This window comes from Phodopus roborovskii, unplaced genomic scaffold, assembly GCF_943737965.1.
Source record: "Phodopus roborovskii unplaced genomic scaffold, PHOROB, whole genome shotgun sequence".
NCBI lineage: Eukaryota > Metazoa > Chordata > Mammalia > Rodentia > Cricetidae > Phodopus > Phodopus roborovskii.
Genome location: NW_026126469.1, coordinates 23,763,368 through 23,835,456, shown reverse-complemented (window position 1 = coordinate 23,835,456; position 72,089 = coordinate 23,763,368).

Sequence of the window (72,089 nt, the reverse complement as noted above, 5' to 3'; positions counted from 1 at the left end):
TTAAAGATAAACCTTTGGGGAAAGATTGGAAATATGCAAGAAAATGGAAAAATTTGCTGGTTTATTAGGTTTCAAAATGAACGTGAAAAATAGTAGCGATTCAGGTTTAAGCATCGAAAATTAGACTGGAAATTACAGATCAAAAATAAGTACTGTGTAGACGCTATTTAAGAAAACTGTTGGGGAAGTTTAGTATTAAAGTATTATCAATTGCATATCAAAGTAATTTGTTATCAAATTTTTATGGTAATTTTGGACAAGTTTGGGAAATTTTAAATAAATACCTCAGAAACTAGTCTTTAGTTTAATTGATTTCCTAAAGTCTTCCTTGTAAATCTCACATATATTTTGAAAGTTTCTAGATCCTTGAAAGCTATTCTATGTAAAATATTTAAGCTCATAATTTAAAATGTAAGCTTACATAATAAAATTTCAGTCACTAGTTTGTAAGAAGATGGTGGCCCATGAACAGAAATAGAAATGTCATTTTTTTTTTTTATTCTACCCACTTTTCTGTCAGGATCTTTTCCTGTGGTTTACGCTAATAATTTCTTATCAATATTTCATTTTTAACCTCTGTATAGATTCTTTCTCATTCTCTGTCAAGTATGTGTATATGGGAATAGAGTAAGATTTCAAGAGAAACTGTCAGTTAATTATGGTTATAGTTTTCCTTAGTTAGGATTAAAGATAAGTTACATATAAGAGTTTAGAATCACAAAGGTAGGATAGATGATAGAATACTTCCTTTAATTCTTGATAATATTAATGGACTAAATATTGTAATTTAGTTCTTGCTTAATAACTGTTTTGTTATATGTAATTTTACTATGTTAAAGGTAAAACCCTTCTTTTTATTTAGAAAGAAAAGAGGAGATGATGGGAATATCCTCTGTACATATTGGTTAATGAATAAAATACTGTGGCCAATGAGACACAATGATAGGCGGGACTAGGAGACAAGGAGGATTCTGGGAAGTGTAGGTGGAGAGGAGTAGTCATGTGATCCCAGAAAGTGAAGTAACTGGGCAAAATCAGAATATAAGCAGGGACAAACAGAAAATTGTTCTCTTCTCTTTAGAGACATTGAACAGTCACCATGTAGGACACCAGAGAAGGAAGAAATCCCTGGACCTTTATCCAGTAAGAGAAGACCATGTGAAAATACTTAGATTAATAGAAATGGGTTAAATTAAGACATAGCTAACCAATTAGAAATCATAGCCAAAGGTCAACAGTTTCATAATTAATAACATCCATGTGTTTCTTTGGGGCTGTGAAGCACCTGTGAGGGACCTGCTGGGCCAGAAAACCTCACGCCATAGTCATTCCCTTTCCAACCTAAAGTTTCCCACTATCTCCCCCACAAGCCCTAATGGGAACAGATGGGTAAGAAAGAGTTTGGTGGCATTGTGTTATCATCCTCGTGGACTGAAACACAGAACTGACTATATCTGCAATATCAAATCTTTTCTTCAGCAAATAATCATTGAATGCTTATCATGTACTAGAAAATAAAGAGGTAGCAGCCAATAAAACAGATCACATTCCAGGGAATAAATAAAAAATTAATACACAATGTGGTATTCAGTAACTTGATGCTTGTAAAAACATGAAGCGAGAAATGGGGACAGGAATAATGAAGTAGGAAGGTCAGTTTCAAACACTGTGGAAATGAATGTCTCATTGAAGAGGCACTGTTTGTGCAAAGGGCTTGAGTGGGTGAGAGGATGAATTAGCAGCTATGAAGGAAAGGGGTGTGCCAGGTAGAGGAGCTAGTTTGTACAAAGGTTCTGAGCCAAGAAAATATACAAAGTGTTAAAGGAACGGCAGAGGGCTATGTGTGAGTGGAAGGAACACTGAGTCAGGCACTGACTATGAGGTGTGCCAAGTGAGACCAGGACCATTGGACCAGTACAAGGACTCTGGCTTTTACTATGAGAGTCATCTGAAAACCATTCCATGTATTGAAAATAGAAGGCACACAGTTTATATTAACTCTGAAGAGTTAAAATCAAGGAGGATTTTTTTCAAGGTAAAATAATTAGATTTATTTATGTTGAAAAATATTTAGAATTTTCTTTGTGTTATAGAATGTGTGGGAGACAAAACTCAGTAAGAAAGCTCTCCGTTTTTGAAGTACTTTGTAATCCCTGGAAGAAACGGGCCAAGCATTTGAAATACAGTCTTGATTAAAAATTACAATCCCTAATCCTTGAACCATTATGAAGGGGGCTATGGGGATCTTGGAATGGTGCCAGAAGAAGAGAAGGGACAGAAGGCAAAGTTTTTAAAAGTGACAGACGGTAGGCAACAATTAGGTGAATATAACATTTTCAAATGATGTTAACAATTTCTCTTACACCCATTCCCTCTTCACCCCTTGCCCCTTGAACATGAACTGAAATTAGTGACTCTCTTGGAGGAAACCAACTATGAAGAGGTCAAATGTAAAATTATGTTATTAATAAAACAGCCATCATCTTACTCCCTGCCCTACCTCTCTGAAGACCATTTCTTTATCTACATGGTAGTGACTCCAACCCTTCAGAAAACATAGCCCTGCCAGACAGCCTCAATACAAGGACAATTGAGGTTCTCTTTTGAAGTTCTCAGCCTCAAATATGAAACTGATTTTAAAAATGGACTCAAAAGAAAGCTTGAAGCAATTTTATTAGAGTTTGAAAGAAAAGCAACTGAGAAGGCAAGCTATAAATCTCTGCAGCTGTTGGGAAGCTGAATTGGGAGGAAGGGAGAAAAAGCCATGCCCTCTTGAGCTAAGATACGTAAAAGCCAGCATGTTCAGCAACAGAGGTTGGCAAGTAGCTGCATAGCAAAGGAGAGAAGGCAAATCAAGAGAAATCCCACGGGGCCAGGAAAAGCATGCTTAGATTTCTGTCCGTTGTCTACAAAAGACATGAAATAGGAAAAGTAAAGTTATGCTGTTTGAGTAAGAATTTAGAAAGCAGGAAGGTTTAGCATTATTGTTTCAAGATCTGCATGGGGAGGAGAGTGGCCTTCTGGGAAGTATAAGTGCACTATCTCATCAAAGGGATAATCATTCCTCCCATCCCTTTAGCACATTCTCAGGTAAATACTTTTTAGAGGGCTGATCTTTTGATCGGGTGATTGACAGATACAGCTTGATAAATTCTTAAGGGAGGAAGCAATAGTATGAATATTTTAATCTTTGGAGCAGATCAGGATATTGTACCTTCACTCTGGGCCATACATAGAAACCAGATTCCATCCTTTTGACCAGTGTAGCTTTCCCATAATAGGCCTCAAGAGAGACCTTTTAACACTTTTTTCCCCACATATTTTAGGTCCTAAGGACAGGCAAGCATTAATCTTTTGAATGTTACTTAAGAAAGAGGAGATGAGATTCAAAGATCATGAGAGAACAGCATTCTCCAAACCTGCTAATCACTGTAATGTTCCTTCCTCAAGAGTTAAGATCCTAAAATCACTTACCAGAAATTGGGCCATAAAAACATATAGTGTCTCCATCCTTGTTAACTTTGGGGCTTTGGAAGGCAATCAAGAAATCTGAATACGTGTAGTTAGACTGTAGCAGGACCATCTGACTGTCATTCATCTGTAAAGAAGACATCAGTTAAATACAAAGTTCATCAATAGTGTCAATGCCAAGTTTATCGTCGATTTTCATTCTATTGAAAATCTAAAGATTTAATCCCCAAACTATTTATCAAAAGAGATGATGGTATCTAGATGGGAATGAAAAGAAATGCCATCATGTAAGAGCTCAGATAACTAAATAAAAGGAATAACAAATCAGACTAAAACCTAGAGCCTCCAAACACTTCTGGCACTTCCAGCCCCCATCCAGGACATAACCAAGGACATTTTCAGCTTCTGACTAAGGAAGAGAATGGAGTGGCTTATTTTTTAGGTCCCTGCCATAAAACTTCCTGATAAATTTGTTTCCTATTTTTGTTAGCCTGAATGCATACTCTGAGAGAAGTTGGAACATGGAGAACAGGCTAAGCAATTCTTAGATTTATGACCCTGAGAAAACACATACAATCATAAAGCTTTACTGTATTAAGATACTACACATAAGTATAATTTGTTACTTAGCAGTAGATAACCACACAAGATATATTAATGAATAGACTAAAACTGAAAGAAAACAAGGTAAATATAATTTGAGAGCTGATAAGATATGTCTGCATATTTAAATGTGAGAAACCTTACCCTAGTCATTAGCTCAACTCAATTACAAGGAACAAATATATTTGGAGGGCATAAAACATCTCACATTTGCTGACCATGAGTTACAAGGTCTGACAGAGCTCTCAATAGGTGACTCTCATCTCTGTGCAGCAAAGTATCTTATGAGCATCTACCACAAAAACAGAGAGTGGTAAATTCTAGGCAGAGTGATAAGGTTTACACTATAGATTTCCCTTTCTAGGACAAACTAAGTCTATCTTTTAGGAAATTTAAGGAATTGTATTTACTTTTCCACCATTTAGAGTAACAGCTGAAGTGTCAAGGCATATAGATCAGTGGTAACAATCTCACCCAGCATGAGTGAAGCTGTGGATTCAGTCCCCAGCATCATCATAAAACACACCTCCTACACACACACACACACACACACACACACACACACACACACACACACACACACACCACAACAAAAGTGTCTTGACCACCCATGATCCTGTATTAACGACCAATCACTGCAAAGAAAAATAAAATCATTAGAAAAAGCTGATGACAGCACTAATCTATGAGTAGAAACATAAATATTTAAGAGATAGTCTGACAATGTGTCCAATTAGCAAAACAAAAGTAGTAGGTTCACCTCTAGTGTCTGTGGTCTCCTCAGTATCAGGACTTTGTCAAAGTTCATGGTAGAGGACATTAACTCCCTTCTACAGATTGGGCCTCAGTTACAATTACCAATCATTCAGTTAGTCCCGTACATCCCTTAACAGTTTCACCACTATTGCACAAGTAAACAGGTCTTCCTTGGGAAGTAGGTATATAAGATTTAAACTACATAGACCATTGCTGGCTGTTGTCCCCAAGCTGCCTGCTTAGCACCCTCTGACACTATAGAGGCTAGCCAGAATGGAGGAAACTTCTACCTCAGTTCCAGCATGGTTCCTCTACATTCTGCAATCAAGCTAAGTGATACCTTTTACAAGGTCTTATAATCCACTTCTGATGGGCAATTAGGTCCAAAGGCATTGTCTGTGTCGTTTGGGGAGACTGTATATTCATGACCAACAACTCCTAGGAAAGTATGCTACTTCTGAAAGTGAGATGGTTATCTATAACCCATGAGTTCTAGTTCTAGGATCTGCTTTATCCATCTATGCATGGCACACCCATTCAAAGTCTTTCTAGACACTAATCTTCTGCCATGTGTTTATCTGGCAAAAACTTTTTTTCCCATTCTGTGGTCTGACTTTTCACTATATTAACATTTTTCTTTGCACATGAGGATTTATTTATATGTATCTCCACTTGTCAATAGCCATTCTTATTCCTCTTCAGAAAGTCCTTACCCGTTCCTATCCTTTGCAGTGGACTCTCTGCTTTTTGCTATAGCAGTTTCAGAAACCAGGTCTCATGCTGAGGTCACCAATCATGTGCAGTTGAGCTTTATACAGGGTCAGTGGTAAGAACCTAGTTACTTTCTTCTACATGTTGATATCCAATTCATCAGCACACTTTGTTGAAGATGCAGTCTTTTTTCCAATATGTATTTTTTAAAATTTTTTTCAAAATGAGGTAATTGTAGTTGGGTTCATACTAGGTTCCTTATAATATTCCATCGGTCTAAGTGTCTATTTTTGAGCAAATACCATGTTGTTTTCACTAGTGTGTCCTATATGATAACTTGAAATTTGGTACAGTGATAGCCTTTTTTTTTTGCCTCTGAAGTATATATTTTAAAGATGTGTGTGCATGTTTGTATGTGTGTGTGTGTGCATGTGTGTGTGTGTGTGTGTGTGTGCGTGCGTGTGTGTGTGTGTGTGTGTGTTTATACTTATAGGTAAGTGTGGTCTAACTCTTCATCAAGGAAAATTCCCTCTCCAACAGGTAGAGACCACTACAGACAACTATAGACAATAAAAATGCAGAATTGTAGAACCCAGTCCCAATGGATATGTCAACAAAACACTGTCAAACTTAAGGATCAGAAAACATTGTGAAATAAGAGGTAAAAATATTATAAGAGCCAGAGGGTTTTTATGGGATTGTGTCTCCTTGTAATAGCAGAAGTTATACTCATGAAGTCTCACCAACATGATTTCTCAAAAATGAGCTGAGCAGGATGACACCAGTGAACATATCAGACTGGACTAGGACAAGCCCATGAGGCCTCAGCCCTACATAAAGAACTACAGGGAACAGAGGAAACCTGGAAATGGGAGAGATGGTCTTCCCCAGGAAAAAAAAAATCACACCAATTGATTGTCCAGTGACAAACAGCCCTGAAAACACACATGCAATTAGCATTATATTGAAGGATATATTCAACAACAGTCCTGTGTGTGTGTGTGCATGCTTTCACGTACACACACACACACACACACACACACACACACACGTATGCACACATGCACACAAGTGCATGCAACAGAATGCATAGATAGTTCAGAAGACAATTCTTTGGAGTCCTCTCCATCCCTGCACAGTCCTCACCAGTCCCCATAGCATCATTTTCTTCAGGATATCTTTGGCCTTCCTTGTTCTTTTGTGCTTCCATCTTTCTATGTCTGTGAAGAAAAATGGCCATGAAATTTTCATTGCTATTGCATTGAATTTATAAATTCCTTTTAGTAGGATGGTTAGTTTCACAAAATTAATTATTCTGATCCATGAATATAGGGGGTGTTTCTAACTTCCAGGGTCTCCCTCTAGTTCCTTGTCATCAGAAAGATCTTTCCTTGTCTAGGTTAGGTGTATTACCAGTATTTTTATCTTCTGTGGTTGTTGTCAATGGATTATTCCTCTGTTTCTGCAGTATGTTTGTCATTAGTATATAAGAATGCTACTGATTTTTGTGTATCAATTTTATTAGTAAGAAATCTATTTCCCATGTCCAATCAACAAGTTTTTATTATGGAGCTTTAATAACATCAAGTTCTGTGTCATTTACCTTCAATTCTAAAACTTATTAGCATATTTATCTTTGTTTTATATTATTATTTTCACCTTGATACTTTTACTTAATTCTCTCATTTCTAAGTTTTTTTTTTTTAAGTTGTACCTAATAGTAAGATCAGGACCACTCTCTGGTACTTAGCTGGCTTCCCCATGCTTGATTACATTGCCCAGCCTGACACTTGCCACTTGATCCTGACTCAGCTTGATTTATGCTTTATTCAAGCCCATGGGAATCCTGCTCCTTTCTAAATAGAGACAGAGGAGGAGTGAGGAGTGGAAGTGGGGGGGGTGAGGATGAATGTGTGGAGTGGAGGGCAGGGAATTTCAGTAGGTATATAAAATAAGTGAAAAGACTGTTATTTAAATAAAATTTTAACATAAAAAGGTGTACCCTAAAGCACAGGGGCGTTTTTTCTATTCCCTTCACACTCCAAAAAATCTTGGATAGTTTTAAATGTATACACTGGTTTTATCATCATAGTCTTTTAGAGTCTTAGAGTCTCACTCCCTTACTCCCTCTTTCCCTCCTCTCTCCATGCCCCCCCACCTCTTTCTGAGTCTAAGATTAATAATTTGATTTTTTTTTTGTAATTTAATACCTAAAGAAACTTCTCTTTCTCTTTAAAGGCCTCTGTAAATTGGTCTCTACTGTATTAGATGAAATGAAAAGTATAAACATAGATGTTTATGTTAAGCATGAACAAGATGAAAATAATTTACAGAGGCTACTTAAATAATGGCACAGTAGTAAAGAGAGAAAGCTGGAAGGAAAGGGTCCTACCCCATGGAGAATACAACTTAACTCAAGAAACAAGTGGCTAAATTAACTGTGTGTACAGATCTGCTTTATTCCCAAGTTCTCATATTTTACATAGTTTTGCTGCATTTCATTCACATAACTCTAAAATTAGAACATAGGTTTAAACACCAATTCAAGTCAAACAATGTAGACACGTTTGTATGCACTATAAGATCTTAAAAAGCTAAATATACATTAATATTAAATGGTTGGGAAATTTATGGATATTTCATAACTGTTACCTTCCCATGATCTTATAGTCACAGGTAAAAGCAATTCTAATACTAATCATCAACCTACTGGGACTTTGTGGCTCATTAGGAAACCACAGTCCATTCCAGATTGTGCAAGACAGAGCATTTCTGAGCAAAGACAACCACAACTGTGCCAGGAGTATCTACAAGCAAAGTTAATACAACCTGTTAGTGGATAAACTGCCTAAAGCTCTCTACTTTGGCAAGCTCTCTGCTGAGGAAGACACGATTGGTCCAGGGCTAACAGCCAGCTACTTTCAAGAGTGCAGAATCATTATTCATGTCCAGCATCTCCTATAACATGCCAGAGACAAAATTACTTCAATTACTAGTTACTACGTATTTTGAATAGCTCGTGTATTCATTTTCTGTGGCTGTGTAACAGATTTCCATTAATCTAACAGTTTAAAATCACACCATTCATTAACACTAGTTCTCTAGGTAAGAAGTGCACATGGGTTGAGGTGAGTTCTCGATACTCAAGACCTCATGTGTAAGGAACAGTATCAGCCTGACTAAGCGCTCACCTGCAGTTCAGGGTTCTCTGCCAACATCATTAAGGTTCTTGGCTCTTCCTAGTTTGGGACTACACTTCCTGGTTGTTCACTGCCTGCCTGACAGGGTTGTTCTCAGTTTCTACACTCTTGCAACCTGGTAGCTTACCTCTTCAAAGTCAGCCAGGAACCTTAGGAGAGGGGGAGATGTCCTTGCTTTCTCCCTTCCTCCCTTCCTCCCTTCCTCCCTCTCCCTGCCCACCTGTTCTCCAAGAGGAGTGCAATGTAAAGAATCTCCTTACATTCTTATGCAAGGAAACATAATTAGAGAGGCAATTTGCTAACATATTTGGAGGTCTGCCAGTAAATGTAGGAATTATTAGAGGCACACACAATGAGAGAGACCCTAGAACTGCCTTACCTAACTCCAAAGGGTCTGCTTCAATTATTTGCCTGACCAACAATTCATGCCTAGCTGAAGTCCTGTTCCCAACCACTTCCTAACCTGCTCTGCAGGTTGACTAAAAACAGGCATGCATAACATTAACTTGGCATATATTTTGAGCAAACTTTAATTGTGATTTCAAATGGTTCAGAACATTCTGGGAGGGGAGAAGAAAACTGAATGTCATTTCATACCCAATATCCATTATCTTAGCTCTGATTGGGAAAAGGGAAAACAGTAAATGTTAGTGAGGATGTGAAGTTGGAACCCTCAGAAACTACAGGTGGTGGTGGGGTGATGGAGAAGACCACTGACACCAGAAAATGAAGCAGCAGTTGCTCAAAAAGTTCAACATGGGATTATTGTATTACTCAGTAACATCTTGGATTAAGAAAACAGGTACTCAAGGAATTCCTATCCATCTTCCCCACAGGACTGTGCACAGTAGCCACAAAAGGAGAAGAACCCCAATGTCCAGCAGCTGAAAGGATGAACAAATCCTCTCTCTCTCTCTCTCTCTCTCTCTCTCTCTCTCTCTCTCTCTCTCTCTCTCTCTCTCTCTTTATGAGCATTTTTCCTGCCAGCTTGGATCCCAGAGCTATGTCAGCCACAAATAACAGACAGAGACGGTGCATTAGATATAAAGCTGTTGTCCTGTTACTAGTGTTTCTTATTGGCTAGCTCTGTCTTAAATATTAACCCATTTCTATCAATGTAAGTATTTCCACGTGGTCTTGTGGTCTTTGCTTACTGGAGAAAGGGTCCAGACCTTTCACTCCTCTTGGTCCTACATTTTGAATCTCCTCCTATCTACAGAATCCTCCTCTCCTAATCCCACCTATCTTGCTTTCCTATTTGCTAACAGTGCTTTTTTCATTAACCAATAACAGAAACATTTACAGAATGGCATCTCATCTCTCCCTCCCTGCTCTCTCATTCTCTCTCTCTCTCTCTCTCTCTCTCTCTCTCTCTCTCTCTCTCTCTCTCTCTCTCTCACACACACACACACACACACACACACACACACACACACACACGGGAGACTATTATTCAAACTCAGATAAATGAATAAATGAACTACTAATACAAATCTCAAAAAAAAAAGTTTAAGTGAAAGAGGCATTACAAATGACCACATATTTCATGAATCCTTCATAAAAAATACCTAATATAATCGAATCTACAGGATTTGAAAGTGGACTAGTAGTTTCTAGGGGCTGAGGCAAACAGGTCAGGTGTGTGTGTAGATTAGCTGTTTTTGTCAACTTAACACAAGCTAAAATCATCTGGGAAGAGGGAACCTCAATTCAGAAATTGCATCCATTAAATGGGCCTGTAGGCAAGTCTGTGAGGTTTTTTCATGATGAATGATTAATCACTGTAGCTGGTGCTCCCCCTGGGCAGATGGTGCTGGATAGTATAAGAAAGCAGGCTCTCTCTGAAAGCCATGGGGAGCAAGCAGGAAGCACTGTTCTTCCATGGTCTCTACTTCTGTTCCTGCTTCCAAGTTCTTACCTTGGGTTTCTGCCTTGGCTTCCCTTCATGATGGACTGTTAGCTGTACAATAAAATAAACCCTTTCCTCTTGGAGTTGCTTTTTGTCATATTTTTTTTTATCACAGAATTAGAAAGAGAGCTATGATAGTAGATATCTACTTAGTGGATTGAAGATATCTCTCCAAGCTGTTGGAAATACTTTGAAACTAAGTAATCATGATGGTTTCACAACATTGTACATATACCAAATGGCATTGAATTCTTCACCTTAAAATGATTTGTTTTTGGTTAGGTATCTTTCACCTCAACAAAAACAAAACAGAACAACACACAGAAAGAAAGAAAGAAAGAAAGAAAGAAAGAAAGAAAGAAAGAAAGAAAGAAAGAAATGTCCTTTGAAGGGAAAACATGCCAATGCCAATGTAGAACTTGTTACAACTTAGACAATGAATGTGAAGGGGCATCTAACAACAACGCTATATAGCTGGAATATAGAGCAGTGTTACTTTAGAAGAATGTATACTCGGGAACATTTTCCTGACGCTCGGAAAAGTGCCCTGGTCATGAGCAAGCAGCAGTGAGCAAGGGTACTATTTTTCTTCTGGCGTTTCTGGCTCTAATTGAGCTGAAAACAGAGCAGAGCCATGTAAGGATCTGGCAGGTAGGTGAGGACAATGAGAAGGTGATACGTTAGTGAGTGCATTTTCTTTTCAGTGATGAACAGTAAGAGAAAATCTGCAGGCATTTGAACCTATATGGTTAGAGCTGATATAAGCAGCAAAATTTTATGGCCCTTCTACCTAACATAAACATGATTCAGTACATGCAAAGTCCAAGAAGAACCAAGATTAAGAGAAGCATAAAAGATCCACTATGGATCTAAAAACTACATTCAAAAATAGAGTGAAATGGAAATAAAGAGCAATTGGAATTGGAAGAAAAGAGAAACACCTGAGCCTAAATGTGACATTTCTATTGCTCATAGGACATACCCTACCTCCTCCAAAAGTGGTATGCAACTGCAGATGATCAGTCCTAATTAAAATTTACATTTTTATATCGATAGAGAAAATAAAAGCACACTGATAAGACATACAACGTGTTGACACCTTTACTCTGTTTTACATACTAAATGTGGACATTCCTGAATTAGTTGAAGAATGAGCATCTCAAAGTGTCAGCCTGGAAATGCCACTTCTCTACTGGCACTCCCAAATTGGCAATGTCATATTTGCTGCTAACAATAAAATCTGAAGACCACAGCACTGATATAGTCTTAAAAATTGCATTCTACTCAACACAGGCCTAGAGATCCTCTATAGCCACCACAGGATATTATGAAGTGACAAACAGAGAAAGCATCCTAGCGCCAGAGGTCAGGACCTTACCCCAAACCCTTGCAGACACTGCAGCAGTTCTATGTTGCTTCTGTCTTACACATTGTATTGTTTGAAATGAAATGTTTTGTTTTGTCTTTTAATTGACATGCACTTTTGAAAAATGGACAGAGAATTTTGAAACATAGACTAGGAAAACCTTTACTCTCATAAAATCCGTTATGATGTTAAGACAAATGTAGAGATCACAAGATTAAAAATCAATGAATCTTGAGTTTGAACTGGATGCTCATGAAATTAGTTGGCATACATACACAGAAGTCTGAGTTTTTTCTATGAAAATTGTAACTAAAATGACAGATGAAATTACTGTCATGTCCAGCATGGCTCCAAGGACTTAGATCTGACTAGAAGTGATGAGGAAATGAAGAAAAGACAGACAGGCAGACAGCCAGGCAGGCAGGCAGGCAGGCAGACATTATGAGATTGGGTACACTGAGCTCCCTGATGGAAAAAAACAAAAACAAAAACAAAATAGCAGTACTTGGGAAACATGATGTATCTATTATACAAACTTGAACACAGACATGGGGTTGTTGCATTCAGCTGGCAAAGGAGGCAGGGTTTACTGCATACAGCTAGATGGTGGAGACAGGAGCTATCTTCAGACTGTAAATAACAAGGGGAAGGTAGCTACAGTAGATTTTCTGCATGCACTGTCAACATCCATAAATGAACCAGGGAGGAAGCTTTGGTATATCCTTCTGAGGTTCACCCTCAGGGAGAAGGCTTTGCCAATTTCCCGTGCTCTGACATAGCCTTACCCATGCCAAAAAGACATTCACTCAAGACCTCACACACTCACAGCTTCCTTTGCTCCCAACAAATTACTAAATCTGAAATATTTTATGTATCTTAGAACCAAATCAACCATCCATCATGCAGGTCTGTGTGGTCTAACCTCAACTTAGCTATCTCTCACTGGTGTGTTAGGTGTAAAACTATAGGATTAGCTTTCTATTTCTAATCCAAAAGGAGTGCACATGACCAATAGATGCTGGATCTCTTCCCCAATTTATAACATTGGCTCTGCAAAACTCCTGAGGCAGGCAAGCTAATGGCAAGCCTGGGCCCAGCATTCTAATAATATCATGAGCTGGTCCTGAATCTTAGTATTTATTTGTCTACTTTATTTGTCAACTGAGCCACTGTGTTTCAAGGCAGGAAATGGAGCCTGTGTGTCTGGGTCTCCTGTGCAGAGTGAATGAGTACATGGTTCTCAGTGAAGGGCTATGAAACAGCAGCAGACAGTTTGCTGATGTCAGTGATCCTGGCCACAATAGCCATCATAATGGAAAGTGCAAACACCTAGGACCCTTTCTACTAAGTCCGGTTGGGACAAAGTGCTGAATATGTATGAACGCTCAACCCTGACATCAGCAAGAAATCTCACAAACTTTAGCAGAAAATAAATCTCCCTGAAAGAACAAGCATATGATGTTACTAGGATTAAAAACTTTATCCCTAAAAGTCCCAAAGCAGTCACAAAGAATATAATGGACCAGATACTGAAAGGGCAATCTGCTGCTGGGAGCAAGAGATTTAGAAGTAGAAAGGGGCTCTGGCCAGATTAGAATAATAGCAGGAGAATCTAAAATGAGACAAAGTAAAGGATCAATTGATTGGTCCATGTGATGATCTATTAAGTAGAGTGAGGAACAAGGTCAGCAGCTAAATCTGAGTCCAGTTAACTTTTTAAAAATATATTCTGATCAAGGTTTTATATTTTTGAGATAATATAGATAAGTATGAATTTTTCAAATATGTGGCTTTGAATATATGGGTCAAGGTATCACTAGATGAAATAGAGGACTTGGTCTTCACTGATATGCAATTAGGTTCAAATAGGGAGCTATTATACTTCATGTGTCTGGTCACCCATTATAAAGAATAAATATGGTCATATGTATTTTTAAGTTAGAAAATGCTTTGAAGTAAATTTCTAGTGGAGAAATGTATGTCTAGACAAAAGACGGTATTTTAGGCAAAATTTGCAGGATGTTCTTAAATATGGAAACCCAAAGTAATTTAAAAGTCTTCGTTATCAAGCCAGTACCAGATTAAAATGATGTCCCAAGTGAATATTTTTACTTTTCCCTTTCTGAAAGGAAATCAATCTAGCTGATGCTCCAGAATCATGTCATATAGTTCTCACATGAATACAGCAATGTAATATTATATCAATATGTCATAGATGAGGTATGTGACTTCAATAGAGCTAACTAAGTTGATAGTCATTAGCTAATTAGAAGGAAAGGCTGAATTTGGATGCAGACTTTCCTATTTAAGTACCCATACCCTTCAACACTGGATCACCCTGGAAAGTATAGAGAAATATTTTCACTGTTATAGGATCTACATATATGTCTAAGGTTTAGCACTCTATTAAAATCATATTTAAAATGTTATTTGTTGATGTTGTAACTTCAAGGACCTGGTACGGTGAGTTTTGTTAAATGGTAACTTGAACTCTTTCTAAGCCTAGTTATTCACTGGGTTTTATATTGGTATTTATACCCTCCAATTGTGAAACACTATCATCCCACCCATCCTGTATTTCTGATTTTCCATTATGTTTTTATTTGTTTTTGTTTGTTTGTTTTATTCTGAGATTAAATTAGGAAATTCACTGCTGGGTTTTTCAACTTGCCAGCGCCACTAGGATGGTGGTCTTGAACCTACACCTTGAACCTTGATAATCTTGTTCATCTCAGTTTCTGCTTGCAGATATACTGCCATGGATACACAACTTGGTCCCTCACAGCTCTGCAGCAATTGGCTTCCCCAATTTATCTCTTCCCAAGGGTTCTTTTCATTCTTCTCTTTACATTCTTCTCTTTAAAAGTCACCTTTATGCCATCCTCCTCCCCATGCCCCACAGTGTGCACTGTTTACCGTTCACAAATCTCAGACTATACTTTTTTCTCTTTTTTTAGACAATGCTTTACTCTATAGCCTTGGCTGACCTTGAACCAGCTATATGTAAGGCTGGCGTGGAAATTATGTAGATCATCCTGGCCTGGAATTCTATAGATCAGGCTGGCATGGAATCTATAGACATCTACCTACCTGCCTCTGACTCCTCAGTTGTGGTGTTAAAGGATTACATGTTCTCATAGGTTGAGTCCTTTGATTGCTAGTCCTCACCTGGCAATGTGATACCAGGTACACAGACCACGTTCCATGGTTACAGAAGGTCTTAGCTTCTCCCCATTCAGTTTCCCTCTAAAGACAAAGCTTCCCATATCAAGTACTTGGCACACTAGACATCCTAAGCTGCCCTTGGGGCCTTGCAGCATGAGCTACCATAATGCCATCTCACTTTCTATGCCTGGCTACTGTCCTCTGACTTATTTCTGGCTTTCAGACTTTAAAGCTTATGGCAGGTATATGTAGTATTTGTCTCCAGATGAAGCACATATTGCTACCATATTGGGATTTTCATCCTTAACACTTTATCCCCTTTATCTTCTTAACTCAGTTGTATCTATTGTGTATCCATACATTTCTTTCCCAAATATAAGCATGCCACGCATGCACAAATACCTCTCCCCAACATGACAGAGGTGGGCTCTTTCTACCTTTGCCATAGCATAGATTCTTTGAAACTTAAACAGTGAGACGCTCTCTTTGATGTTAAGCTCTGTGTGCTTACATGTTGGTGCCCTGTGCTTTTATATGTTTTAATCGCATGCATCCTAAATGTCCCCATTAAATTACATAGGCCTTGAAGGTAGGAGGAATGTCTATAGTTTCTGTTGGAAATCGATTCTTCTATTTCTTAGCAATGGTTCCCTGTATAGGGAGCTGTTCTGACTTTCTTAGGCCAGTTGCCTTTTAAATCCATAGGAATACTGAACCTCCCCTTCAGACAAGAATGAGAGAACCTTTGAAAGTACAAGCACCTGGGTGAGTACCTTTTCTCACACTATGACTAAATACCTGTTTAGAAGATAATTGAGGGCAGGTATATCCTGGTTCATTATTTGAGGGTACAGTCCATCCAGCCAAAGACACACAATGTAAGAACACAGATAGCTCTGTGGCAGCCTTTCAACTCACAAACCAGTGTAACAGGAAGCAGAGAGGGGGCTAGAATCAAGGCCAGACTATCAACCTCAAAGCCCACCCTCCCAGTGACACATTCTTCACCTAAGCCCCAGCCCCTTAAGATTCCACAGCTTCTCTAAACAACTCCACCAGGTGGATATCCAATGTGCAAAAGCAGGAGCTTAGGGGAGATATATCACAAAGCATCCTCTTTTAAAGGGGTCACAGTTTGAGCGAGTGGGTCCACATCCTATGTTATCACCTACCTTACAAACATCTTTTATCCAGTGTCTTAAAAATCCACCTAGAGGATCATACAAAGAGGTAGTGCCATTCAGGTGACCTAGAACCCTGTCTTGATTCTACCACTTTCTAGCCCCATACTATGAACAAATTGTTCAGCATCCCTCTGCCTTAGTTTCCCCATGAGCTAAAGGACATCCTCTAAACAGTGTATGATCCACCCCATTGTATGCTCATAAAACATTGCAACTTTGTTTATAATGTCTATATTCCAGAGTTTTACGCGTCTTTTACCATCGTGTAATGCCTACATAGGATTAAGAACTTTTCCAAATGGTCACTTTATGGATTTAGAGATCTTGTTCCAAACAATCTAGAAAATTACAAAGAAACCCTTGTGTAGATTGTGGCCCTGCTTACATACTAATTAGGCTTTCTGGCAACTCAGCAATGTAGAATTTCTGTAAGAGACAGCAAGGGACTATAGCAGGAAAAAGAATATCCTTTTGAAGTAGTGATTTCATCTTCTAGCTTGTCTCAGGGTAAAGGAAGTCTCTAGGCAAACTCTACCAAAAGCTCCGTAGCTGCATGAGCACAGGGACCCTGCTTCCTCCTTTCAGGTAGTATGGCTGCAGGAGTTTTCTGTGGCTCACTCCCAGCCTGGCTGTACTGAGACAGCCAGCATATCAGGACCACTGCAAGGCCATGACCTCCTTGGTATTCAACCCCAGGCAGGTTTTCTTCTAGAGGTGGCAGCTGTTTCTCTTCCCTTCCCTTCTGCTGGCACTCTCTCACTCCTGGATATCAAACCCACTGTGGCTCCTGCAACTTCATCAACTCATTTGCTTTCTGATCTGATCCTCTCCTGCAATGTGGCTGATCAAAGGCAAACAGATGTGTGCTCTCCTCTTCACAGAGCAGCTCCTGTGCTCCGATAGGAGCTGCTCATTGTCTTCCCTGAACTTCATTCTCTTGTTCTCGCTGGAAGTCTCTTTTCCCCTATCTCAATGATCTTTTCATTTTCTTTCTCTCAAGTCTTTAACTCATGATTTATTATTATTAGTATTAGTATTAATATTAGTATTAGTATTAGTATTAGTATTAGTATTAGTATTAGTATTAGTATTACACGATTGAGCCTACTCAAAAGTACTAGGATAGAATTGGGGGATCATTCTGGGTTTTGTTTTAGAAGGGGTCTCCTATATTCTAGAATCATTTTGAATCATTCAGAGGATGACACTGAACTCCTAACATTCTTGCCTCTCTTCTTGAGTGCTGGGATTATAGGCCTGTCTCCATCATTCTCTGTTTTATGTGGTGCTAGATATGGAGCCCAGGATTTCATGCCTCCTTAAATTAACACTGTGCCAACCGAGTTAAGTTGCTAGTCTATACAGGGAAGTTTTAAAAACTTTCAGCAGCCTAAATTGGTTGTAATGGTAGCATGCATTGGTGTGTGTGTGTGTGTGTGTGTGTGTGTTTGTGTGTGTGTGTTGGTGGGGGAGGTGTACAGATCAGTGTATTGTGTGAGGAGGCTAGAGGTCAGAGCTGGGTTTCTTTCATTAACTCCACCATTTTTGACATAGCATCCCTTATTGAACCTGAAGATCACTAATTTAGCTACACAGACTGGCCAGCACGTCCTAGGACTCCTGTCCCTGCCTCCCTGATGCTGTGATTATAGGAACATGAAACTGTATCTACCAATCTATGTGTATCCTGGGAATTAGAACTCAGCTCCACTTGCTTGCACAGCAAGCACATTGCCAACAGCACCATCCCCCATGTCCAATAGCCTATGTTCTAATGTTCCAGCTAGTTGTGTTCTTGTCTGCCACTGTTGGTTTTCTCCCACTGTCTTTGCCTCTTCTGTGCCCATCTCATCTGCTCATCCCTTCAGTAACTGCTCATCCACACACACACACACCCTTTGCTTTGGATTCTCTGTTCTTTCCCTCTTAAAAGAGTCACCCTTTCCCATTTGCTTCCAATTCCATCCTGCTGAAGTCTGTGTTTCTCTCTTTGCTCTCTCTGCTCTCTTCTCTCTCTCTCTATTTCTTCTTCTCTTTGCTGACCTTCTGCTGAATGTCTTCCTTCAAAATACTGATATTGAATAAGTCCTTGATACCTAACTCTAATTTGAAAAAAAATAAGACCAATGCAAAATAATAAGCTGGAGAAATAGAATATTTTACAGCAAATCTGCCAGTTGAAGGATATTAAGTGGACACAATATGATTGTTGACAGAGAATAAAGAAAGCTATTCACAGAACTACCAATAACAATTTACTGAGTTCTGCAGGCCATGGTGATTCAGAGATGAATAAGGCTTCAGTCTTGCCCTCGAGGAGAGTAAAATGTAGTCCAGGAAAGAAAAAAAAAAAAAAGCTCACTTCTCTGTGACCTTAACAAAGGCAGAATGTGTAAGACAGCAATTCACTGGACAGATATTAATCCTCACACTGTGATTAGAGCTGTGGAAAAGTCAGAAATGACTCTGGCACAGCTTTCACCCTCGGGACACATAGACTGTGTGAATGATCAATTTGGATATAAATAATCAACATGAAAAGCAAAAGACAATAGCAAACAAAGAAACAAAATTCACAGGGTGAAGGTCAATAACAGGTTCAGAGGGCACAGTGGTTAGTTCAAATGTAAGAGAGGGAAAGAGTATGGCACTGACGCTATTTGCCTTGGGACTTTGTGCTAACTTGGATTTGATAACTATCAAGGGGACATCATCCTATAGGAGCCAGATAGTAAACAGGGCTCATCTAAAAGCTTATTTTAGTTTCTCATGAGAAGTTCTGAGAGCCCCTGTGTGAAGATTCTGAGTTCAGGAATGCTTTGCATTGTGGATAATTTACAGTCTCTCCCTTTTATCCAAGCAAGAGAAGTGAAGTCACATGGTCTTTCCATGCGACTGCCTCTGAAAGGGAGAAAATGCTGTATAAGCAAAGGTTCGATGGTAAGAAGCAATTGCTTCAGTGATATAAAGACGATAAGTAAGTAGGTGGTATGGCAACACATGCATGTTATCTGCAGTATAGCAGTGCATGTATGCTATTGACTTGTCATCACTGTGATGACATACATGGCATAAAAAACATAAAGGAGGAGTCTAGATAGGGTATAAACTTCAGAGATCAGACCCATTGGCTTACTTTTTCTAGCTAAGACCCAATAAGTAAGGCTTTTACCACCTCACAAAATAAACCTACCATCGGGGAACCAAGCAATCAACATAGAAGCCTGTAGAAGAACATTCCATATTGGTAGGAGTTAAAGCCTGGGCAGCCCTTGCATGTGGTGATAGTAGAGATAAGAAGGGGTTTGAGTCTAGTTTATCTGTGGTAGATTCTCCTGCAGAGAGGAAGAAGAAATGAGAAATTAATTGGATTTTTCATCATGAAAGGAAGATAGGAGGAAGACATTTTAAGAAATAAATTAGTAGACTTGATTTTATTTATTTGGAATATTAGTAAATATAGACATAACATTTGAGAGAGTCCTGAGACTGAGTGGATATATCAGGAGTTAAGAACACTTCAGAAGACCTGAGTTCAATTCCTAGAACCCTCATGACCATCTATAACTCCAGTTATAGGAATCCAGTGCCCTCTTCTGGCCTCTGCATAGACATACATGCACCCAAAACACCTATACATACAAAAATAAAACTAAAAAAAGTTTCTATATATGGATGCTTAATTACCAGGGAGTGATTAGAAGGGTTAGGAGGTGTGGCTTTATTAGAGGAAGTGTGTTACTGAGGGTGTGTTTGAGGTTCAAAAGTCCATGGGAAGTCCATGCTCCCCACCATGATAAAAATGGATTAAACTATTGAAACTGTATGTAACCCTCAATTACATGATTGTCTTCATAGGAGTTGCCTTGGTCATGGTGTCTTTTCACAGCAATAGAACAGTGATTATGAAAGAAGTCTGTACCAGGGAGCAGAGTATTGCTGTGACAGACATGATCATATTTCCTGTTAGTAGAATGTGGATTTTAGATATTTGCACTGGGAGAGCAGTTGAATGCTTTAAAGGGGGATTAATGGGCCACACTAGTAGGAACATGGGAGATGATGGTTCTTAGAGGAATGTAGGTTATGATGACCTGGCTCAAGAGGTTTCAGAGGGGGGAAAATATATTCTTAAGATATGTTGGCAAGGAATATGGCTGCTTTTTTGCCCTTGTCATAAAAATCCGTCAGAAACAAAGTTGAAGAGTTCTAGATTAATGGCTTTCAAGAAGGAGATTACACAATAGCCTACTATTGACTGTGCCACATGGTTATTAGTGATCACCCTTATGAAGGTCTATATAAAGAAAAGAAGCAAGCATGTCAAAGATAAATACAAAGTGTATAGTATGAGTAGAAAAAGAGCACACTCTCTCTCTCTGTAAACCAGGCTGGCTTCAGACTCACAGAAATCCACATGCCTCTGCTTTCTAAATGCTGAGATTAAGGCCTGCTCGTGCGCACGCGCACACACACACATACACACACACACACACACACACAAATACATCCCTGCTCCCAGCTGTGATTTGCTTTTTTTAATTTTTATTTTACAGGAGGTTAAAGTTAAGAGATTGCCTTGAGTCACTGAAGAGATTTCAACTTCGGGCTTTTAAACAATGTTGAGATTGTGATAGACTACAGGGACTTTTGAGGTTAGCCTACTGGAAACGGGATGAAATGTGGTGCTTTAAATAATAATGGCCCCCATAGGGGGGCCAGCATGTAGCTCTCAGCTACTTCTCTAGTAGTAAGTATGCTCCTAGGCTCCTTGTTCTGATGAAAATGTACTAAACTTCTTAAACTGTAAGCAAGTCCCCAACTAGTTGTTTTCTTTTGTAAGAGTTGCTTTGGTCATGGTGTCTTTTCAAAGGAATAGAATATTGAGTAGGACACCTTCCCTTTAACTCAGCAGATATTTTATGAACACATACTATAAAACAATGAAATGAAACATATCCTAAAAAGTAGATGTTGGTGGCCAAAATGTCAAGAGCTATCAACTAGAACTGAACAGAAAAAGTTAACAAATGTCTACCATGGGTAGACAAATTGAAACTACATCAATGTATCCAAAAAAAAAAAAAAAAAAAAAAAAAAAACCAAACAGATAAACAAACAAAAACAAAACAAAACAAAGAGAGACTGAGAAAAAGGCAGAGAGACTGTGAAGTGAGAAAGACTCTAGCAGACACAAAGATTGTATGGAATCCAGCAATTCATTAAAAAATAGCTAAGAATCAGTTGTGCTTAGCAAATGTATTATTTAAATGCAAATGATGCTGCCAATTGTCTTCACTCTTAAGTAGGCTAAAGAGGAGCCATTTTCTGCTGGAAAGAGCATGAGACCAGGGGAATCTAGTTTTGTAATTACTCTGCCACTTAGTGGTGATATTCCTTAGGCAAGTACTTACCATTTCTGAGTCCCAGTCTCTCTATATATAAAATGAGGAAAATAATATTTACTGTGTTATTTTGAGGACTAAATGAAACTAATGTGCATAAGCTGCCTGGAACAATGCAGGTATTATTATTACTATTAATAATTATTGTTTTTATTATTATATTAAAAATATCTTTTCATTTAACTCTTTTCCCTGACCTGAGTCAACTTTTATTGCTAGATTTCTCAGTGAGTAAACTATGCACACATCCTAGCAAACTGGTTGTCATAACAAAGCTGTGTTGGTTTGATTATAATGCATTTCTTATGGTGCTGGTCCATGACCCTGTCTACTTGACAATAATATCTATGCTATAAATGTATTGAACTGAGTGTCAGGATGGAATGATTGTTGCCATATCTAATCAAATAGCAGTTGTCTATCAAAATCTCAACCTTTTCTATCTTGGCTCAATCCCCCCACAGAAACATTTCTAAGTCCTTGTATATATAAGCCACTACCCATATCCTCAATCCTCTATTTTTCAAACAAATACATCTTACCTTCCTCTATTCTTGACATCAGTATGCAGCATCCTAGCATACCTGACTCACTCTGTTCATCACACCTACATCTAGAGATATGTCTCCTTGAGCCAGCGTCTTCTTCTCCACTCTGAACCTGTTGCCCCGTACAAGAGCCTCTGCTTCTGATTTTAGGTTATCCTCTAGTCCAGTTATGGCATTCATCATTTGCTAACTCTATCTGTCCTTTGTCCACAGGACAGATTGCACATATTCAGATGTAAATCAGGGATCTTAATATTTTCCATAAAATGCACAGTCTGTCCTTTGCTCCAGTTCCCTGGACATGTAATATGATTGGCAAAATCAAGTGACTGCATTTATCCTTCATCTTTTTAGGTCTATATTAGTTACTTTTCTCACTGTATGAAAAACATGTGACAAGAAGCAACTTATAAAAGGAAGGGCACAGTCTATCATGATGGGAATGGCTGCTAACATCCATTTTGCCTTGTTTTCTGAATGCGTATACTCAGTTCACTCTCTCTTTTTATTTAATTTATCACCCCAGCCCAAGGGATGGGCCCACCCACACTCAGGGTGGGTTTTCCTTCTCTTCAGCCTTACCTCTCAAAAATCACCATCAGAAGTAAGTTTCCATAGTGATTCTAAAGCTAATCAAATTGGTCATAAGATGGATGTCAAATGACCCTTTCCCACTCATTTGTCAGATTCCTACATCTTTCAAGCCTCATGTAAAAGTTAACCATCAGGACAACAAGTAAGGGGCTGGGGACACATTCCTAAATCCTGGGATTATGTTCTTCACTAGCCACAGGGTTTTCTTCTGAGTTTGCTAAGGAAACCATTACTGTGTGAGTTAAAGCCAAGCAAAGGTTTATAGCTTTGCTGTGATCTCAAACCTGGAGTGAAGCCCTTGAGCAGAAGTCCCTTGAACTCAATTATTTCCCCTGCCCAGAGTTACTGACCTTTTAGCCAGACTTCATTCCAGCCTCTAGATTCCTCTCTAATAGTCTGTAAGAAAAGGAAGGATAGAAATTGGGGTGGCAAGACTCTTCTCCAGCAGGAATGCTATGGGTCCTGACAACATCAAGACTTTCTAGAAGAGAAGCAGAGTTATTTACCCAACTCTAGGCTTAGTCGTGGTTCCCACTAATACTCCAGCCTCAGCAAAGCTGATGTAGTAAGAAGCTTCAAACATTGCACATCTATGGAAGTTGTTCTTGTAAGGAAGAGTGTAGTGAGATAGTTACTTGGTCTCCTTCTGTGGCACTGACCACGCCCATTGGGGGTGGAGACATGGGCGGATGTGACCTGTGGAAGGAGGTCTGAGAAAAAACCAGAAACGCTCTCTTGCTGATGGGACTTGGACAGGAGAGCATCCAATGGAACTAGCTGGTGTTCATCTGTCTAGGTTGTAAGTTATTTCTCCCTAAATAAACATCTATTCGGCCTATTTGTTTATCCTGATCATTATTTAACCACAATAGAAGAGTCATACCAAAAATATTTCAATAATGAATTCCCCTAAGATTTCTTCCATGATACTCATCATCTGATGCATAAGGAATGAGTGTACTTTCATCTTTGTTCCCTTAGTAATTTGTTCTCCCTCTCTGACACCATTGGCCATTCTGTATAATACTATTTCCCACTTAACTGCCATTTTAAAGAAGGTATGAACTGTGTTTATCTTGGAGCCCTGTAAGCCTAGAGTCTAGAACTGGAAAATGGTTAATATCTATGCTGTTTTAATGCAGCTTCCTTGATGTGTGCCTGATTTGTGCCTGGTAAAAGAGTCACCTTCTACTGACTTGACACCTTGAGCAAGCCATAATCTAGACAATGTATGAGAGGAATCACAAATATTTTAGAATAGGTAAATGAAACACAAATGTATATGTTTTGGAATCTGCAGAAATAATGACATTGTAGAAAATAAGCTGGGGAAATAATTAATAGTGTTTGGGGACCAGGATTATTAAAGATTCATAAATTTTAGAAAGTTCTTAATTATCCAAAGCAATAATAAGGCCTTAAATTTCAAAGAATTTTATAACTGGAAATATGGCGCCGGCATGTTCCAGATTGTCTGGAATAATTCATATTTCATTTCTCCCATCTCCTTGTCCCTTAAGTGTAATTGCACTTGTCACAGCATATGCTCTGATTTGGGGCTGAGAAAATATGATCACTAACTGGAAGGTGCATTTCCTTTATTTTTGCTTATCTTTCTCATTGTACAGATGAGGAAACTGAGCTTCAGAGTGGCTGACCAAAGCATCCATAAACAAAAGTATTTAATCACAAACCTTGGAATTATTAAAAAGACTTAGGCCTCTTGCCTGTAAAACTACTGTTACTATGTTTTAGTATATTACATTGTAATTGAACACAGGTTTCCCCCAAAGCTTTTGATTTGCAAGTGATTAGATACATGTGCTGCATTAAATCTTCCCTGGGCTAGGACATCCTGCTCTTATGCCATGGCTCAACAATATTCCTCCCATTCTTAATCTGTGTAGAGAGTCTACTGTCCTATATTACAGGATGCCTGAAGAAACTTACCCCATAAATTTGGATTGTGTGTTTTCAGGGCAAAAAGAAGGAAGACATAGGGAATGCCTTCTTTGAAGCTGATGTTGCAGAAGGGACTTAATCATTGGACGATGTTTCTTAATGACTATATACTGAACTCTAGCATCAGCCAAGGTGACTTTCTGGGGTAAGAAGGACTGTGAGAACATCTGGTAGGGGATGGCTCAATAATGAAGAAGTACAGGGAATACTCATCAACCAATCAAAACCTGCCATTCATAAAGAACTCATCACAAAGGGAACAGGCATATGGAGTTATTAAGGAAAGGCAAAGAAAGAGTGGGTAAGTTGAGAATAATTAATATGAGCACATTATGGATTCCGTGGTGCAGTAACAATAATGAAGAGCTTTAAAAATGTGAGCACACCTTCGCTGCTGACTGAAGGACTCATGCAGGTTAAAAACTTCAAAATGAAGAGAAGGGAGCTGTAAAATGAGAACACACAGGAAAAAAATGTAGAGCTGTTTCAAATGCCAAACAGAAGAGTAATGGCAGCAAGCCATTAACTACCTGATGTGTGACTTTGAACAAGTCATTTAGCTCACACGTAAACACAGGAGCCCCGTTCTGCCACTGCCAAGCCCTCTTTCTAGCTTGAAGTTTTAGGATCTCCTCTGAGCTATTACCATACTTAGTATGTAGAGAATTTTATTTTTAATATAATAAATAATGGGGTAACGGTTTATGTTTATCAGATTAGTAGGAAATTTCTAATTTGTATAATATCTGACCCAGACAGAAGTCAGGGTTTTGATTTGATTTTGTTTTCTTGTTTTTGCTTGGTTTGGGGTTTGTTTGGTTTTCGTAGGTGATCAGATAGTAACTTTGTATATACTATGGGCTGTACCATGTATATTTTTTCTCATAAAAAACCACCTCTGCCGTGGTAGTGTTAGGAGTAGAGAATAACCACATAGAGGTCTCTGAGTCCCCACTCCCATCAGAGATACCACTAGAAATGATGGATTCTGTCCTTTGGGGGATCTGGTAAAGTTATGCCTTAGTAGATGATCATGCACCCATGAGCATAGGGGCAGCACTAACTGGATGCTATTAACAGCAATTTTTAAAAAGAGTTTATGAAGTTTAGAAGAAAGTCAGTGTGGGCACTAAGGACAGTTGGAAGGGGGTGGGGGTAAATTGATATGATCAATATATGTTGTATAAATGTATACAATGTTCAAAGAATAAAAATAATATTTAAAAAGCTCAAAGCACTTAAAAAAACCCCTCAATGTGGTTTACATTTACAAATCCATGAAATAAAAGCATGAAAGAAGAAATATCGAAAGAAGGAAGGGAGGGAGGAAGGAAGGAAGGAAGGGAGGAGGGATGAAAATACCTGGGAGTGTAGGCTTCAGAACAAAAGCATACTTCTGCCCCCACTTCCCTACCTCTTCTTCATTCTCCCATGAAGTGAGTCACAAATTGGAACTCCTCATCTCCAAGGAGGATCATAGAAATCAAATCCTTTCTACCCCTAAACTCTCCAGAAATCTACTAATGTCACTCTAATTTGTGTACTTCTCTCTGTGAGGGATGGTCATAAAGAAGGTCCTCCTTGGGCTGGAGAGATGATGGCTCAGCCCTTCAGAGCACTTGTTCCCCTCGCAGAGAACTGGAGTTTAGTTCCTAGCATCCACATGGGGACTCCAGACACAGAGGATCTGACATCCAGATCCAGAACACCAGGCACAATGGGCTGAACATAAATATACACAGACAAAACATTCATATACATAAACTAAAAAATGAATAAATCTGAAAGAAATATTTCAGAGTAAGCTCTTATCTAATTGTAAATCATTAAGAGGCTCACTTTGGAAGGGTCCTACTAACTCTACTTAGGAGTAAGAAATACCGCAGAGATGACTATGAAGAAAGGCGACTGCGCAGGTATTCCCCTTCCATTTATTACAAGTCCTACCATTTTTTCCAAACAACTCTCTTCATGCTTGTTCATACTTCATCAAAACTACACGTAAAAAGGATACATCATCCTGAGCCTTCGATCTTCAAACTGAAGGGCCAAGAAGCATGTGAGATTATAATCAGATGAATCCATTGTGCTGTTTTTCTTGTTAACCTGTCCTCACTGGGATGTTGTCAATGGTCCTTTTGATGGACAACAAAAGCATAACCCCACTTTCCAACCTCACAAAGCACAAAAGCACTTACAGACAAGAGATGGATGAATGTGTAGGGCTGTATTTTATTTAAATGTCCTTAATTAAGTCATGTACCAGGCTAGATTTAGTACAACAACCTTAATTTGCTTACTTGGGTAAGGCAAATTGATCTCATATCATTGTAGGTAATGTTTTTATTTTTCTCTGTAGGGCAAATCATGTCCGTAGGTACACATATATGTTTGTGTGTTTGTATATACTAAACAAGCCAATAATGTAATAAAATTGTATTTTTCTGTAAAGAAATAAGTATGCATATGTGATCATTAACACACACTAGACTGCATCACTGTGCAACTCCAGGGATCATCAACTATGATACCTGTTTTAAACTTTAGATCTTTATCCTGTCCAAGGGCAGAGATATACAACCCATATGGCCCGCCCTGGTGGTGGCACCAATACCAGGACAACAGCTTACAAAGCAGAATTTGAACATCAGGGTTTAAAATAATACAAAAACAAACAATAGCTGAAAGTAACTCCTATTACCTGCCTACTTTGTACATTCTAAATTTGTGTTTTCCATCATACTTGCTCCTCCCTTCTTGATTTGAGGCTTTCCCTGGAGAGCTATGAAGAAACACCTACAGCATTCAAATAGGGCACTGTCACCAGACCAAACACAGTATCCCACCCAAGTCTAGATTGGAGAACCAAAGCAATTTGGAGGTTACTTATAGGAGCAGGAGTTACTCAAAGGTGACTGCACCACGCAAATCCCTCCTCAGTATAAATGACAACTCTTCGTGCATCTCTGGAGCTCCCTGCTTAGCTTTCAGGCAGCTCTACAGAGGAGACTCCTCCTCTGCAGCCACTGTTCATTGTCTCCTGAAGCTCTGGAGGGGGCCTCAAGAGTGTCGCAATTTTTGAGGTTTCCTTGGCATTGTAAGTATCATTAGCTTCCTGGGTCTTAAGAGCCTCTCTCTTCCCTTCCTAAGGAAATATTTCTGTTGTGAGGAAATAGTTACATGATCCTCCTCGGGCAAAAGGTTCTTCTCTCAAGAAAGAGATGCTATATCAGTCACTGAGTTTAAATGGAATTTAATGAGTTGCTCCTCGCAGATAGCATTTTAATAAAGATACCGCATTGCTGGGTGTAGGCTAAGAAACGCAGAGCAGATTGGAGAGTACTCCTGAAATCAGATCTCATCAACACTCTGTTCTTACCATGTTCTCATCACTGCATTAAATCAGAACCTCCTATGCAAAACTCAGAGAAAGTTGTACCTATTCCCTCAGCCCAGCTGACCTACTCAAAGGCAGAAGTTTGACCCTGGCTGTGCCAATCACTGTTTTTCTGTGGAGTATTTCAAACCGGGCCTGAGGTGCTTTGATCTCCCTGATGGGTAACTTATGAAGCAGCAGTGTTGCTCGCCGTGTTTCCTAGCATGTACATAAAGCACGACCAACCCAGAGAATAAAGCCAGCACTCAAAGAAAGCTACAAGAAGAAGTCCTCTGAGAGGACATTCTAACAACATTGTGCCTCAGGCTCCTACATCCCCTTCCTTCTCGGGGTGTGAGGAGGCTCTTTGGCATTTTTCTGAAAACATTCTCTAGTTTAAGAAGAGATTTTACTGCTTAGAACCAAATACATCTGAAAAACACAGCCCTGTTACTCTCTTTATTTCCCCCTGTGTCTATACACTTTTCTCACATATTTAGCTCATTTTATTCACTAAAATTCCTGCTGGTTAGGATTACTTCTTTGCCATCAGATACTGTAAGGTATCCTGCATCTATTTCTACATGCTAAGTGGGTTTTTGTGCTCTAGGCATCTTTGTAGTTAGAAAGGTCCTCATCTATATGCATCAGGTATTGAGACAAAGAATTCAATATGCATTTCTCCTTTAATCAAACAAGAAATACAATAATGTGGCACCCAAAACTAAGGAGTAAGCAAGAGTATTTCCAAATTTCTATTGCCAGATTCTGTGTGATACAGCTAGCTATACATATTCCAGGGAACTCAACACTGCTCAGTTTAGCAGGCAAGCCACACACATGACACCTGATGAAAGTTCTAAAGCATGTCCATCATGAAATCACAAACTTCCCCCTTTCTCATGTTTGATTACTACAGAAAATTCCCAAGATAATCAAGATTTAAGGAAGAAAAAGGTTTATTTGGGTTCACAGTTTCAAATATTCCAGTCCATAACTGGCTTGTCCCAGTGACTCTAAGTCTGTGGCAGGATAAAACAAGACAACAGGATTATGTGACAGAACAAAAACAAGAACAAGGAAAGTGATGACAGAGGTAAGAGACCCCAAACACATACCCACACACCCACACACAGACACACACACACAGACACACACACACACACACACTCAGAGACCATAAACCCAGGATGAAAGAAGTGGTTCTCAATCGGTGGTGATGGTCCCTTTGTAGTCGCATATCAAATATCTTGCATATCAGATATTTACATTACAATTCATAACAGTAGCAAAACTATCCTTACAAAGTAACAACAAAATAACTTTATGGTTGCGGCCTCACCATAACATGAGGGACTATATTAAAGGATTGCAGCATTAGGAAGGTAGAGGACCTCAAACACTTTTTAGAAAAGGAAGATTGTCCCTAGCCTCCACCAAGATTCAGACTCCACCATGACACTGAGATCTGGTGCTTCATCTGGAAAGATCATCTTTAGCCTTCCTTCAAGAGATGGACATATCCTACTGAGATACCAGGATCCATCGTCCGAGTCCTCACAGAAGTAGCAGGCACCGCCTTATCCTTCCCTAATGAGCAGACACTCTCTACAAGAGACTGCCCTCCTCTACAATTGTACTGCTTGTAGACGCTCAGCAAGATACCCAAGTCTGGTGTGACCGTCATCTTACAGTGTCCTATTTCTACTTTCTTCATATTTCCACTTTCTCACTTAGCTGTCTCATGTGCTTAAAAATAATTCCTTTTATTTGTTTTTCCTTCACTGTCTGACCACCTCATTATTAGGGAGAGCGATGGAGAAGTCATTTCCTCAGCAATGGGGAAGACTAGTGTGGCACTCCTGTCCTCCATCGCCACCCCCCTCGCCAATGACCTAAGAATTTCCATCAGTCTTCACCTCTTAACACATGGCCTAAGAAGCAAGCCTTTCAGACATAGGCCTTTGGGACAATTGTTCTATCAATGATTTTTGTCAGTTTCTCAGCAATGTTTAGAAATATTATACTTCTATAAATATTTTATCATAGAATATATTTATGGGTATATTGTAAATAATATTTTATAGCAATAGGTATTTCAGTTATAGTCTGTGCCTTTATACAGATAGGTGTACATGCATAACTTCATGAATGCCTTCATATTGCCGTTCATTCCACACGCATTAATATTGACATTTGCAGTTTGCTGTTCTCTACTCACTAGTATGGCCATCTTCACCCATTGGATGAGGCACTCTGAAGAAATGAAACTCCTGTTCACATCTATTTGGGAGCAAGGTGCACATGAACAGGAAAGTCATTCTTGAGATTTCCATTAGACATGCCCCCTTTTACTTATGATACCACCAATAGTCTACCTGCAATGGGGGGGCGGGGCTAAAGTGTTCAGTAATGTAACATTGGATGTTAGCGATAAAGTAAATATTTAGCTGATCACCAAATACTAAGCATGAGCTTTGGTTCTTTCTAGAATCAAGTCCATAGAAATCATATGTTCTTTTTTTCCCTTTTGTTTTTTAATTTAAATTAGAATCCATCTTGTTTTACATGTCAATCCCTGTTCCTTCTCCTTCCTCTCCTCTGCTGCCCAACACCAAGCCCCTATCCCATCCCCATTCTATTCCCGAGGGAGGATGAGGCCTTCCCTGAGGGATCTTCAAAGTCTGTCATATCATTTGGAGCAGGGCTTAGGCCCTCTCCCATGTCTCTAGGCTGATAGAGTATCTCTCTAAGTTGAATGGGCTCCCAAAGTCCATTCATATACTAGAGATAAACACTGATCCACTACCAGATTGCCCAAGCCTCCTAACTGACACCCAAGGTTCAGTTCAGAGGGTCTGGGTCAGTCCTATGCTGGTTTCCCAGCTATCAACCTGGGGTCCATGAGATCCCCCACCCCTCTTGCTCAAGTCAGCAGTTTCTATGGGTTTCCCCAGCCTGGTCTTGACCCTTTTGCTCATCACTCTTTCCTCTCTAAAACTGGATTCCAGGAGTTCAGCGCAGTGTTTAGCTGTGGGTGCACATAGTTATTTTCAGGACCTGGTGCAATAAGACACGCTTTGGCTGCTAAGTTCCAAGAATTTTTACTAAATTAGCAAAGGGACAATTCAATGATGGGTTGTTAAAAAAATTGTTTCCCACTAAACTCATGATTGGCATAGGGGTAGAATATTCCATCTTAGTCATAACTAAACTCCAGAGTAGGGGATCATTAATTTGTTCTTATGTGGCCATTTATTTGTGGGTTCTCTGTAAAGGGACATAACTTTCCCGAGCTCATGAGACTTCCGAGGCAGTCTGAATGACCAATTTTAAGTGATTTTTATCCTCTCTTTGGAAAAGATAGTTTGAAATCTTTCTTTTCTGGTGGGCAAATCACTCCTTAAATGAGGACAGTGGTGACATTTATCATCATTTAAATAGATTGAGTTTCAAACCATGTGCTGTCCTGGACCTAAGCTTATCATAAATTTTGCATAAGTTTCTTTGTCTGCTCTGAGGAGATAATCTGACCCCGGCCAATGCTCTACCTTGTCTTTTTTCTTAAATTCCTCCCTTCATTATCCCCCCACCCCTGCTGCCTCTTTTTAATAGGCTGGCCTTTGTTCTGATTGGTCTGACAGGAACTATAGTATTGTAAAAGTTATTTTATGGCAACGGCCAGGAAAATGTTTCTATCTCTCTTTTCTGAGCTGATCTTATGGAACTTTGGATGAAGTTCAACCACCGAGAAAATTAAACCCTTTGGCCTTCCTTTTAAGTTTCTTTTCCTCTGCTCTGTCCTTACCACACTATGGCTTCCTATTGTATTGCATGGATCAAGGTCTTTCTAGGTAGGGTGTAAAGAAGTCTGTGTTTACTTTTAGAGTCATTTCTGGGATCCCCACTATTCTCTCCATTTTCTTTGAAACCGAAATTTATTTGTTGTAGAATAAAGTTGACAAAATTTCCCTCAACCTGGCTCAATTTGTATGTTGGATCACAGAAATATCAAAGCCCTAGTGAGCAAACCATTCCCCTGAAGGCAATTTCCATGGGAATCACAGCTACTTTCCTCTCCAGTAGTGCTCAGCAATATAATCAGATCAGGTGCATGAATTGTGTTTATTGCATTGAGTTAGAATCTCTGTATTAACGGTATTGAGACTATCTGTCTTAGGCAGTCTTAGGTTTGGTTTTGACATTCCCTTAAAGATGCTAGGTTCTCCTTCCCAAAACATTTTATTCAAAATAATAGTCTCTAGCTGTAGGACTGTTAGATACCTTGTGTTTCTCTACTCAGAGACAGGTTACTACTCTGTTATGGTTCAAATGCCATGTGTTAATGGTATTTTTAAGAAGAATTTGGGGTGAGATGAAGTCACAAGAGTGACACCCAAGTGGGTATCTTAATGGTTTAGTGAGTTAAAAAAAAAAAAAAAAAAGAAGAGATATGAACTACCAAACATGTTCTCTCTCATCATGTATGGCCTAAAGGGACTCTGTAGAAAATGTTATAAACAGGAGCCTTTTTACCAGACATGGCCATCTGATAACCCTTCTAGACTTTATTACTGTGACTGAATAATCATTTATTATTTATGAATGACATCCTGGTGACTTGGCTCTAGCTACATAAAACAGATAGAGAGGGCTCCCTTGGCAATGACAAAAAGCAAGCCTCTTTCACCTCTGCCCCATAACTATTTTCTCAGCTCTAGATCAAAAGCATTCAAAGGATCCTAGATTCCTTCACTAAGCCTTCATGTCTCATAATGCATCCAAAAGATATTTTATAGATCTTTCACTGTCCCTGAGACTCAGCATCATACATAGTACTTGCAAGCTAGTCTCTGGTCTTTGACCTTCTCTTAACCTCTCCAGGGTGAGCTCTCCTTTACTGGCATTTGCATTGGAAGTTCCCTCCAGGAGAATAACTAACAAGCTGGTTAATTGCCCTGTCAGAGGTTCATTTTTTCCTTTGCTATCCCCAGGAGCTCTCACTCTCCACTGTTCTTTTACAATAACCCACCCAGCTGCAGTAGCCCATCTGGGTACCACTTAGCTCATAACTGCCACAAACATGAGCATGTTAAAGCCCAATTTATACCTGTACACTTTCCCCTAGTGTTGCCTTTCCCTGGATACATTTACCATTTAAAATCCCACAGTTTACTTTATCTCAGCTGCTCCAAATTTGACAGGGGTGGAGAGGAGCAAGTGACTCCAAAATCCTTAGCTATCTGCATACCTCATTAGTCATTACAGGGGAAGTTTGTATAGCCTGTCTCAAATATCCAATGAATTGTGTCATGAGAAAACGTAATGCCTGGGAATAGGCAGGAAGAACATCATATTGAGACATACCTGTGTTTTATACCCTCATTACTTACAGCCTCATCTGTAAAATAGGCAAATTATAGTAACATTGATAATATAGTCAGTATTCAACAGATGGTATGCCCCATCTCACCTCTTCAGGATTATTTTAAAGGCATATAGAATATTCTCAGGGGTGGGGGATCTCTCCAAAAGCTTAACAAATACACAGTTTAAAAAAAGATTTTGGAAAAAAAAAAAAAAAAAAAACAAACAAGTACTTGCCAGGGGTTTCAGATTTGATCCTATTCAAATCACACCTGTCTACACAATAAATTCAGTATCAATGCTTTTAAGCACATGGCTGGACATCTTTCTAATATTAACACTATTTCTTACATTTATAAATAGATATGTCCACTCTTTCCTCTGCTGAAATGTTTCTGACTGCTTGACACCTACAATAACTATCTCACAACTTGATGTGAAACCTTTATGTGGATCTGGTATTCACTCATTTGACAATTAATTTGGCTACCCAGAAGTAGAAGAGGCTAGTCCACAGGTCACTTTTCTAAGACATAAGTGGCAATCCTTGTATTTCTGTGGCTAGATCTCCATTGCTTCTTGAAGTTGACTTTGGCTCTTAACTACAGGAGTGTGTATGTGAGCTCATCTGGGACAATAATGATGCCAGGATGCAGGACACAGTAGCCCCCACATGGTTACACCTTAAGAGAAAATAGCAGAAACAGAAGAGCACACTTCATTGTATCCGTTTCCCTGAAAGAAGTCTCAGAACTTAGCAAGGCACCTCTCTAACTTTGTCCCATTTCTTCCATGACAGCTGTGCCTCTTGGAACTGAGAGAAGAAATGTTCTCATCTCTGCAGACAGAGAGACACTGAGAAGAGTCTGAACAAACAGTTTTGTTTCTTACAAGATAGCATCTATATAACATACATAGTGTGGTTTCAATGTGAAATATACTCCATACCCTCATTTGTTTGAATACTTGGTTTGAAAACCTGGAAGTGCCATTTAGTAAAGTTCTAGAACATTTAGAAGAAGACTCACAAAAAAGAAGGGAACATTGAGCCACATTTATTTATTCTCTGCTTCTTGGCTGTGGACTGAATTGACCATATGCCTCCTACCTGCCTCCTCCAACAAGTGCAACTGCATCCCATTAAACTGTAAGCCAAACAAATCCTCCCCCTCCCATTACTGCTTGTTGTTTAGTGAAGCAACAAAAACAATGCTCTTCTTTCTTCCACTAAAACCCAATTTCCTATGTATCTTTGAGTCTTCATTTGTGAAGGCCCCAATGACACATAAAGCCCACAGTAAGTAAATGTTTATGTTCTCCTCCTTTAATGCACCTTTTGTTGTAAGGGTCTCAGATATTAGCTTCATGATAGATAAGAATTTTTTTTTGTCCCTTACATCACCCAGTGCACCAGCCACTGGTTCATACTACGAAACTCATGCATGGTTCTACTCCAGGACATTTGGGGGGTTAAAAGAACAGAAATAATATTTTCCTTCCATGATGTAGACCTTCTAGGAAATAAATTCAGGGCTTCAAGTGTTCCTTGGCATGTTCACATTAGAAAATCAAGATCAAAGAGTAAAAGAAGCTAAAAACAACGCAGAGATGCAGGCACATCCCCAATGACACTGCAGTAAATATCCCCAAATTTGCATGAGCATTTTGTCACTGTCAAATAAAAGTTCTTCTTTTTTAATTTTTATTTCCATATGTTTTTAAAAATATTTACTTGCTGTTATTTTGTGTATGCAGGTGTGTGTGTGTGTACAAATGTGTGTAAATTCATGTGTGTGACGCTATACACACACGTGTGTGCACAGGCGCATGCAAATGTTATGGAGGCCAGAGGTCAAACTTGAGTGTCATTTTTCATTTGTCACTCATATTGATTTTGAAGCAGCATCTCTCACTGAAACATGGAGCTCACCGATTCAGCTAGGCTGGCCGCAAATACCCCAGGGATCCACCTGTGTACCTCCCACTAACATTATGATTGAAATTACCACACCTATCATCTTTACATAGTTTCAGGGAGTTGCCTCAGATCCCCATACTTACAAGCAAACAAGCACTTGAGCAACTGAGCCATGTCCCCAACATCTTTTTGTGTCTTCTTTTAGGTAGCCCAGGCAATAGGACAACTCCCATACTTCTCCTTAGATATAACCTTCTTCATATTTGCTCAAAGCATGAAGTGCAGCTACAGTCAATGAATGTGGGAAGTATGAACCCCATAGAGACCTCACAGGACAGGGGTGCACTCTGCACAAGTAGATCTGGACAAATGTGAGTGATAGCCTTGATGACCTGTCATCACCACGGGAACTGCTCTCAGCTCCTTTCTAGTTCTACACACACTCTAAGGCATAGAACTCCCTGCCTTTATATGGTTTAACTGTAACATCTATAAAATTACAGTTCTGATACTATTTATTTCTCTCCAGATTTCATTTAAAATATAAAATAATCTGCTAGACATGCATATTATCTAAATTTCAATGTATAAGATGAAATTTAAGAATATTTCTTCAAATAAGCACTCTTCCCATACATTGAGGTCCAGAACACAATATCCCAAAATATGGGGTCTTGGTATATTAATTGAATTGAAGGAGATTGGGCAAAGCTCGAAAGGAAAGTCTCTCTGACACTCTCCTGTCTCCAAAGACTTCTCATTCCTTTATCTAGGTCATAAAAATGATAAAGCACCAAACACTGTTACAGACAGTCCTGATATCTCAGTGAATGAAAGGTGTAATTTTCTATCCTCATCAACTATATATCCTAGTGAAAGAATACAGTAGCAAACAACCAATAAATAACCACAGTGTATATCAGGCCATGATAAGTACTCTAAAGAAATACTGAGCAGCAAGAAAAAAAAAAAAAAAAAAAAAAAGAACTTAGGGAATGCAGAATTTTTAATAAGGATTTAGGAAAGGCCTTTTCTAGTTTTCTGTGACTGTGATAAGAGATATTTACAAAAAGTAACTTGGGGATGAAAGGGTTTATTTCATTTTACAACCCTAAGGTCTATCACCAAGAGAAGTCAGAGCAGGAACTCAAAGCAGGGACCTGGAGGCAGGAGCTGATATAGAGGCCATGGAAGAATGAGGCTTACTGGCTTACTCCTGATGGGTTTCCCAGCAGGCTTTGTTTTTTAACAGCACCCAAGACCACCTGTCCAGAAGTGGTGCCATACCTTGTACCTGGGCCTTCCCACTTCAACATTAATCAAGAGAATGCCCCCATAGACTTGCTTGCCTACAGGCCAATCTTATGGAGACATTTTCTCAACTGGGGTTCTGTCTCTTCACATAACTCTAGCTGTGCCACATGGATGTAATCCCAGCCAGTACTGCATCCATGGGATGGTGACACAGAGAGAAGACTGGAGAATCTGTGCACATACTGGTGTCTGAGAGAAGAGCATTCTAGGCAAGGAGAATACATACCTAAAAATTCACTTCTAGAAAGTTCTAGAAATAGCTAGGAAGCAGTCTTTCAGAGGCAGAAGGAATAAGATGGATATAAAGACCAAGAGGCAACAGGAGGCAAACAAAGGGACAGTGTATGCTGAGTTCTTTATGTAGAGATACACTTCTGAGAAGTGTCTGAAAGTGACCAAGTGTCAAAGCCAGAGATGATTCAAGATTCTATAAAAATATTCAAGGTGGTTGTAATTGCTCTGACTAGAGTGACAGCAGCTACGGTCAAGATAAATTTGAAAATGGAGCCAAGGGATTTTCTGAAGAGCTGGATGTGGTATGGAGGAGCAGTAGTAGAATCTAAGGCTGGCACAAAGTTTGGGCCAGAGCTACGGGCAAAACAGAACTGCCACTGACTGAATTCCAGATGCCTTGAAAGGAGCAGAATTGGGGACAGATCATGAGTTTGGCTTCAGAATGTTAAGCAGATACTCCATAAATATATTGATGATAACAAGCTCCCTACTTAACAGAGTAGCCCACGGCCATCCCAGCAGCCCAGCAGTGTGCACAAGAATCTCCAAGGCTAATGGCCAGCATCTTCCCCTCCCATCTGCAGAGGCTGGCTTTGGCCTCTGTTGATGGGTCAGCTAGAGCATTAATTCAGATTGCTTCTCTGGCCAAATAACACAGAATGATGACAAGGGTCCTTTGTCCAGGCTTCATCAGACGAAGGACAAATCCAGAAAATGAAGGAGAGGTTGTCTGCCTATCAAACTGCATATTCATTAAACTTTATCAACTCCCAGCCCAGGAGAGAGAATGACAGATTTTTAACAAGATAATTTGAAGAACATTCTCTAAACATATTGAACTAAATTGTCCCTCTTGTTTCTGGGCTCATGCCAGCAGTCACTGACCACATCTTAAATTCTCCCCCAGGCTTCTTTGCAGGGTCAGCTGAGAAGTCCTTTTGCACTGTTTCAAAATCAGTGTACAAAGCTCACTCAGACAATGTGAAGCTTGCTAGCTCTGAAAGTAAAAGATTCCTAGTTCTGCAGCTGCACTCCTCCAGCCTGTGTCTCATTCCCCAGAGAAGAAAGCAGCTTTATTTGGTCCACCCTTGAGTTTGGATTAGTTATTCCCCCCCTGACTCTAGGAAGAAGCAAAGCCCTGCCTAGTATGTATAAACAAAATAATGTATATCCAACTTCATTTCTTGTGCCATTTCCAACCTTTACATGCTTCTTTTCGTTTTCAGCATTTCTCCTAGAGGAGCAGTAGCAACAATAGTCAAGAATGTCCCTAAGTTCTGAATCCTGTCCTTTCCCAGTCCTTAATGTTAAGTGAACAAAGGCTGGTTAGCCCTTCATGCAAGGCTCACTTCAGGCAATAGATGGGATGTCTGAAATATTTGACAAGAGATGGAGTATTCATCAGGGAGGCAAAATATAAAATCTCAGTGACACACAAAGAAGACATTGCCAGGGTCTGGCAAAGGTGTAATGGTGCTCAACCCAGCAGAGATCTAAGTTGACAGTTTTAACATTGGATACAGACACAGAACAGCAGAAGGAAAAGAGGGCTCTTGGAGTGCTAAAGGAACAAAGGTAGAGGTGCTTCTGGAGAGTGGAAGCCTTTAAAGCTCTGACACAGGATGTCTATTGAATGCAAAACTGACTGTATCCACTGGGACCAGCTTTGCTGAAAGTAGTGTAATTCCTGATCAAAAGTGACAATAATAAGAATTTGTTGTCTCAATAAACAAGAATCCTAGGGTCAGAGAACTCCGCACAGACACTTCACAGGATCAACACGAACCTCCATCATAACTGTTCTTCTGATCTACAGAGATCTATGGGTTGGGAATTCCCCCTCTCCTATTATCCCAACCTGGCTACAGTAGCTACTGTTGCTCATCCTCATGAAGTAGTATGTTAAAAAGATAGAAAGTGAAGCCCGGAGTTGAAAGGCAAGTACTGCGTATCACTCACTGTGGAATAATAAACACAAAGATGATTTCATGGAATTTTCAAGTAGAATGGTAGTGACCAGAGAGACCAGGAAGTACAGGAGAGGAGGGGGTGATGGGAAAGGGTGATGTGTAGGTGCTAAATTCTAGTCAGGAGCAAGCAGCTCCCGAGTGAAATAGCACAACAGGGGAAGTGTAGATCATGTCACTACAATGCAGTTTCAAAAAGCTGGAAGGAAGATTCTGGAAGCTGCCCCATAAAAAACCTGAAAGAGGTTTCAGACTATAACTACATTTCACCTGTCTAAATATCATACAGTGAGCAGACTAGAACATAGCCAGTTACCATAGTACATTGTGAGTTTTTTTTCTATGCACTATCTGCTTTCTTGAAAAAAATGACAGGGAGCATAAAGGGTCAGCACCACGGGCTCTATTAGTAGCAATAGTGAAGAAGTTTGAATAAGTATAGGTCAGCCAAAGTCCTCTCGAATACTGTTGGCAACTTATGAGTTATCAAGGAGAGGGAATAGGCTTATTTTTTGGCTCATTCAAAAATCTCCTTCCCTGAGGGGTTGAAGGGGGGTGAGTACCTTGCTTCAAGAATAAAAGAGGAGTTTTCTTAGTAAGAAAAAGGATATATCGGTTGGTTATTGTCTTAGTTGTTGTTTCTATTGCTGTGAAGAGACACCATGACCACACAACTATTATAAAGGGAAACATTTAATTGGAGCTGACTTACAGTTCAGAGTTTTAGTCCATTGTCATCAAGGTGGAAGGCATGGTAGCAAGCATGGGGGCATGAAGGCAGACATATTGCTTGAGAAGTATCTGTGAGTTCCTCATTCAGGTCTAAAGAAAGACAGCAGGAAGAGAGAGTTACATGCTAGCCCTGGCTTGAGCATCTGAAACCTCAAAGCCTACCACTAATGACACACTTTCTCCAATAAGGCCATACCTACTCCAAAAAAAAGTCACAACTCCTAAAATTGCCACCTTCTATGAGCCTTTGGGGGTCCATTTTCATTCAAACCACCACAATCAGAAAGCCAGGAGTACCTGACATATTTAGTATCTTATGTTTCTCATAGAATATATTTGAAATGCTCTAGGGGGTAAGAACTCCAAACAAAAATATTGAGAAACTGAGACTCAGTGTCTAAAACAACAAAAACATAGTGTTGACTAAAAACGTCTACCCTGGAACTATGGTCTAGGTAATTGAGTCAAAATAAGCTCAGAGAAATAGCAATAAATAAGTAAATAAATCCAGAAAAAAGCATTATGATCCTATGAGATAACAAGGTAATAAACAGTTATATGATAATAGCCTAGAAATTTAGGTTCTCCACAGAGATAGAACCAATAGCATATACAGAGTTAGTTACAATAATATACAGTTATATATTTGCTATGCCTGGGTAGTATTCCATTACATGGGTACAGCACAAATCATTTGTGCTTATGCCAATGGGAGGACATTATTCTAAGCTGCTAGGAACATTTGAGCACAAGTTTTCATATAAATATAGGCTGCACTTTCTCTGGGGTATATATTTAAGAATAGGATGACAGAGTTATATGGTAAGTATATTTGCCAACAGCATACTTACTAATATGTGGTTATTTTCAATTTCTTTCTTTCTTTTTTTTTTTTTTTACTTTCTCCTAGGTGTGTTGTAAACTACATTACTCTAATAACTAAAGAGGCCGAATATTTGTTTATACTCTTTTTTGTTACCTGTAATCTTCTTTGGTTTAAAACCTGTGATAGTCTGAATGTAAATGTCCCCATACTCTCACAGGGAGTGTCACTATCTGGAGGTATGGCTTTGTTGGAATGGGTTTGGCCTTGGTGGAGGAAATGTGTCACTGTGTGGGTGGGCTTTGAAGTTTGCTATGCTCTGGATACCATCCAGTAACTCAGTTGACCTTCTGTTGCCTGCAAGATGTAGGACTCTCAGCTACATCTGCCTGCATGCCACACTGCCTATCATGCTGATAATGGACTGAACCTCTGAAATTGTAAACGATCCACCCCAATTAAACATTTTCTTTATAAGAGTTGCTATAGGCATGGTATGTCATCCCAGCTATAACAACCCAAACTAGGACAATACCTTTAAACTTGATATATTTTTCCTCTTAGGTTTTATTTCTTTTTTCAAGCAGGGTCATAAATAGCTCAGTATGACTATCAACTCATCATACAGCCAAGATCCCTTATCTTCCTAAATCTGCTTCCAAAATACTAGAACTATATATATGTGACAGTACATCTGGATATTTTTGTTATTTTGAAGGATATATATGATATTCATGGTACACATGTGGTATAATTCTTTAAAATGTATTGTTATGGATTATTTGAGTGTGTGTGTGTGTGTGTGTGTGTGTGTGTGTGTGTGTGTGTGTGTGTACAATGTATATGTCTGGGAGCATACCTCAGCATGTGTGTGACAATCAGAAGATACTTTTACGGGAGTTAATTCTCTCTTTACATCTTTAAGTGTGTTCCAGAGATCAGATGTGTGGTCAGAGCCCTTCCCCCACTAAGCTGCCTCAACAGCTTGGCACACAATTCCTTTTATCAGATGAATGATGCACAGATATTTTACATGTGAGGTATTTATTGAGTCAATACTGTGTGCTGAGGACTATGCTAGCCTTTAGCTACATTTTTTTTCACTTGCTTCTAACAACCACCAGTGTTAAAGGTACTGTGACCCTTTTATGTTTTACAGCTGAGGATTACACTGAAAAGATGATGTAATTTGCCCAAGATCACACATCTCTGATTTGACTACAGATTTGACATCAAATCTGACCATTAAGTTGGACTGCCTTTGGGGCTCTAGCAATTCATTTAGATAATTACATGAGTGTCTTTTCTGTTCTATAAAAGTAGCAAAAGAAATAAACACCAGTACCCCACAGAAATTTAAATGGAATTATACAGTAGGTTTCTGAGATGGTTGATCCTCATTGTTAACTTGAATGGCTTTAGTCACCTCAGGGTCCTATGAAGGCCTTTCCAGAGAAGTCTAACAGAGAAGTGAAAGCCCCACCTTAAAAACACTATCCTCTTGGCTAGAATCTCAGACTAAATAAAAACAATAACAGCAAAAAGGAAACTCTAGCTAAGCAATCTAGCTAAGCATGTCTGTTGCTATGCTTCACTGTCTGTCCAAATATAAACAACCACTGGATGTTCCTGCCATTGCAGCTGAGAGATGCCTTCCCCTCCAAAAGGGACCAAATCCCCCAAAACTGGGAACTTAAATGTATCTCTCTTTCCTGAAGTTGTTTCCTGGCAGCCATTTGCTTGCACCTCAAAGGAAAGTAGCTAAGATAGCATCCAATATAAAAGTATAGATAAGTGAATGGTGTCTGAGAAAAGGGTGAAGAGTGCTGATTTGCATTTGGTGAACAGTGATGCACCTACTTGTAAAAGATTGTAGTGGCTTTCTAGACTTCCAGTGAGTTAGTCAGAGATGTCCATGTTGAAATAAAATCTCCTGGTCTCACTTAGAAGGGTCTGACTATCTCTGCCACCTAGCCATGACCCTGAAACAACTATTCTGGATTGAGTATCTGCCCAAGAAAACAACTAGGGAACAAGATTTTTCTATTATATTAATTATTTAACTAAATATATTTAGCTTTACTTGGAACCCATAGACATCAGTGATTCTGTTTTTTATTCTCAGTGCAAAGAAAAAGTCATACGCCATTGCTTCTGCTCCCAAAACTCTGAATACAGTTCTTCCCAGCCCAGCACCCACTCCTCTACCACAGCCTCTGCAAATATTCCCTCTGGTGTTGCCCATTTTGTGATATGTGTGCTAAAGAATGGATCTATGCAGGCAGAATCAATAATCCCAGACAAAAGAAAGGGACTTCCTCATAGTCTGTCTCACTGAAACCAAAATTTATGTAACATCTGTAAAACTTTCATCTGACTTGTTCTTTCCCTCCTGAGAATATAGCACAGTGGTATTTACCATTAGAGACCAGGTTTAGGACACAGGTTCCTTATTTTAATGTGCCATATAGTCTTGTAACATGGTGATAATTCCAATCCTTGCTTAGATGAAGTAATAGCCATATAAGATCTGAGGTAATAGTACTAACAAAGATTAAAGCTGGAAGTCAGTCTCATATCTGAGTAATGGCAAAGGCTTTGTTTGTTATGCACCTGGACTGGACACTCTGATCATATCTTCCTGGTTTGCCAGAAAAGAGCTTTCTCCATAGGTGTAGAAGATAAACAACATTTCCAAAAGCACTCAATGGTAAATGGGGTAGGGGTACAAAATAGAATGAAAAGGAAATAATAATTAAAAATAACATACAACTTTTGCCATCCTAATTCTACACACCTCACACATTAATTCTTACTTAATTTCTAAGACTAGGAAGTATGGGATATTTTATTAACAAATAGGAAGGTTCTAGACTAAATTGACTTATCCAAAATGATAAAACATGAAAACACTAAAAGTCAGACTGGGTAAATGGCTCAATTGGTAACGTTTGCCTAGCATGAAGGAAGTTTTATATTTGATCCCCAGCAACTCATAAAACCAGGTGTGACAGCACAGATCTATAATCCCAGAATTTGGATGTTAAAGCAAAAGAATCAGATGTTTAAAATCTTCCTTGGTTGTATGGGGTATTCATGGCCAGCCTGGGCTGCAAGAGACCCTACCTCAAAACAAAATTGTTTCAAAAAACTAAACCATCATTGGACCAACTCAGATCCCCTGAACATGGGTCACAGAAGGCCTGGACAATCTAAGGGACCTCTAACAGTGGAACCAGGATGTATCCCTGGTGCACAAAAGGACTTTGGGAGCATATTCCCCATGGAGAAATACTCCCTTAGCCTAGAGGCAGGAGGGAGGGCCTAGTCCCTACTTCAAATGACTTGACAGATTTTGTTGACCCCTCCTGGAAGGCATCACCCTCCCTGTGGTGTGTGGAAGGGTGGTTTGGGGGCATAAGATGGAGGGAGAGAAAGAGAGAGAGGGAGGGGAAGGGAACTGGGATCAACACATAAAGTAAGAAAAATAAATAAATAAAAGAAAAATAAAATTAATAATAGAAATTAAAATAAAAAATTAATAATAAAAAATTTAAAAACTAAAGCTGCGTTACTTTCTTTTTGTAAAATCATACACACACACACATTCACATATAAATATATAAATAAGAAATCATATTATTTGTCTCAGTGCAATACAGCTTGTTTAGCATTAAATTGAGCAGTGCAATTTTGTTTACTACTAATGATTAGAAAACCAACTATTATGGGATTCATCATAAATGACAATGGAACATGAAAAGTGTATATCTATTATTCAGTCATATTATAAACTGGAAGATGAAAGTCATGATGAGTTTGTGCTGTGTCTTACATAGACACACAGAGTTTGAATCCACTAGCCTTCTCTCCCCTACCTATCTCCTCTTGAGTTCATAGTTGTTTTTATAGTTGGACTTTTCTTTGGGCCACCAGCTCACAAAAAATGACACAGAGATTTATTATCAATTATAAAAGCCCAGCCTATAGCTTAGGCTTCTCCCATTAGTTCATATAACTTAACCCATTTCTATTTACCTATGTGTGGCCACATGACTCGTTTCTTTCACCTCACCTCCTGTATGTCTTTTCCCTCTGGTCTGAATAGCAACTCCATCTTTCTTCTTCCCAGGGCTTTCTCTGTCCAGAAGTCCCTGCTATACCTCCTGCCTAGCTACTGGACATTCAGATTTTTATTAAACAAATCACAGTGACACATCATCACACAGTGTAAAGGAATGTTCCACATGTTCTAAAACATGGTCAAGTAAGAAGCAGTGACAATGGCTTCTAAGAATATTTAGCTAAGACTGGCCTCACATCATAGCCTCTCTTCTCAGGTAATTGTGTCATATAAAGAATCTGGGCCTGGAGAGATACAGTCAAGAGAGCCTAGTGCTCATGTACAGGATCTGAGTTCAGTTCCTAGGAACCATGCTAGGTAACTCACAACCACTTGTACCTTCAGCCCCATGGGCACGTGCACTCTTATGCATATACCCACACACAGAGACACACATGCATAAACATAATTAAAAATAACCTTTTTAAACAATCTGGGTGTTTAGGACCTACTTTCAGACACATGTGTTCTAAAGAGACAAGGTTAGATTCTAGTACCGCCACTTTTGAGCATTTGACACTCAGCTGACACAGAGAGACTTTTGGGCTTTCTCACCATTTTCTGTTACACACTATACAAATTTTAGTTGGACATATAACACTCATAATACCGATTATTTTCCCCAGACTTCCTAAACTAACTTGTTGTGTACACAAGGCACACTCTGTCCAAAGGAAGTGAAATGTACTGTGAGCAACATCTGAGTGTGCAGAGACAGCTGTAGAACCCTGCCTCTTGTTAGTCACCCTTTCGTCAATCATATTCTCCCAAACAGAGATCACACCAATGCAGAGGTTGAGAGTCACATCTGATGGAGGTCACAGGATTGTGTAGGAGGACTTGTAGGATACATGTTTCATATTTCTGAGACATGAAACTAAAGCTTCTAATTTAATGATAGTTTTAAGACTTTCTTGTATTTGAATTCAAACCTAATATGAACTAATGCAGGTAGTTCAAGTTATAGGAAACCAGAATATTAACAATGTGTATATAGTCCTGAGGTTTATTTCAAGGATAATATGAGAAAAACCCACACAAGCACACGGCCTGTATAATAAGAGCTAAATATGAGTCATTATTATTAATACTATGGTGGTAGTTTTTGCCTATTGAAAACAATTTTCTTGTCAAGACCGTCCAGTAATTATGGTATTTCAGGCACTTCCTCAGACAAAGACATTGTTAAAATAGATGTAAGTAGTCCTGCAGGCTGGCTATGGTCTTCATAGCTAACAGCATTTCTCTCCTCCTTACTGAAAGATAATTTCACAGAAGAAATAGAGGATTAAAGTGTAGATTGTACAGAAAACAAACTAATAGGTTTGTGGATTTTTTTTCTGGTTTTCCATAACTAATCTTTCAGTCATTCCATGTCCCTGTCAATTAGAAGATTACTACAGGAGGTTGTAAGGAATATGACATCTATTTGACCTATTTGTCAATCCTGATCCATATTTAACTGCAATAGGAGGTTGCCCAGGCCTCATGAAAACAGTATTTTAAATTATATTTATATTATTTATATTATGATGGTCACTCCATGAAACCTTAAATTCATTTGTAAAAATCTCCAAATTATAAAATGGATTACTTCTGTGAAGGAATGTGATGAACATTTGCTGATTTTTGTACCTTTTACTGCTAGTGCCAGCTCAACAGAGGGAAATACAGAAGACATGGCTAGGTTCTATGATAACTCTGTTAACACTTTTTTTTCCACATTTGAAATTCTTTGTTTTTATTTTTGAGATGTTCTTTATGTATACAGTGTTCTGCATACATTCCTGCATGCCAAAAGAAAGGCACCAGATATCATTATGGATGGTTATGAGCCACCATGTAGTTGTTGGGAATTGAATTCAGGACCTATGGAAGAATAACCAGTAAGTACTCATAACTTCTGAGCCATATCTTCAGCACCCCCTTTTAAGATTATACTATAAATCACACCATTTCTCTTTTCCCTGTACTCCTACCCACACACACACATACACTCAACACTCTCTTTCAAATTCATGACCTCATTTGTTCATTAACTGTTGTTACATACATATATAGGGATATATATGTGTGTGTGTGTGTTTATGTATGTGTGCATGGACGATAGATAGCTAGATAGATGATAGATAGATAGATGATAGAGTCTGAAATAAAACTTTTTCAGCCTATATAATATTATTTGTATTTGTGTTTTTAGGGTTAGTCATTTGGTATTAGTATTGGATAACCAGTTGGTGGAGAAGACTGTTTCTCCTACTCTCAGCATTCCTTAGTTGCCTATTTCTTTTTGTATAGAGTTAAGGCTTTATGGTTTCCCCTCGCTCCAGTCCACTTTAACATGTCTATTGTTGTTGTCTCTGTTCAGTTTTAACATTTTAAAAAAATTGTCAAACTGTTTCCCAAAGTAACTGCAGCATTGTTCATCCCTACAGGTAATGTGTATGTGTGTGTGTGTGGGGTGGGGGGGGCTCCTATTTTCCACATTCTTGAAAACACTTGGATTTGTCTGTCTCTCTAATTATAGTCATTCATGTAGGTAGGTGAAGTGGTTTCTCATTGCATTTCACTAATGACTATTAATTGAAAATCCTACTTGAGTGTATTGGTCATTTGTGTATCTTCTTGGGAGAAGTCTGTTTGAATCACCCTGTTATCTTCATTAGTGTGTTCAGAGAATCATTAGTGATTTATAAATTTTAGACACAAGCTCATTACCAGATATATGACTTGCCAATATTTACTTTCTGTAGTTTATCTTTTTACTTTCTCTATGATCTCTTTTGAAGTGTTTTCTTCTGTTTTTAAAAAATCCAATTAGCTGTTTTTTCCTTTTATTGTTTCCCCCTTTATTTGTATATCAAGTGTCTTTGCCTAATTGTGCTTTCCTGGAGAGTTTCTGTGATTTTAGCTCTTACACTTATGTCTGTAGTCTTCTGTGAGTCCATTTTTGCTTTGTGTTTGGTATGAGGTAGAAATCCATTCCTTTGCATGTGGTTACACAGCTGTCCATGTTGAAATAGAAAACTCTTTCCAGATAAGTTCCCCAGAGAGGATGTTGAGATCCATGGAGGTGGCATTCTAAAGAGCAGGTGTGGATTTGAAGTCAGAGATAGTTGTGGCTGTGTCTTCAGGAATGGCATGACTGCCATGGATGTGAAAAGAAAAGGCAGTTGAAAGAAAAGAAGGTTTTAGAGCAGTGGTTCTCTCTCAACCTTCCTACTGCTGTGACCCTTTAAGACAGCTCTTCATGTTGTGGTGAACCCCAACCATAAAATTACCTTCATTGCTACTTCATAACTGTAATTTTATTACTGTTATGAGTTGTAATGTAAACATCTAGTATGTATGATATTTGAACCCTATGCGGTCCGCAACCCAAAAGTTGGGAACCACTATTTTAGACTAGTCAACAGTCAAGATACGCTCTGGGCATCTGAGTTGCACTATGAACTGTCCAGAGCCCCCACAGAGTTAAATGCTGATATAGCACCACAGTTGTTTCTATGGAGATAAGGATAAAGACTTTTGCAGGGGAATAAAAACATAGGGGTAAAACAACACACAAAGGAACAACTTCTCTGTGATGGGACAGAATGCATCACTTACTTATTTTCTTTGTTTATTTACTACATTATTTTGGTACTGATGATTGAATCCAGGACTTTCTGTATGCTAAACAAGAACCCTACCACTGAGCTACACTCCAATCCTGAAATAAGTTTATACACAGAAACTTGTTTATTCTTTCAGCAAATAATTATGATGTCCCTGGCATGTACCAGAAACTACATTGAACACCAAGAGCCAGAGGAAGTGACCATTAACGGGTGATTACTTCCTTGACATCTACCACAGTGAGGAGACAAACATTATATTAGACAGTGTATAAAATAGTATTTCATGGCAACAAAAGCCTATAGTGAAATCATCCTATCAAGCCACCTGTGCCCAGAAAGATACTAGATAAATTTTGGTCTACCCAAATATGAAATGTGAGCAGAATAAAAACCAAAGGGGAAAAAAAGGGTGTTCAAAGGGGGAATTCTAGGTAGAAACCAGAAAATGTGTAAAGAATAGGAGACTAGGAGATGGCTAATGATGACATGAATCAAACATAAAGTAAAACAAAAGTACAAAGTGAAATAGCCTTTGCTTTGGGTCTAGGAAATAACAAAGAGAATGAGATCACCAGTGGATTTACAACTCAAGTTTGAGATGGTGAGATCTCTCTGAGCTCCCCAACCTGAGTTTGATCCCTAGGACACACAGAGTGGAGGCAGAGAACCAATTCCAACAGGTTGTTCTCTAACCTCCACCAGTAAGGTATATAGCATCTACATCCCCACAATACACAATAAATAAATAAATTTCTAAAATAATAAAAATTAAAAATTGAAGTGGAAAACAAATGAAACATTGTGAGTTCAGACAACACGTATAAGATTCCCATAATTCCATCTCAAATTTGTTTTTATATGAAAGAAGTGAAGCTAATCTATTTGTTTTAGGCCCTCACTTTCCATTATAGGCATACATTTTGTCTAGGACATAAAAAAATAACCAACTGTTTGCCACTTGCACAGAATGTCGTGGACAGCAAGGAGGGGCGGGAGGGCTCATGTCCTCTACTCTCTGAGGGAGGGGAAGCAGAGCCTTGCATCATGTTTCTCAGAAGAATAAGGCAGGGCACACAAGCAGGCAGAGGAGCCAGAAGGAGGCAGAGTGTGGAGGAAACAGATGGCACGGGAAGGGTTCTGAGTGAGTGAGCTGGGGGTAAACCGCTCTTGTCACATCTTGCTGAGCACGTAGGCAGTAGCTTCAGAATAAGTTATCAATGCCCTTCAAAACCCTCATTAGCTGAGCAATGTCAGGTGCAAGGGTTCTGAGGCCTTCCCACTGATGCCCAGGGGAAAACTTCCGCTGAGCTAACACACTCAGGGGTCAAGGTACCAGACTGCAGGATTGGAAGAACTGACATTTATATCCGAGTCAAAGCAGACAGAGACAGCAGACAGTGAGATCAGAGAAGATTGTAAATCCCAAATTAGGAGTTCAGGCAGAGAAGTTTCTAAGCCAGCATCAGCCTCGAAAGAGACACTAGGGGCTAGAGAGGTGGCTCAGTAGCTAAGAAAGGGCTGAGAGGCTTAATTCAGAAAGGCAGTGAGGTGAAAATGGGAACCACTGTGAGTCAGGTTCCTGGCCCTTACACCATAGCATGACATCAAGTCACTTTGTTTTTAAATCAGCCTTGCACCCCTCACCCTCCAGCTCTTAACTCCTCCAAACCACAGTGTCTTCATTCGGATAGGGAATAAAATAACAAAACCCTTTCTTTCCATTGGAATGTGTTTAAATTTTGTTAAACCTATAGGAAAATCCCTAAGATTTCCTAGCATTAAATAAGCATTATCTTTAATTCGGTTATCATTTCCTGTCTCACAGGGATTCCTTTCAGCCAATCAGATAACACGTGTCATCCAGGACTTGACTAGACTCCTATCTCATCTTTCTGGGCCGCTAACTTTGCCACCTGATCTTTCCATCATTCTTGTTTCTCACTGGCTGTCTCAGCAAGCATCAGTCTGCAGCAGCTTAACAAGCCGATGGCAGCCCAACACTGATGTCACCAGCAGTGAATTGTCTGAAAAGAAAAAGTCATCGTCTTCCAAGAGACACAAATGGGATAGGATGACTCAGGGCCAAGGGAGGCCACCATGCTCAAGAGGCAGTGACACATCCCTTACTGACTCAGGAGAGCAAATCTAAGATGTTCAGCTTCAAGTAAGATAAAATATATGAACTTACAGGCACAGAATGGAGTGAAGAGAATTATTACCCATGTCTGACAGAAAGATTTTATTTTTTAAAAAATGCTTTTCTGACCTCCAATTATTCTGCATTTACCAGAAATAAAATCTATAAATGACAAAAATTAAAGGGTCAAGTCTCTCTTAGGGCTGTAGAGCTGGCTCAGTAATTAACAACATTCGGTGATTTTTGCAGACGACACATGTTTAGTTTCCAGCAGCCACATCAGGTGGCTCAAAACCACCTGTAACTCGGCACCTGATGTAAGTGGTACACATATAGACAAGCAAATACACACATGTACATGAATAAAAGTAATGTAATTTTAAAGGTAAAATGAAATAATGCCACTCTTGATTGACTTTGGTGAAATAGAGATAGGAATTCATTTTGTGTTAAGGACGAGGAATAGAATACTTGATGATGTATTCATAGTGGGATTTTCCAGCCTTTCAGTTTTCATAGTCACTTACTTCCCTATTCTGGATGTAGATCACTAGATTGTTGGAAAAACTACCTTGAAATTTATTTCCTCACTTCCAACTCATACTTGAGACAGTCTCCCACACAGCAGTTATGCACCCTGCTGCAAACACGATCTTTGCCTGTCAACCTCCTGTTCAGTCATTTTAATGACATTCTGTCATTTCACATTTCACAATTCTAGGGCTTTTCCTCAACTATTCTTTTGCTATATTTGCTTCTCTGCTGCTTTTTCTTACTGAAACCCAATGAAACCTCTTTGTTTCAGATAAAGCAGTGAATCTCAAAGCGTGGTTCCAAAACCAGCACAGAGGACATGAGAGCTCCATCCCCTTCATGTCTCCAGTATTCTCTGCAAGTGGTAATGAGCTAGTTACTTTTATATGTATTTCCTAGGCAACATATACTGTTACGGTAAGAGACAAGGGTTTAAAAACAAATAATTTAGCATCATTTATTTAATATAAAATAAATTTAGGATGGGTTTTGGGGGCATCTTACATGTATCACTTCAAGTTATAGCAGCACTTAGGAACCTGTTAGTGATGTCCATTCTTTAGCCCTACACTGAGGTAGATCTTAAGTCCTCTGGTTTAATGGTTCACCTATGTATTTCTGTTATTTATTTAAAGTTTAGAAGCACTGAACTAAACTGAACCGCTGGAGTTCTTCAAGTCATGCTTGATTATTCACATCCCACTACTCTTGTATATGTTATGAACCTCTAAGATAGGATGACTTCATTACATTCTACAGAATGCCCTGCCCTGGCAGCTTCTGGGAAGGTCAGGCCACAGGACACTCTAGAGCTAGGATAGTAGTATGTACATAGAGGGGAAGCCATTCAGTCCTTCACAATTAATTTTCACCTATCTACTTATTCACATTATGGGCATGAAGGGACAGAATCTTAGTCTGCCCTTTCTCTACATCTTCTTGAATCCTCCTTCACCTACTGAAATTCTAGACCCAAGAACCCCTGTTTGTGGGTTTTGACTTGTCTTCGCTCTTAGGGCTTTACCCTCCTTTTCTCCTCTAAGACATAGCTTATGAACTCCATTCTTCACAACCAATTGTCAATAGTCTCATAGCCTACACTGTGAACTATGTTCCTCTCTCCTCCATTGACCTTCAGACAACTGAGCTGAGAGAGAGATTGCTTTGCCCCCACCATACATCTCTACCCTCACTTAGTCCTCAGATTCTCTACACTTTGCATGCTGGTAGAAACCCCATTCAGATCCAAACTCCAGGATATCTTCCAAATTAGTCCTATTGGCATTCTGTTCTTTATTTCCTCATTCTGAAAAACATGTTGCAGTCTTCTGCATTCTGTCTGTTAATTGTTCTCAAGCTGTTTCACATAACCCCATTATGTCTCCACATCTAGATTACGAGCAGCTTCTGGCCACCAGTTGTGTTCTCTTTTGTTTGCTGCCTCAGAATCCAGTAAAGAAAACTCCATTGAAAATGTTGGTGATGTGCCAGTGTTCTCTCCTTAGGCATCACATGTGTCCTAGATACCTCTGCTTCTCTCCCAGTGTTGCTGATCTAAGCTGATGATACTCAAATACTTACCCCATTCACGAGGCTCTTTCATGATATTTTAGACCATCTCCAATTTCCTGTCCATCTTTATATGAATGTGACTTTCAATCACCATGTCTGAAGCTAAATTTGCCATATAGTGAACTCATTGTTATTGGATTATTACAGTGGTGGTTTCTACGGTGATTTTCACCTAATAGAATTGTATTTTCCTATATCCACTTGGTCTAATCCAAATTATGACTTTAGTTATCTCTTAGGTGACTCATTCTTGGGTCAACAAGATTATTCCATCTTGAGCATATCAATTTTGTTTTTTTTCTAAAAGGAACAATATGCATATGGTTGAATTCATAAACTGTAGAGACATGCTTAGGTCAACTGAATTCTAATTTTATTGATTATCCATCTCTTTACCTGTAAAATTGGAAATACTAGTAGCTATGTCTGAGATTGCTGTGAGTATTGATTTAGATATTTTTCATGAAGCCACACACAGGTTTTGTCATATGACAAATATTCAAAGACTGTTAGTTACTGTCATTCCTTCTGCTAGTAGTACAAGCCAGACTACTATCTTTTTCCTTGATTATATCACACTTTCTTAATTGGTTTCTTGTCCACTAAACCTTTCTCTCTCTGAATGTAAAAAATATAATAAATGTCACAAGCATTTTCTTCTAATGTACAATTAATTATTATGGTATTTAAAGTATATAATGTTTCAAAGAGATAAACCTAAAAATGTATACTGTCTGAATGTGAACAACAAGATCTTACCTTTTAGAATCTTAAGGTAGAGAGGTGCCAATGCATAAAAATGTCCAGTAATATTCCTGAGGATACCCATAGTTCCATAGGGTAGGTACGCAACACTGCCAGAGTTCGAAAACAAGTGTCTTTCTGGAGCAGTTTATCGATGACTGTGACCGTCCAAACTTTTTGTCACTCATATTGAAATATAGTAGGATTGCAGCAAGAACATTCACTACATCCTTGTGCCTCCCTATAGCAGTAAATGACTGACTGAGACAGACAGACTCAACAGCTGCACAGCAGATGGTCCTCAGTCATGTTTTAGGTGACTGCTTCGATTGAATATTATAAAATTGGAGGAAATTCTGCCAATTTCTCCTTGTAATTATAGAAGTGTGGAGTGAGGAAGTAAAAAGATTTAGTGTTCATTAGATTGAGCATCTTTAATAAAGTCTTGCTTTTCCCTTTTGGAAAGGCTGAATGTTGTTGTAGGACACCAAGGCATTTGATTTGTACCTCTAATGAGCTCTGTCCTATATCACAGTGATTTATATATAGCACTAACCTTCCCCACAAGACTGTGAGTAACTTAAAGGCAATTCCATGTCTGATCCATCTTTGTATTCTAGACTAGCATGCTCTCTTGCCTACAGTATGTGCTCAATGAATACTGAATTAATGAACAACCAGAGGAATAAATATATGATTGAAATTTTCATAATTAAATCATACTTTATAATGAAGTAGAGCAAGTCACTATTTAAAAGTACTCTGTGGGATAGTGTTATCTAGTAATGCCAAATCTAGTCATTGTTTATCATGTATTCCACATATTAAGTTTACTTAATTTGATATAATTCAAAAATGCACAAATTGAGCATCTGCTACCTTCTATTGACTGCTAAGGTGCCGGGGTGCAAAGAATGAGACATGGTCCCTTTGGTAACTGTTTAGTCACTGTTCTTGCTGTGAAGAAACACCATGACCAAGGCAACTGTTTTAAAGGACAGCATTTAATTAGGAACTTGCTGACAGTTTTACAGGGATTGTTTGTGATCATCATGGCAGGAAGCAGACAGGCATGGTGGTGAAGCAATAACTGTGAGCTTAAATCCTGATCCATAGGTAGAGGCTGGGATAGCTGACATAAGCTTTTGAAACTTCAAAGCTCACCTCCAGTGACACACCTCTGTAACAAGGCCATGCCTTCTAATCCTTCTTAGATAATTTACCAACTGGGTCACTCTCTCATTCAAATCACTACAGCAACTTTTATTTTCTGTTTTTTTGTGACACACACTTTCCTGGAAATAGCATGGTCTGTGTCACACTGCTCACCTCTTTTAGGATTTGAATGTGCCGTCTAAATTTCATGTCTTTGAAATTTAATCCACAATCCTTTATTTGTTGAAAATTATAACAGTTAGGAGATGGTTGGTCTGCAAAGTCTTTTACTTTGTGAGGGGAAGGATGCATTGCTATGAGAATGGATTGGTTGATTATAAGATCTATTCTCATGGGAATGTGAGCTGAAGTTTCTGATTAAATACTCCATTCAATAAGACATGGTCTTGGATTTCCAAGGCCAGATCATATAAAAGATTCAGTTTCTTCCCAACATTATCATATGGGCATTCCTATACTTGGAAGTCAGACACTATGAGTGAACAAGCCTTTGTATCATTGTTTTATACTCTTACTGACATTTGGGGAAAGGTATATGTTAGAGGAGGAGTCGTGTTCTATGCATTATAAAACATAGAGCAGTGTTCTCAGCCACTGTCTATTAGATACAATTGGCAATAGTCTCCCAAGTTGTAACCATCAAAAATGATTCCAGACATGGTCAACACCCCATAGAGGACTTCTGCTTGAGATGATTCTAACATCTTGTCACTGATCTACAAAATTTGAAAAAAACTTAGGTAAGTCCCATGCAAACCAGAGAGGAATAAGCAGAAGACATACAGTTATTATAAGCTGTGCTTGTTGTTGGCTCTGTGTGTGTGTGTGTGTGTGTGAGTGTGTGTGTGTGTGTGTGTGTGTATTGACCCAAGCCCAGATACACCTTTGAAAAATAAATCTCAACCGAAGAATTGTCTCCATCAAGTTAGTCTTGTGGGCATATGTATGGGGCATTTTCTTGATTGGTAATTATTATAGGATGTCCTAGCCCACCACAGGAAGTGCCATCTCTGGGCAGATAGATGGACTTTGGGTGTGCAAGAAAAGTAGCTGAGCAAGCCAGCGGAAGCAAACTAGCAAGTACTGTTCTTCCATGGTCTCTGCTTCACTTCTTGCCATAACTTCTTTCAGTAATGGATTGGAAAGTATAGGCTGAAATAAAGCCTTTCTTCCCCCAAATTGTTTTTCCCTAATGTTTTATCACAGCAATAGAAAGAGTAGAAATAAGTATTTAACTTTGTTATAAAACATTATTAAATAATATAGATAAGCCCCTGAATTCATGGGTCAGAATTAAAGTAATAATAAAATACTCATCACTCTACATTAAACATATACAATCTACTATAAAGGTTGATTTTCCAGGCACACATTTAATATACTTATATACCTGAAAGACGTGTATGTGTGTGTGTGTGTGTGTGTGTGTGTGTGTGTTTGTGTTACCCTGATTATGAAGTCCCCTTATGTGACCATACTGGGATATCAGAGTATGTATGTAAGCCTAATTTCAGTGTATATGATTACACTGTCTTTCAAGTTCCCTTATGCACTTTCAGCTGGAAGTGGTCAGCACCATTTTCTTAAGTCACTGCATGTCATTAAGGTCACCTACAGTAACACATAGCTTGTTTTCCTGTGAGATGCGTAAGATGACTCAGTCCAAGAGCATCTGGAACAATCCAGAGATAATGATCTGAATAAGGCTATGGTGGGGTCAAGGTTGGGCTGCATGGCACTTGTAATTCACCTTAAAATGTTAAGGGGAAAGTCTGAATTTCTAGTGTGGATATGCAGTGTCTTAGTGCAAAATTAAAATTTCATAAGTTTAGATATGAAATAAAGATATGATCATGTGTGCACCTAAATTCCACTATTCTATGTAATTACAATGAAAAATGCAGCACACTCAAGGAGGAAACCCAAGTCTCATTTAAAACAAATGCAACAAACACTCACTCAGTACCTAGACTTTTGGACCCTGTACAGATGAGCTAAGTCACTAATCATAACTGAGCAACCACACAGTTCAAAGAGGTTAACTGACTTATCAAAGAGCTGATACAATTTGTAGCTTCATCTCCCTGACTCCTAAGCTTGTTTGTTTTTAAATAGTATCTGTTCTCTTTTCCTTTGTCTTCTTAATCAACATAGTATATAATAGTTACATAGATACACAAGGGATTCAAAATACTATTGAGTTATATATGTACCAGTTCTATGTGGAAAAAGCTGTCATTTATTGGGTTGATCATTATGATGATCAGTCCATGTTTGTTGTTTGCAGCACACTTAGATGATTTACCAGTTAAGTGACAATCCTAAATGTTAAGCCATCTGAATCATCTTGACTCTGTTTAGTACAACAGGTTTCTTAAAATTCAGTAACTAGATGGCAAAGCCTAGCTCCTATGTGGACATTGCCTTATAAAAACCTGCTGCATACTGCGTTTATTTTCCTTTTTATAGAGCAATGTTGTTTCAGAGAGGGGGCATAGAAGTCATCATACTGTGTATGCTTTCTCTAGTAAGACTAATGATATACTGGTTGATGGAGGCATGCAGTGTCTGATTAATCTATGCACACAGTATCCTGTGTATATAAAAATAAATTGGGAAAAATCCCACCTACATTATGGATTAACACAAAATGATACACTCAAAAGGTAAATGAGGGAATTAACATGTAAAGCAAACATATAATAGTAGACTGAGCTAGATGCAGGCCTTCTCAACTGATGTCCAAGAGTGTAACTGCAAACTGAAATTTGTCAGGAGCATAAGTACATAGAGACTCCTTGCTCACAGTGGCCATTAATATTTCAGAAGAGCTGATAGGGACTGGTTGTTTGAATTAAGCCTTCCTTTTCCCTCTAAAGTGTTCTTGCTTCACACAAGATGCTGTAAGCTCAAGATTCAAGCTTAAGAATTACAGTGTGTGTGTGTGTGTGTGTGTGTGTGTGTGTGTGTGTGTGTGTGTGTGTGTGAGAGAGAGAGAGAGAGAGAGAGAGAGAGAGAGACAGAGACAGAGACAGAGACAGAGAGAGACACAGAGAGAGAGGTGCTAGCCCAAAGAAATGCTTCTGCAGATAGACACATCTCAATTTTTCATAAACTCAGACTCTTCCTAGTACTTTATGGCCCTGATAACAGTAGGTTGGAGCTACACAAACCAAAATCTTTTCACCACAGCGGGAAGCTGCAGCTGAAGCTGACCTCTTCTCCTGAAATGAGAAAAAAAGGTGAAAAGGAGAGACAGGCTCAATAATTCACAGCAGGGGTTGTCAGAGCCCTCTAAGGATTAGGAGGACATAGATGGGGGCTTTGGAGTTGCCACAATGACAGAAAACATCAATGGCATTTAATGAAAGGCAGCCAGAGATAGAAAACTTTGTATACCCACATAGCATGACTTTTTGAAGGGAGGAACGCTCCTGTCAACAATGAAAGAATTACTGAGAAACACTAGCCAGTTCTCCTTTAGAACTTGTTAGGCTATTGGCTTATCCTCAGAATGGGGGAACTCAATTCACACCATAATCACATGTAGAGAACATGACAGTGTTTGGATGGGAAAGAAAAAGATCCAGTTCTGAATCAGAAAGATGTCCTTATGGCAGCTTCCAACAATAATTTCTAAACTCCACTCAACAGTGGGGACTGCATTTCTCCACTCATTCTGTCTTCAGATTTCTCAAGACACAAACACTAAAATTAGTCTTTATCCCAGAACTGTATCCCCTACTCAGACAATAAGCTTGGTTGAGAAGACAGAAGATTCACAAAGGACTCAGGTGGGAGGCCTGTGCAAGGCTCACTTGAGGGTACGGTAAAAGTGTCTCCTTCCTCCTACTCTCATTTTCAAGGAGCCTGTGTTTCCTGCCCAATTCTGGGAAGACAATTAATTCTTCTCAGTATGCAGGTGGGCTGAAGTTCTAGCAGATGGCATCAGGATGACTATAAAAGAGGAAAGAGTCTTGCAGATGGCATATTTACTCCCTTCTGAGCTTTTCTTTTGAGAGGGGGAAGGGAGAGATACAGTGGTAAGGCAGTACAATAATGTTGCCAGCTTCCAAAGTACTTACTCTGAATTTTCTCAAGCCACCACATTATTATCTTTCATCAAGTTATTACAGAGAAGAAATAAGGCAAGAAATTGAGAGAGGACAATGGGAAAAACAATCCTTGAACTGTCAATTCGCCATCTTGTGGAATTATCTTTCATGGTCTTGTAACCTGTTAGGGCTGTGAATTTTCCAGGTGAAATAAACTAATTACTGTAACTTCTTCTCATAGGTCAGTTTTCCCCCAGTGCTGCACAATTATTTTTGGCCTTGACTTCTAGCTATATACATCTCATTTGCTCTGTGATTCTGAACTACTACAAGCTGACACAATATTCTGATAATGGCTTGTGAGGTAGCATCTGCCTTCACTGGTGCTTTCTTGTTAGGGAATAATACCATCTCCCTTGAAAGTCTATCTAAGGACACAATAGGAGGTAATGAAGACAATCTGATGTGGGCAGCCTCTGCTGCTGCGTAGGCAGGGACTTCCCACTATAATGAGCAGCCACAGCCATTAATTAGGCCCAGGATCTCCAAGTCTCCCAAGTCTATTCTCACCATTTCTGTTGTCACAGAGACATTAAGCAGCAAATCCTCTGTGAAGTGCTATCTCCTAAACAGGGCTGTCAACCCAAGGAAGTTCAGATCCATTGCCTTTCCCTGTGCTGCCTTTGAATGAATAGCATCCTTTCTGCATTTTGACATTAGAAAGGAGAGTAAATGAGAATGGGAGATGACTTGGGGTAAGGTGGGGCAAAACACTTGCCTCACATGTGTAAAGAACCTAGTTCAAATACCCAGGATACAGATACAAACACACACACACGCACACACACACACACACACACACACACACACACACACACACACACACACCTATAAGCCAAATTTAGAATGGTTGCTAGTTACATGTCCAGTAGACTAAGTTGTGGTCTTAAAGTGCTCTGGTAGAGGAAAATTGACAAGGGAATCAAGCATTAGACTAAGAGTTGATGGGCTCTGTCCAATCTACAATGTATTCATATATCACGCCACCATATTGCACCACAGAAACATACACTTCTATCTGTCAATGAAAATCAATTTGGAGAACACAATCACAGTATAATGTAACGTGTATGTCATTTTTTAATCTATATGGTTACATGACAAAATTACTACATTTCATAGGCTCAAACACAGTAAAACAACAAGTAAAAGAGCTTTAGCTAGAGTTAAGAAACATAAATAAAAATGGATTTAAGTAGGGCAAAGGATAAGGCTTACTCAAAGCCTTATGATCCTGTTAGTTTATATCTCATTGTGATACAAGCTTGAGTCCTTTGTGAAGAAAAAAACCTCAGTTGAGAAAATGTTTCCATTGGAGTGCCCTGTAGGTAAACCTCCACAACATGTCTTAAGTAAGTTCTGGTCTCACTGTCTATTGAAGCTCTTTCCCGATGGTGGGCCTTGATTCAGGGAGGAAGGGCTTGGACTGCCTAACTTGGTATTCCAGACTTTGTTGACTACCCAAGAGAGGCCTCACCTGCTCTGAGGAGGAGATAGGGGTGGGGGAAGGTGAGGCAATGAGAGAAGGGAAGTGAGGGGGAACTGGGGTTGGCATGTAAAACAAAAACAAAAATTAAATATAAAACATAAAATATTGATGTGGGATAGCCTAGTCCATTGTGGGTGGTGCTACCTCTGAAGAAGTAGCTCTGTGTTGTAAAATAAGTATGGCTAAACAAGTTATGAGGAGCAAGCCAGTAAGAAGCACTCCTTGATGGCCTCCTGCATCAATTTCTGCCGCCAAGATCCTGCCTTGGTTTCTTGCTGTGTCTTCATCAATGTTGAAATGTGACCAGAGAATCATTAACTGAAATAAAGTCTTTCTTCCCTGGGCTACTTTTGGTTATGTTACAGTCACAGCAACAAAAATCCTAACTAAGACATCCTGAAAAGTCAGACTATATATACACACATATACATATACATATACATATACATATACATATACATATACATATATATACATATACATATACATACACACACACACACACACACACACACACACACATCTGGAAACCCCTTTCAGGAATGTGGGCACTGTAGTAACAGAAGGTGACCAGTGGCCCAACATGGAGACTTAAGATGCCAAAGAGGTTTATGACACACGAAGTTGTATATGTAATGACAACTAGCAGAACACTCAAGAGAAAGCCTCTCCTGTGCAACTAAATTAACAAGCCCATGCTAAGGAATCAAAAAACTCCTAACTCTGTATTCAGTGTGGCCTTATACACTGCTGAATTCTTTTTACACCCATGGTGTGTTTCATTCCTGCTGGGTATTTATCTGCAGTTCTGCAACTGTAGGTCTCTACTTAATTACTTATTTGGAGACACAAGAACTTTCCACCCCTTGAAAGGCACCTTAAAGGTGCCTTTCAAACCTTGATTGTCAGCCATTATCAACCCAATAGAGAGTCAATAGAACATGCCACAGAGAAGACAGAGGCCATGTAAAGAAACAGGAGGGCTCAGAAGAACTAAACCAAGAAGAAAGCTGGGAAGTTTTCAGCTATTATGGTAGGCACGAAGCTAGACATAAAGGACAAAAACACAGAGAGACAGCTAATTCAAAGACTAAGTGAGAGCAACAAAATATATCATGTCAAAACCAATCAGTGACCTCACTTTTTGGGACCAGGGTTAGGAATGCATAAGTATAGTGATGACATGAAACAGACACAATTCTTAACTGTGTCTCTCTGCTTATCATGACACAGAGCTTATAGAGCAACAGGGTTCATTTTTCAATAAAGTTTCTATATCCTCAAGGAACTAGACAATAAATCCAGAAATGTAAGTAGTTCCTTATGAAACTCACGTTGCTTTGGCTCCCCTGTATCCTGTTTCGAATTTTCACACCACTCTCTAAATTTCAAGAACTAGTCTTTATTTAGTTCACATGAAGTGTTTAGTTTGATATTTAGTGTTCTGGTTGTTTTTAGCATATATGAAGTCCATTCCTATTTCCAGAGACAAACCTATTAGCACATCAGCATACCACAGTGGCTGATCACACTGCCTGGCCCTAAGTAGGTACCTGGACCATGCCATTTAGGAAGGAGGAAGATTGGTTCTCTCCTGTCTTTTGGTCCCAAAGGACCAAAAGTGATTGCCAACTATATTACCACTTTGAGAAACTTGAAAATGCAATCAGAGCCACCAAAGGAGATCCTGGGGACAGTTAAAAACCTTACCACTGTTAGCATGCACTGAGCCACAGGTGGATCCCAGGTTATTCTAGATTTCTGTATCAACAAAATCCCCTCTTCATTAAAATTAGTTTATGCTGAATTTCCGGTTGATTGCTACTAAACAAATCTTCACTGATATTTTCAAATTTCATTTCAAAACGGCTTCTTTAACAGGTGAAGAGAAATGGAACAGGGGCCACAGAACATCTATGCCTGTCTGAATGTGCAGCTCCTACTTACATGACACTGGCAAAAATTTTTGCATTTTTTTTTAGCCTAAGATTCTCTAGTACAATAATTGCATCCCTCCCCTTCCCACATCCTGGTTATGCCTTCTATGAAAATGAAATAAAATTATGAAAAAAAATTGCCAAATTCATGTAGCAAAGCCAGCAAACCACTACTCAGGTCCTTTTTCTAAAAGAAATTAGTTTTCCCCAGTAGAAATAGGTTCCATTTTTCCAATGTATCAAATAGATCTAGTGATGTTCCTATATGGCCAGCATATGCTGTAAGCACAATATTCTTAGAAGTTAAATGGGAGTTGGTGTGAGCTCAGGTCAGGATCTAGCTAAGCTTTCATACATGCTGTATCCATGATAGCATGGCTCATGTGAACCAGCATTATGTTGATAGCCATAGGGACCAAGAAGAAAATGCTAGAAATGTCTAACCACCTAGACTTCAAAATATTCCAGAAGATTCAGCTACTAAACAAAAACAAAATAATTGACTTAAACTTCCAAGTTTTTAGTTGTTTTGGCATTTCAGCAGTGACTTCCATGGAATAAAAGATTTGACTGACCTATACTAAAGTGATGAAGTTTGGTAGAAATGAAGTCAATAAGAACTTCAAATTCATCAGTTTGTGCATTCTTTTTCTAAACTTCCTTCCCATATAACTGAGTATCAAGTCCTATCAATTGTAATACTAAGGATACCACAGAGTCTTAGCTCCCTGACAAGTTATTCAAACCATCTTCCAAACTGACCACACTTCCAGTCCTACCCATTCATTCACCTTTGATCTCGGCCAAGGAAGAAGGTCAATATTCTAGCTGTGTTACAGTTCCAAGACATAGCATGAAACAGACATTCTTCTCTAAATTCATTATACATTTGTACAAGCAAAACTAGACATATTTCGTTTCTTCTAACTGGAATGTCCTCTTCAGTAATCTATCTACTTATGCTAATAAATCCTATTGTTCAGAACAAGAAAGAGATCTAAAGATTTGCAATGTTTACTCATCTATGACAGATAACAATATACATATATAACACTGGTTAATAAAATAAAATTCACCTTTTACTTCCAGCCAACATTTTATCTTTCAAACCCTGATAGTAGCAAGGGACAAAGAAATATTTCTCTAGATTTTGGAAATGTCCGATCAAATTTAACAGATGAGCAGGAGAGGTGGCTCAACAGTTAAGAGCACTGACTGCACTTACAGAGAATCCAGGTTTGAATTCCAGCATCCACATGTTGTCTCACAACCATCTGTAGCTCCACCTCCAGGGGACCTACTGCCTTTCCTCTTCTGGTCTACTCGGACAGCAGTCATGCAAGTCATAAACAAACATGAATGCAAGCAAAATGCTCATACACATAAAATAAAAAAACAAATGGTATAAAAATTCAACAACCACAGATGATAAGAAGTAACTACTTGTGTCTGCATGTTGAAAACACAATAGGAACTGGTGGAATCTGCAGAAAGCTCAGTGTTATGAGTCTTTCTCAAGTGGGTAAAAAATGCTGGCATCAAGACCATTGTTGCTCTGTCTATCTGCAGACAGACTCTATGTTCACAGAGCTTTCAAGTTTCAACACAACAATTAAATCTTCATTGCTAAGTAAAAATCTCTGGAGAAGACTAGATTGACATGTTTTGTCAGGCCTATAAGGATTCAAATTAGTAAATCTCAGCTTCGTGCCCTTACACAAGTATTGTTTGCTCTGTGGTGGCTTCTCTTACTCCCCTCAACCCTGCTGGATAGTAACTGAATCCTCATTTGTGATCAAGAGAGCAGTGCAATCAACCACCACTCCGAAGTATCAATCCAAAGGTGAACTTAATGAAGTGCAATCATCTGTGGGTGGTATAAGTGGAAGACGGTAGACTCTGCTTGCCTCTCCTCAAGCCAACTTATTTCAGCACAGCTCAATAGTGGACATTACCAGCATTTCAACTTGAATGGACCCCATGCCATTTGGCCACCTGTTTTTCGTCTGATAGCTTTCATGTTGAGATTAATTCATTCAGTGCAGAAACAACCCTCATCCACTGTGCAATTAGATAAATGACCACTCAACTGATACCCTGGTTGAACAATTCTGTCTATAATAATTTATATCCCAGACACAATGTTTACAAAGACAAGTACATAAAGAGCAGTTCCTTAAATGGATGGTAAAAAGCTAACAACCTTGTGTTTATCTGGGGTGAGAACTGAACCTAGAGCTTCACATATGGTAGGCAAGTACCTCACCAGTGAATCTATTCCTAGAACACATTATTTTAAAGGCTATATTTACTCCAAATATTTGAGAAGACTGACCCATCCAATGCTATGGTTATTGGGAAATGACATTACTGTTTACAACACCACTCTGTTACCATACAAATCTTTTTTTATGTAGGACATTCTTTGTATTTGCTTATTCCTACATAAGATGGCCTAGCCCCAAAGGTGTATGCTACAAGCCTGTTGTGAAACTGTGTTTTCAGTGGCATCACAGCATTTTCATACATAAAGAGGCATACTGAAGTTGTTTAATGTTGATTAGCTTTTAAGTTTCCTCCCATAGGAGCCTTCAGCTAGGGGAAGGGAATGGTAGAGATGAATCAAAATCTCCTGAGAAAGAAGGTCACATCCCACAGTTTGTCAGCAGGTCAAGAGTTAATCAAAGACAGCCATACCCCAGAGTTCTAGTTAAATTTTGTTTCTGTAATAAAACTGACCAAAAGCAACTTAGCAGAATGAAGGATTTATTCAACTTACACTTCCAGGGTCACAGACAATCTGTGAAAAAATCAGGACAGGGGCTTAAGTCATAGACGAAGCTGCTTACTGGTTCACTCACAGACTCAGATAGCTTTCTTATATAGTCATGGACCTCCTTTCTGAGCAGTGATGCTGCCCACAGTGAGCTGGACACTCCTACATCAATTAGCAATCAAAATAATCCCCACTAAACATGCCCACAGCTTACACATACAGTCCTTAAATCAAGACTCCTTTCTCAGGTTAATCTAGGTTATATCAAATTGACAGTTGAAACTAAGTAGGGCATCCAGTAAACATGTGTGAGCAGTAGGCTTGAAGAACCAGTTTATCTGATATCCTGTAGAGGTTTTCCTTCTCTGCATGGACCTTTATTTATGCCATCCTCACTAGTCAAGATTATTTCAATAACAGACTTTTGCCACGAGAGGGGACCATTCTGTTAAAGTGCAAAGGAGAAGTGATCAGGAGACATTTGGTCATAAAACCAGAAGCAAGGGTGACATGGGGACAACACAGCCAATTCAGTAGAGTATTCTTTGTGAACTTAATCATGTGGCTCAATGCAATATGTAACTCCTAAGCTCTGATAACTGTATGAAACCTTAAGCAATGATAACCTTAAATGATAACCTTAAAATGAAGTCATTATTGTGGGCCTATTATAATAAGACTGTTGTGGTCAATTTGACTGGATTTGAGCTCACCTAGGAGATACACTCTAGCTCTGCCTATTCTTAGATTTCCAGGGAAGTTTAACATGGAGGAAAAAAAACCAATCCTGAATGTAGGTGCCATCGTACAGGGGCTGGATTTCAGACTGAGTAAAAGGGAGAGGGCATAAAGAAAACTGAGTTCCAGCATTCATCTCTCTGGTCTTTGAATGGAGATGCAGTGTGACCACCTGCCTAACTCCCAACACCACAGCTAGAGCTAGTCTTGACACCATGCCTTCTCCCACCATGATGGTACAGCATCCTCTGAAACTCTGCACCAAAATAAGCTCTATCTCCTTTGAGTTGCTTTCAAACGGCATTTAGAAACATCAACAAGAGAAGTAATATATCCGTGGTATCCTGATAGAGAGAAGAGAATTTGGACATGGACATAGACACCATAGAGGGAAAATAATGAGGAGACACAGGGAGAAACTCATATATAAGTTAAGGAAGGAGTAAGACGCTAACAGAGAAGGATGGACAGAAGATTGCCTCACAGCACTCAAAAGGAATCCACGTGGACAACATCTTGATTTTGGACATCTAGTCTCCAGAATTGTAAAGCAATAAATCTATTGCTTTAAGCCACAGTTTGTGGTCCCTTGTTATGACAGCCTCGGGAAACTAATATAGTATTCCTCCAGCAAGCCTCAGACATAACTGGGCACAGAATTGGATTCTTGCAGTCACACAGGAGGGATCCTCTGATTATTGTAATTTAGATATTAAAGGTAAGGGACGAAAACTTGGGAGCACTCAGGTAACAGCTCATTCTCTCTCTGTTGCTTTCAGAATGTGGCATCCAGTTCCCTTATTGTGCCATGGAAGTCAGTTCTGAGCTCTGCTAGAATTGAAGTCCTTCAGAATATTCCAGTATAATTTGATATGATATAGCTGATGGTTATAATATATATATATATATATATATTATAATATATATGTAGTTTACTATAAATATTAAATATAGCAAGAACTCCAGCTGGTTCAATTTTACAAACTATGTCAACACATTTCTATATATGAGTCTCCCCAAAACAACAAAGTGAGCAAGGTCACCTGTTCTCAGACCTTGGGGCAAAGAAACTGATCCATTAAGAATATATAAGAGTGTTGCTAAGAATTGGATGTCATTTTTTCAATGTATTGAGAAGTCCAAGGATAATATTGACTATATTTTGAAGCTTGCTATTTGTCTTGACAATATATGATGATTCTTTCTCTGAGTCAATGAACATTCCTCTACTATATAATTTTTGATATCTATAGATTTCTTCATTCAGCAATCACAGTGCACAGTTAATTTAATGAATGTCCTTTAGTGAACTAAGCAATGGAAAAAACGAGATAGTCATTGAGTCCAGTGTTATGAAGGTCAAGGCACCAGCGATATCATCACATGTTGTTTTGTCTTCCTTAATCTCAATGATGTTTTGTTTGTTAGTGAGAGAATGTGCTTCTTGAATATCATTCTCCAGTCTATACCACCTCTAGAACATTTAGTGTGGAAAGTCTAAATGACCACTAAAACCTTTTTATTTAGAGTACTAGACACTACTACACATGATTTTGTTCACTGTTCCAAAGGTTCGGGCCATTATGGGAAAGGAGTCATAACAAAAATAGCATTCTATTGTCTTTTTCACTCAAGTCATAATCCAAGAAATGGTGACACCCACATTTAGGGCTATCTTTCCCTCTTATTTAATTCTCTCTGGAAACACCTTCGAAGAGACATGCATTGATACACTTCACCAGTCTACAAGTGCCTCTAAAAACAGTCAAGCTGGCAAGGATGATTAACCACCATGTGTGCACAGATAAGTGCTAGCAATGAGGAAACCAATGCCGGTGATTTGAAAGAAATGGATAGAGAAAAATTTGCTTCAGACAGAAAAGAAAAAGCAGGAAAATAGCATTTTCACTGAGACCTGTAAAAGGAGATTGTATCTTGAACATTCTATGAAGAAGATACAGCAGAAGCTCAACTTACTGAAACCTTGAATGTATTCAGGAAATGAGTGGGCTGAAATATCTACATAGTGTATCATATAGTAAGTGACATTAGAGAAGAAATAAAGAAGAAACTATATACCACAATACCAAATGATCCAATTTAAAAATTGGGCACAGATCTAAACAGAAATTTCTCAACAGAAGAAAATCAAATGACTAAAAGACATTTAAGAAATTTCTCAACATCCTTAACCATTAGAGAAATACAAATTGAAACAACCCTGAGATACTACTATCTTACACCTATCAGAATGGCTAAGGTTAAAAACAGGGATGACAGGTTCTTCTAGAGAAGATGTGGAGAAGAGGGATTACTCCTCCCTTGCTGGTGGGAGTGCAAACTTTTACAGCCACATTGCAAATCAATATGGCAATTTCTCAGAAAACTGGGAATCAATCTACCTCAGGACCTAGGAATAGCAATCTTGGGCATATTCCCAAAGAATGCACACTCATAATACAAGGACATCTGCGGTATGTTCAAAGAAGCATTATTTGTAATAGCCAGAACTTGGAAACAACCTAGATACCCATCAACTAAAGAATGGATAAAGAAAATATGTTACATTTACACAATGGAGTATTACTCAATGGTAAAAAATGATGACATCTTTAAATATGCAGGCAAATGGATGGAACTAGGAAAAAAAAAAACATCCTAAGTGAGTTAACAAAGACCCAGAAAGACAAACCTGGTATGTACTCACTCATAAGTGGATATTAGATATAATACAGTAGTACCAGGACCTATCCCAGGTACATTAACTGGTATTTTGGAGCCCATCTCTATGCTTGGATACCTTTCTCAACCTTGGTATGGGGGGAGCTTGGTTCTGCTTCAAATTGTTTTGCCAGATTTTGACTCCCCATGGAAGGCCTTACCTCCTCTGAGCAGTGAATGGAGTAAGAAGAGGTGAAGTGGGATTGAAGAAGGGGAGGGATAGAGAGCTGAGGTCGGTATATAAAATGAAAAGCAATTTTTTTTAAATAAAAAATGCAAACATTCAAACACAAAGAGGCAGACAAGTGTTGGATATAGTAGTCCTTCATAAGACATGATGAAGACAGCCAGACTAAATGCTGAATACAATGGGCTACAGTTTGGAAGGTTTTAATCTGGGAGTGTTAAAAACATCAGTTCTGTTTATGATGACTGCTTAAAATAAAGACTATAAAAAGCAACAAGAAAAAGAAGAGAGAGCAGTAGAAGACTACTACTGTAGTCTAGTTGGGAGAATTACTGAGAACTTAGCCTGGGCTGGTGGCTGTCAGAGGAAAAATGACTAAATTAAAAATATATTTGCATAAGAGGCAGGAATGCTGATCAAGCTAAATTGGATGGGTAAATTAACAGAAGCAGTAAAGTATGACAACATTATTATGAAAAATCTCAAATACTCAGAAATGTTGAAGGAAGTGAGTGCTGAATGTCTATGCCCTGTGAAGACTGTATAATTGACATTCAGTATATTTTTTATTGGATTTATCCATCTCACTATCAATCAGCCAATGTTATTCTTCAGTGCTCATGAGGTGAAAGTTGAAAACATCAGAAGATGTCATCCACATTCCTCTAGTGTAGTGTATGTATTGTTAACTAAGACCAGTATTTGGTAACACGTGGTAAACGGCGAAATTCTACTACATGCAGTGTAACGAGATTTGAGACTTGTCTGTGAACACAACTCAGGGTCTCTAGTTTTTACTCTGTTGTTATCCTAAATGATGATGTTGTTGTTGTTGTTGTTGTTGTGAGAGTTGTCCACAGACACTGTAAATATGCAGCAGAGTCCATAACCTCTACCCACTAGATGTCAGTAGCATCACACACACTTTCCTAAAGTTTTAAGAGCCAAACTATCAATATTGACAAAAAATACATATAATAATATAGGAGGGATTGTGCCCAGTTAATAGTTACTGTTTTAGATAGTAAAGAGATACAAACTTGACTGTCTTCCAAAAATTTTTCTTATTCCTCACCGGATAAATAGGTAAGCAGGCATACCTCTCCTTAAAAGAGAGAATTGTGGACCAGATTTGTAGACTCATTAGATTCATAGATCAGTCTTATTTATTGTAAAATTTCATCTAAGTATAATATTGTACACACTTCTGTGTAGAAGATTCTACTTATAATTCACCAATATTGTGTTTTGGAGAGATTTGTTACTATACCTTTATTTCTTTAGTCATTAAATTCCAGAAGGATAGTTGGTGATGTCTGGTTTTATATGTAATAAATTTGTATAAATATTCTCATATACTATGGGTATTTAGCATACCTCAATGTTATTTGAATTTATACTTCCCTGATAATGCCAACGGTCTTTCTCACATTTATTAATTATAAATTATAATTAGCATAATTACATAATTATAAATTATAAAACTTAAACTGTTCAGTTTCAAAACCAGGCAGTAGTTTTTTTCAGTGCCATGATTTATGTATGTACACAACTATAGTTCATGATATATGTGTATATGGTGTGTGTGTGTGTGTGTGTGTGTGTGTGTGTGTGTGTGTGGGTGGGTGTGTATGTGGGTGTGGAAAGAGAGAGAGAGAGAGAGAGAGGGAGGGAGAGGGGTGCCGATTAACTTGCTAAAACTCTGTCAGTCCCTGCACTTGTTTATTTCCTAGTTGTTGGGGAAATTCTCTAACATCTATTTCTAAGAATAAAAAACTGCTTTGGCTCATAGTTTAAGGGGATACAAACCAACATGGAAGATAAAGAATGAATGACTATTGATGATAATTTACTCTATTATTTTTATCCAGCCTATAGCATGGTGCCACCCAAATTCAGGGAGTGTATTCCCTCCTCAGTTAAACCTGTCTGAAAACAACCTTGCAGGCAAACACAGAAGCATATCTCCTTGGTGATTCCAAGTCCACACAAGTTGAATCACCATCACAACTGCAATCTTAAAACACAGAAATCTAAAATATTCCAAATTGCAATATGACCATATAGCATATCTGACTTTGAAGCATTTCTGATTTCAGATTTTACTTATTCATTTTATAATTTATTTATTGTGTGTGTGTGTGTGTGTGTGTGTGTGTGTATGTGCATTCCATGATATATGTATGAAAGTCAAAAGCAAGTTGGAGTTTGTTTTCTCCTTCTACCACATAGGTCCTGTGGCTTAAACTCAAATAATGAAGCTTAGCAGCAAGTACCTTTAGGAAACACATGGCTTAGAGTTTCACTGAATGACTAGAAGTATTTAATTTTCATGATATTAACATTATCCATTGTTGTGTCCAAAAAACTTGCATTTTGTTATCAGAGTCCCTAGAAAATTCTCCTTGGATTTCTTCTTGAGGCATTTTAGCAGTGACACTTCAATCTAAGATTAATAGCAGTTTTTAAAATTACTTGACCTATAATTTCTGAGTTTTTTTTTCTTTAAATTATCCTAATAAAACCAGTCCCTAACTTGTCATCCTTACATCCTGAAATGAATGGCAACTCTTTTTTATTAGCTGTGTTTTCATAATTGTTTGCCTTATTTGTATCTTGTAAGTGCCACTGAAATGGAAAGCTGGTGTGCTTGATTATGCTACCAAATGTGCCATAAGGAGGAGAATTCTAACTCTGTGAAAGTAAGTTAGCAGAAGAAAATCAGGCCAACATTAGAAAGTCTCAGGAGTGAGTGAATACAGAGGAGGGAATTCCTACCATACAGAAATAAGCCCTGGATGTCTTTTCAGTTCTCTTACATCCCCCACAGCAAGCGAAGAGAGTCTGCAAAGGGCACTTGAAGGTTAATGACTACCATCCAATCATATCACAGCAGATGAAGAACATTTGATCAACTATAATAACTAGTCACTAAAATAAGTAGACCACATCAAATTATCTTGTTTGTTAAGATAAATGTATTGGATTAGTCATTTTACCAAATCCATGGATTGATATTTAACTAATTAAACTCATTTCTTCTATGAGAAGTGATTAATCCCTTTGATGTTGCCGTGTCAAGTAAACAGGATGAGTTGATTTGGAGAGGAGCAGGAATTAAATAGAGTTTTTCAGCAAAGAATATGTACATTTAAATCTATTTAGAATTCAAATCATCACCATGGCTGTGTTTAATTTCTAAAATTCCCTAGACACTAGACATCAAACAAAGAAATATAAAGAAATGAACCCTGCCCTCACTAGCTTCTCATTCAACAGAACACGGCATATTTTGAGACTGACTGGAACTTTTTAGTGACACAGAGGCACTGTGACACTACTAACTTAGAGTAGTCAGGGAAGCTCATGCACAGTGTGAATTTTAACACATCAGAGGAATAGACAAGTAGAACACAGTTATAAACTTTGAAGTCCAATGTGTACTATGCAGAGCATACACTGGAATCACTGGAATTTTTATGATATATGTAATCAAATGAAGAAGGACACTCAATGGCATATCAAGCTGAGGGAGGACAACCCCCATACCCCCCCCATGCTTCAAGCCTGAACAAAGCATACCACCACAGGGAATGGATTCAAAAGAGCCATATC